This window comes from Eschscholzia californica, unplaced genomic scaffold (genome assembly GCF_041429995.1).
Source record: "Eschscholzia californica isolate CP2 unplaced genomic scaffold, dmEscCali1.0.p SCAF_1, whole genome shotgun sequence".
Taxonomy (NCBI): domain Eukaryota; kingdom Viridiplantae; phylum Streptophyta; class Magnoliopsida; order Ranunculales; family Papaveraceae; genus Eschscholzia; species Eschscholzia californica.
Window position 1 is genome coordinate 61,853,584 of NW_028238198.1, and position 72,089 is coordinate 61,925,672.

Here is a 72,089-nt window from a genome sequence, read left to right on the forward strand (position 1 = left end):
TAGCTATACAACAAGGTGGGAGATCAAATTAATTGCTCGTGTCCCAAGTAGAGGAGCTACACTTGAAGCTCTTGGTCTTCTTCAATCAATTCAACTAGTTCGAGGGAAAAGCGATTAAGGTAATCTACTATCTCCATTAGATTAATTACTAGTTTTGCATGTGATCCTGGGAATACTAGTGTAGACATTAGATGTCATATTTTCGCTATAAACACTAGTAGAAGGGTGTAAATCCCTACAGTGGCGTCAGAGCCTCTTGCCATTAACTAGTTTTTGCTAAGAATCGAACTAATTAATATGCTTAATAGTTTGAAAATTGAGTTTATAAAAGTATTTTAAAAGATGTTTTTAAAAGTATTTTAAACTCATAATTTGATGGGATTCAATAAATTTTCAAATTGAGAATCAAATTGATGATTAAAAGTGTTTTAAAAGACTCAATTTCATTGAATTTCAAACTAATCCATGCTTGATTATGTTGATAGTTATATTTAAAAAGGTTTTAAACATAAAATTTGATTAATTATGAATTGGATTCAAAGATTTTTCAAATTGATTTCAAAATTGTTCTTTGAAAAATTTCAAAAACCTAGATTTTGATCCTAAATTGGTTTGATTAAGAGTTGTTTTTAAATTTTGGAAACTTTTGAAAAACAAAGATTTGGAATTTTAGAAGTGTTCTAAAAAGAGTAGTTTTGAGTTTGGGAAACTCTCAAAACAAATTTGGAAAAATTTAAAAAGTTTCTAAAAGTTTTGAAAATTTTATAAGTGTTCTAAAAGGAATTTCAAAAATTTAAGAAAAGTTTTAAAATTGGAAAATAGCAACTTAAAGTTGCATAAGGAAAATTTTTTTTTTTGGAAACTAGGGTTTTGAAAAACCCTAGTGTCCGGCCAGGAAGCTTCCTGGCCGGACCAGAAGCTCCTGGATGCGTCCTCTGGACGCGTCCAGAGCAGCTGCTGAGACGCGTCTTGAAGACGCGACCAGCAGCTGCGACAGAAGTTTCTGGACGCGTCTTGAAGACGCGTCCAGAGCAGCTACTAAAGGACGCGTCTTGAAGATGCGTCCAGGTCGCGTCTAAGACGCGACCAGCAGCTGCGAAGGAGCTTCCTGGACGCGTCTATGACGCGTCCAGAGCACTCGACCAGACGCGTCTTGGAGACGCGTCTGGGAGGTTCTGGGTGTCTCGGACTAGTCCGAGACACCTAGTGCTGGTCCGGTCCAGTACCAGACACGTCTAGAACGCGTCTGGTACATGGACTAGCGTCCTGGCTCCGGCCAGGACGAGACCAGGCCTTGATAGGCCTCGGCCAGGACATGCCGACCCTATGGGCCGTGCTATGTCCGGACCTTGTCCGAGCCCTTTTTGGGCTTGGGCCGGGACTTGTCTAGGACTTGTCCCGGGCTTTTTCGAGGCTTTTCGGACCACGAAAAGGGACCATCATTCGAGTGGGAGTTTTTGCCAAAAATTATTTTCCGATTCCAACCAAATAATTCCAAAATCAATCCGGGCCATTCAAGAGCCCAAAACGGATTTCTCTTTAAATTGATTTATGAAATCATTAAGAATCGAACCAATATTTTTTCCGAAATTGACCCGGGCTTTCTCGAGCCCAAAACGAAGTTTTTCTAAAAGATGATTTTAATCATAAAACATAAAACCGGAAAGCACCATTAGTTGAATTCTTCAAATTTAGACTTAAGGTCCGCAATGTGACATGTGATGTCAACAAAAGTATCTCCCAAGATAATCATGCATATATAATTCTTAGCCTTGATATATTATATGATTGCATGTGATGTGAATGCGGGAAACTAGTATGGCCATAGATTTATTTCTTTATTCTTGTTTTAAGCACGGATGGGTGCATGCTTTGTAATTAATTTTAATTTCAAGTTTATACGATCTGCGAATCGTTAGAGTCTTGTAATTAGAGTTTAGGGTCTATGAGTCCATTGAAGAAACTCGAGGATGAAATCCAAAGGCGAGTGGGAGAAATTAATGGAGGTTCAAAGATGGCGATCTAAGACGAACAAAAAGGCGAAACAAGAAGAAAACCAAGGGTGATTAGATCTTCTAGGTTAGGGGCCATACTAGGATCCATGTCTGCTTGATTTACTTTCTCGCGCGCATTTACTTACTTATTTACGCTTTATGTCGTGGATGTTAGTTAGGCTAAATAATTCACTATAACAAACGCCAGACTAGCGTAAAAGTCCCCAAAAGTAATCTTGAGTAATCGCCTATCCAGATTAAGACACTCGTTGCGCCCTTGTTCGAGGAAGGTGGGTCGGCCTTCGCAGAGTACCTCCTCTACCTTGGGACAATGCGGGTAGGTCTATAGAAGAGGCCTACACGTCTAAATGGTTCTACTCAACGAGATCAGCAAGAGAGTCTTGGATACTCGAGGCAAAACAATAGATTAGTCATTCATTAATGAAATCTATTAACCAAGAGTCATAAGGTATGATCAGTGAAGGAATTCACTCACCCGGAACGACGGAGTCAAAGGGTATGGCCTTCGTCCGCTTTACTTCGAAGAACTGGGGTCTTGGAATCACTTATTCAATCGGGGACGATTTTTATTGAATAATGTGGGAAAACTAATGTTTTTCAAAAACGATAACGAGTTTTAAAACTTTGCCATTTCTTTATGTAGTTTTAAGATGACACAAACGATTTCAACATTGAATCACACCTAAGGGAGGTGCTGATCCACTTCCTAGAATGGAAGAATGAATCCGAGAATAATTCTCAGATTCAAAAGGAAGGTCACTAGAATACCCAATCCCAATGTTGACTCATACAAGAGAAGGTCAAAAGCCATTTGCAAGCAATCGTATAACATTCTCTTTGGAAGAATAATGAATGCTAGCATAACCATTAAGACAAACTGAGGAAGAATTTCCCACAGAAGTCATAAATGGAGAGGTACGAGACCACCAAGGCAATCTGAAAGTCATCCTAACGGAAGACAACAGAATACATCTATCACCCAATTCAATATTGATTGAACAAAGATAGATAAGACCTTAGATGAGTCACTCAGGTTGTTACAAACAAACTGAGCAGAACATACGGGAATATCCAGTCTAAGAAAGGTTCTTGAGATTTGGTACAAAGAATCTAAGAAATAGATTCAAAAGGGCAAAAGGATCAGTCAAGTGAGACAAACATTTGATCAAAGAAAAGCAGCTATCGAGTACATGATCAAGAGTATTTCTCATTACTGTGAATGTTTCTGAACAATGGCTAGACCATTTAAAAGGAAACTACCTTTAGCACCTGGAGGACAAAAGGAATGGAATTATGAATTCCGATTCCGTACCTTGTTAACAAAGTTAAAAACAAGTATCGTAAAATTCCTTCATCATGTATTTAAGACCAGATGAGCGGCTCAATGGGAGCTCAAGGAAATCACATACTTGACTAAAAGAAGTAAAGATCCAAGAGGGAGCAGAAGCAGTAATGCTAGGGATGCTGAAAGGGATCAAAGTCTTCTTTTAGACACTGATCTAGCTTAGAACTTAATAGTGATTATTTTGTTCTTCTAGAAACGTCTGATGTTTTAAACCAGTGATAAAATTAACTGAAGGTTAACATTGATAATGGCTAAAATCAAGAGATTCAAACTCATTAAACTTCAGCATTGTCAATTGGGTCTTAAGGACTAATTGACAAAGTCACCCTTTTCAAAAGGCATAAAGACTAGTAATCTATTAGGACTCATACGGTGTTATGCAGACCTATAAGTTTACTTGCAGAAGCTAACGAGAGAAACTTCAAATACGTACTCTGACAACTTCATGAAGTATGGAAACGTACAAATCATAAAGTATAAGTCAGAATGTTTGAAAGGTTCAAACAAAGTACAAACCGAAGTAAAGAATCACTTTGACAAGATAGTGAAAACTTGAGTCAAACACTTGATAACCATCAAAGGAGTTGAGAAACAGTTTCCCAACTCTGCTCCATGGAACACATCCGACGGATGGTGGATTCAGTGGGAGCAATTGAACATTGCTATGCATAATTCGATCAAAGATGGGTTTAAGCCAGTCTTCCGAATATTTTGGGACATATTCTATAAACGATTGTTTTCACACTTACCAAAATTCCGTCTAAAGCTAAATTTGTAAAAGCATTACAAAACTAGCTAATATCTGATGCAATTTCTTTTTTAAAAAGAAATTTGGGCTTCTTCCATAACCAATCAAGAGAACAAAGTGTTTGTTGCTCATGATAGTATTCTTCTAATAATTAGCACACCTAGTAGTCTGGGAGAAAACACTAATTATTACAAGAATAAGTGGGAGAAAAGTACAAGTCGATTTAATTCGATCATGAGAAAAATCATGGAGGGTCATGAAGAACAATCATGAAACTTGTACAAGTCGATTAAATTCGACCAAGAGCAACAAACTGCGACTCCTTGGAAAAGGAAAGGTTAAAGATATGATCTTATAAACCCACCGCACAAAAGCGAATGTCATTCGCCGGAGAACTCTCAAAACAAGTGAAAGTGTCTCTAAAGGAATATCTCAAAGTAGTTGAGAAAATTCCAAATTGTTGTTCAAAAGCCCTAAAAGGTCAAATCTCAAAGACACAGAAAATAAAGGTTATTTCTGAAGAGATAAAAGACCTGCGCAGAAACGGAAACTGACTCTAGATTTTGGCTAGAAGCCAAAATCATCGTGGAATCCATATCTCGTCAAGACATGAAGCTTGATAATTTAAGTCAACAAAAGACCTAAATTGGTTTTCCAAAATAGAAAACTGAGAAGGATGGAAACATTCGTGTTTCCCGAAACGAGACAAGAAGAATAAAGATTCTTCCAATCAAGTTATGTCCACAAGCATGCTTCAGAAATCTATCGACGGATTAAAAGCACGCAAGAGTTAGAATCTTCTATTCAAAAGGCAATCAGAGAAATTTGATTCCTGGAGAATGAAGAAAATCTTGAATCACGAGTTTCAAGAAGGTAAGTGGGAGTAAACAAACCTTCCGGGTCCGTATGCAGAGTACATACAAAAGATTGAGTACGACATAAGGTGTTGTATAACAGTAACGAACTGACTCAATAAAGGACCACACACAAAAGGATAAAATGCCATTTTGGGCATCTGAAGATCTATAAGCATAGATCAAAAGGATGATAGGATTAGAGAGACTCAGTACGCTGAGATGCTTGAGATCCGAAACAGAAAATCTAAGACTCGGAAAGTCTAAAAGAATTTCGACCCAAAAACTCATGACAGAGGGCGTTGCAAAACTCGGAGTCTAAAAGACACCGATGAGCTAGCACGCATGAGAGAGACATTTATGTTCGAAAACATAAAGTCAATCATGTTGGACATGATTAGCATTTAAACATCCGAATTCGGATTGGAAAACCGAAACACTACTTAGTACATCCTAGAAGGCTAAAGGATGAAGTAGTACAAAGTTGAACATGTCATCGTAGCAAACTTCCAGACATGGAAGGAAAGTAGGCTAAAAGTGTTTTAAGCCGGGAACTGTTGCAAATACTACACAAAGAATTAAAGGCCTTAACTCTAGTAAAGATTACTAGATATTATCAAGGTTGAAGATAGTAATCTTCAAATTAATTGATAATAAGCAAAGTTTAAAACCGACTACCACGGTAGTCAAACTAAACTGTCACCTTAGACATAGTATGAGATTCATACACAGTCTAAGGCATGAGGTATAATTTTAAACCTCGACAAGTAAAACTGAGTGGGTAAAAGGAGTTTTACGGAAGAGGCTCAGATTTACAACTCTCGTTATCAGAAATAATAAGAATTATTTCACCAGTCGTCTAAACTTGGTTTAGTGTTTAAACGACAGTCCATCGATAATAAAACGTTCCGAATAGGTTTGTCAGATACGTGATCTGATGAATGAAACCCTATTAAGTGAACTTGAAATATTTATTATCAAAAATCCCTGGTCCAGGTCATTGCATGGACAACAATGACTCACGAAGACTAGCACGGGAGTCGATGGGATAGCGCAGTTTCATGGGCTATATGAATAGTATATTCTATTCCACTACGTGGGTGTGTAAAAGGTTTATACACTGGATAACCCTCAAATGAGAAGTACATCACTCGTGATGAACGTCAATACTTCTCATAAAGACAATTGGAGAGATTCCTCAAAACATGAGTGTTTCACTCATCTTATGTAAGGAATGCCCGACTTTGGTTCCGTTAAACGCCGCGCCGTAAAAGGAGGTTATAAAGACGGATACTGGGAAGGACAGGATAGACATGAAGTTAAGTGGGAGCGCAAGAATGGATTGTGTCACCCTAATCACATTAGGTACAAAGTGTCTCAAGGCCACTTGATGAGTAGCAACTGAAAATGCGTGGCCGCGCTCAAACGGATTAAAAGTTAATCGTTTGTCTTTTGCAGTTGTACTCGGATATCAAGAAAGTCTGAATGACGTGACGTATCAGATGGGATACTAAATTGACACGGGAATCGAGGCATTGCACTTGTTCTAAGTCCAAGTGGGAGTCTGAAGGAGTTGAAGGAGATGTCCTTCGACCAAGGTGACAATGCGAATAATTTGTCGGATAGGACAATTGATGTGGAAGATCATCAAGTCCGATTGATTTAGGGATCGTAGAGTTGTAGCTAGAGACCAACTACGATCGTCGAATTACGAAGTAATTCGCGGCTAACTTCGATCGGATCCTACAACGGGTTACACATAAGAGTGACAAATTGATCTAGGATATGACTAGTGGGAGTGAGATATAATCATGGGAGTGTCCCATAAACATATCTCATAGGCCTAAAAAGGAATTAGGCAAAGATAGTACAAAAAGGCCAAAAACAGGGTTTTTGGGCCTAGACCGGTTCGGGTACTTCTAGGACTCGGATTCGGCTGAATTTTGGAGGGTTAGTTGCTGATATAATAAACATTATATCTGCCAATTTTCGTGGTGTTTGGGCACCTCCTCCTTAGGGAATTGAGAAAATACCAATAGTTGCTATTTTCGACTATTTCCCTAAATCTTATTCTAAAGGGTGTTTTAGGAAACCTAAAAGGAGGTGGATTCTTATTAGGGTTCTATATAAACACTCTTAGGGCAGAGAATAAGGTGTGGAATTTCTCTCTAAGCTTTCTTACTCTACCACATCAAGTAGAGAGGAGAAAGTGAGCTAATTCCCATTACTATCAATCTAGTCAAGAAGAAGGTCTTCTTATTATCCAACCACCATTGGTGTGCTAGCTATACAACAAGGTGGGAGATCAAATTGATTGCTCGTGTCCCAAGTAGAGGAGCTACACTTGAAGCTCTTGGTCTTCTTCAATCAATTCAACTAGTTCGAGAGAAAAGCGATTAAGGTAATCTACTATCTCCATTAGATTAATTACTAGTTTTGCATGTGATCCTGGGAATACTAGTGTAGACATTAGATGTCATATTTCCGCTATAAACACTAGTAGAAGGGTGTAAATCCCTACAGGGTTTCCCCTGTGTTTGGTCGGCTAGACTAGCCCCTTAATGGTCTTAGTTTGTCCGTCCCAAAACCTCTTTTTGGCCGACTAAGGTCAATCCCTTAAAGGGCTTGACATAGTTGCCCAAAAGTGGGTTTTACACTTTTCCGGGCTTCCTTTTCGAGCCTGATTCTTTTCTATCTCTTAAGCATTATTAGACTGGATCATACCCATCTATATGCCAGTTCCCACTAGTCTATTCTCGATGTTCAAGTTACCACTTTTATGTGTAACCCACTCTAGGATCCGGTTTATGTTAGCCGCGGATAACAGAAGTGATCCGACAACCGTAAGCGGCTTCTAGTTAAGCATTACGACTCCTAATTGAACTGGACTGATTGATCTTCCCGATAAGGTCATCATTATCCTATGAGCCAAATCCTACGCATTGCCATCTTGGTCGAAGGGCACTCTTTCGGAAGGACATTCCTTCAGACCGCAAGGATATATCCTTCGGTCTCCCACTTGTACTTAGAATAAGTGCTATGCTCGATTCCCATTTCTTTTCATATCTCATCTGATACGTCACACTTTTCAGACTTTCTTGATCGAGAGGACAAACTGTCAAGTCAAATGATTAACTCTTAATCCATTTGAGCACGATCATGCATTTTCAGTTGTCACTCCTCGAGTGGCCTAGAGATACTTTATCCCAAATTTCGTTAAGAAGATATATTCCATTCTTGTACTCCCACTCAGCTTCATGTCTATCATGTTTCACCCGGCCTCCGTTTTTATAACCTCATTTCACGGCGCGGCGTTTGACGGGACCAAGGCTCGACATTCGTCACATAAGATGAGTGAGTACTCATGTTTTGAGTAATCCCTCTACTTTGCTAAATGAGAGTTATGACGTTCATATCTTCAACTCTTGAAGCACTCTCACTTGGTGGGTTTCCAGTGTATCTCATACACCATGAAGTTGACTTGGATACTCCTATCCCCACAACCCAAGAAACAACGTTATCTTGTCAATCAGTCATGCTAATCTTCTTAAGTCATTGTTGTCCAACCAATGACCTGGACTAGGGATAATATAATGAAATGCTCTCATGTTCACTTAGCAGGTTTCTTTCATTAAATCACGTATCTAATAAACCTACCTGGAACTTTCTATTATTTTGGATTGTCGTCTAAATTCTAAACCACAATTTAGATGACGAGATAAACTGATTTATTTTGGATAACAAGAGGTTGTAAAAGTGAGTTCCCCACGTAAACTCTTTTACGTGCCTAATTTTACAAGTTTCTTTAGGGCAGTCTTTCATGACCCTAATTCCTTAAATTCGTACATCTTCCATGTTCGATCTAAGGTGACAGTTTAGTTGTGGATTCCATTCACATTTTGTTTAACTTTACTCATCATTATCATGCTGAAGAACACCTTCATCAGCTCTTTACGATAATATCAGTTCCTAAAACTGGAACTAACACTTCCTAAGTCCTAATTGTACTTTCTTTACTAGTAAAGTTTGCAACGACTCCCATTGTGAAACCCCCTTTTCACCTGGTTGTCCTTCCAAAAAGTTTCCTATCTTTATACTCGGGAGATTTCTTTTATGACTTTTTTCAACTTTTACTTTCAGAGACTCTCTCCTAGATGCTTCAAGTATCCTAGGACCCTCTCTGTTGCTTATGGGCGATGACATCAAATATTTCTGTGTTTCTAGATGTGCGGGTAAACATCGATCATCTCCGTAATCGATCTTTTGTTTTGTGACATAAGTGTCTCCCACAAGTGTGCTTTTGCTCATCAGAACTTCCAAATTCTAAGTCTTGCTTAGCAGTGTTCCACGAGCGATGGGTAGAATCTCTCTGTAGGAGTATTTCTAGTTTGATCTCTTCAAAACTCCTTTTGAACGAGTCTTATCATCTCTTAATCTATCACTATATTAGATCTCGATGCCCAATTAATTTACCCTCGTCTGATGTCCTATTGAGTCAGTTCCCTAACTGTTTTTCAATTTTAGTATGTCTCACATACAGGACGTAAAATTAACTTGTTTCACTCCCACTTATCTTCTTGTCGAACAAGACTCTAACAATTATTTTCAGAAATTAACCCTTGAATTTCTTTTCGAATGTTAGATACCAACTCTTACTTCTGATCCTTTTGACTCTTAGCCAAATTTTAGAGATTGGTTCTGCTATAGTTTTTGTGGCTCTTCTGAATCTTCTGAAGAGTCACTGGGGTTTTTGAACAATATCGTGAAACCTTCTTAACTCTTTAAGAAGTTTCCTGGCAAGTTTTTCTCGTACTCCCATTTGTTGTTCCTTTGTTGCTTGGTTCGAATCAGATTCGAATATTTCTCCCAGTTGTCTTCTTGAATAACTCCTTTCAAGGAAGACACCATCGAAAGCAACAATCCAATTTTGTTTCGATGTTGTGAGCGAAAAACCCCATATTTCTTCTTTTAAAGAAAAAACAATGTCTAAAGTTTTTAGACTTAAATAAAAAGACTATTTTAGAACTCCTTCTAAAATCCATATCCGTATGGAACTCCTTTATTTACATAGCAGTTTTAGGTTTCTAGTGGGTAGGCAGCTTGTATTAGACACTATTGTTTCAGAAGACTTGTTATGACTAAGACTTTTGATCTCATAAAAATCTTCAGTCATGTAGATTGATTACCTGATTTAAGTCAAGTTTCTAAAACTTCTCCTAAATTCGAGTACTTAGTTGATTCTAGTCACATTAACAATAATCTTATATCTAACATAAGTATTAGTGATTAATTGACCTCTGTTTTGTCATAAGAGATCTTGTCAGACTAGTTAGTTTGAATCATGTTCATCCTAGTTGTCTGACTAGATTAAAATAACTAATTGAATCGTCTGGTATCGATGTTTGTAAGTTGAAATAGGCACATTTCTAAGAACATCATAAAATATTGAAACTGAATACTTTATTTTTTCATAAATCCAATTCTAGAGACGATGTTCAAAAGGAAAAATACTAAAATCTAATTAAAGTAATGCTTATAGGAGACTATAATCCTTCTAAGCCTTCTTAGCAACCATTACTTCTTTTTGTCTTAACAGGTTCGCCTCCTTTCTAGTTATATGCTCAGCTTCCATTTGCTCCTGTCATTTACAATGAGATGAGCATCAGGTATCCGATACCTTTTAGGGAATGTATTTAATTGATTCAACTTTTAACATTTTTACCTTTAGTGAAAACCACGGTTTTGTTCTTCTTGTCTTCCAGGAATTTGGGACATTTTCTCTTCCAATTGCCCATGCCATCACAATAGAAACACTAAGAGTCGGAAGAGGAATTCTTGGTTTTGGCAACTTGCTTGCCTTTTCCTTTCCCCATTTTCTTCTTATTCTCCTGTTTTTTGTCCCTTTTAAATCCCTTGTCCTTTTGAACCATCAGAATTTCCTTAGGTTCCACTGTTACGATATTCTCTTCGGTTGTCTGGAGCATTGCGTGTAGTTCCTCCACACATTTATCTTATCCATTCATGTTGTAGTGCATTCTAAATTGATTGAACCCGTTATGAAGTGAATGCAAGATGATATCAGTGGCGAAATCCCGGCCATGATCGACTCCAAGTCATGCTAGTTTCTCAAAAAGATTGATCATTTTAAAAACATGTGGCCCTACAGGCTTTCCCTTTTCAAGGCGACAATCTAATATTGCCCTTGATGTCTCGTACTTTTCCATTTTTGACTTCTTTTAGAACAATTCCCTAAGTTGTCCCATCATGGTGTAAGCATCCATGTGTATGAACTTATCATGAAGATTAGGTTTCATGGTTGCTAACATTAAGCACGTTACAGGTTCAGATTTCCTTTGAAGTCTCTTTTCTTACTCCTTCTCCTCGTTACTCGAATCTTCAGTTATTATCGGAATAGGAGTGTCTAAGATAGCTGCATTGTTTTCAGATCTGAGGACGAGTCCCAGATCTAGTTCCCATACTATAAAGTTATCTCCATTCAGCTTCTCCTTCTCAAGAAGTCAACGGATGTTGAAGGATTCTTTGGTTGTCATAATTAAACTAGATGTAAAGAACGCAAAGTGACTTAAACTTGTTATCCTAGTGAAATCTTAGTTTTGCCATATTATTCAAGAATCTTTCCTTATTTGAATAATATGATTCCAAGATCCCAATTCTTCGAAGTTATGCGTACTAGGACACTGCCCTTAACTCCGTTGTACTTTTACTGATCATACTCCTATTACTCTTGGTTGATTAGTTTCACACTTGAGTGTCAAACTAATCCTTTTGCCTCGAAGTCCAAAACCCTTTTGTTAACTCATTGAGAATAATCAATTTAGACGCATAGACTTCGTCATAGATCTACTCGTATTGTCTCGAGGTAAAAGATGACACCTTGCGGAGGCAGACCCATCATCGATGAACAAGGGCTCAATAGGTGTCTTATTCTGGGTAGGCTTATACTCAAAATTCTTTTTAGGAATTATTACGTATTTTATCAAGTATGTGTTACTGTGAACTCTAACATAACCATTCGTGACGTATACGTAAAGTATATGTGAGTTTGCGTAAGGAATTAATAGTTCCTAGTATATCCCCTAAAAGATCTATTCTTTTAGGTATTACCTCTTGTTCGCCTATGGTTCGTTTGGATTCCATCCTTGAACCTCCATTGACTACTTCCACTTAAACCATGATCTCATCGTTCGGTTCATCAATGGATTTTATGACCATATACTCTAAGTATTATTCGAGCACATACTCACTTGTGCTTAGAAACAAGAATCGATAACTTATCTAAAGGCAATACTATTCTACGCATGCACATATATATACATACATACAGAAATATGACATTCATAAGATAAAGTATGTATCCTAGATTCGTTTCTAGGTTCGCTATGTTCCATATAGCTATTTGTGGGAAATTGTGACGTCTCTATGTTTAACGCGCTTCTAAGTATATTTTTCGTAAAATATGGACTAATGGCACGTTACGTTTCTTCCTTAATGATTTCTAAAATTGATTTAGGAAAAACTCCGTTTTGGGCCCTTGGATGGGCCGGGTCAATGTCGGAAAAAAATGTTTAGAACCGGGAGAAAAAGTAAGAAAAATCTCACCCGAGTCAAGGCCCAACAGGTCAAAGTCTAACACGAAAAAGGACTCAAGTCAAACTTGGTCAAAATCCTTTGACTTGCGTCGGAGCAATGTGCTCCCTCTCGGACTCCAAGTCTGAGAGGCATTGGACGTGTTGGACGCGTCCTAGACACGTCCGAGTTGCCCCTGGACACTCCAGACGCGACCTTCAATTTTTTTTTATTCTGTCTCTTAAAAAAAAATTTTAACCTTCTTTTCTCTCTAGATCTGGTGAACCAGATCTTGTGAATCAGATCAATGGCCTGCGTCTGTTCGCATTCCATTGATCTGGTGAACCAGATCTGATTCACCAGATCTAGAGAGAGAAGAGTTTAATTTATTTATTTTTATGTTTGAAGGTCGCCAACCGAAAAATTGGTTGGCCGGCGACCTTCACCAGTGAAGATGATGATGTGGCATGCTGAAATGATTTCGCAGAGAGAGAAAATGAGATGGAGGAGAGAAAGTAACGGAATGTTAAAGATAACGGAAAAAAGAAATCTTACGAGAATTATTGCTAAAGTAGGGGGCCAGGCAAGAAGCTGGTCACAAAGTTGGGGGCCATTCGGAAAATAACCCTATATAAAATAATGGTAGTTTCTTGTAGTCCTTCATAGCCATTAACTGTTTATTAGTTTATTCCATCTCTCCAAGTATGAAGGGCTTGTGGCATTTGTAATGGCACTACATCTTCCAGATATGTCTATGCCATATGACGTAGTTATGTGGCCACCTTCAGAAAGTATTGCTAAATCAATCAAATGATACATTTGGTCTAATTTGTCTCAGAATTTCCATGACCATCATTTGATTTACTTTTTTTTTTTTTTTGTTGAAAGTCATTTGATTTACTTGAAAGTAATATGGTACAAGCTTCATGGTTCAAGTCAACTATGTTACAATTTCATTATGCTATTACAAGAACAATAGTTCCTACAGAGACATGAAGCTTTAGACAACATTGGTGGGCCAACATGCCAATTCCTTGAGGCCATGATCCAAACTAAAAATTATCCGCGGGTTTCATTACCCTGACCATATTTCGCGAGTCAACTAGAAGTATTTCATTACCCTCACCACATTGCGCCAAAGGATTCTTAACTAAACAACATAACTGCAACTAACATGGTTGATAGAGGAACGGATATGTTATCATCTAGTACCTCCGTAGTTGGGAGGGATTCCACCACTGTCGCCACTAACGACACTAAGGCGACTTGCCCGACCATATTTGACAAATCTAACTTGAAGTATCCCAGAGCCGAGAAATAGTACAGCATCCTGTAGAAATGAATGAGAATCATCTAAATGTGAGCAAACTTATTAATGCCCTGAAAATCAAGAATGAGTGTCCGTAAACACATAAACTACTTTTTCATATTTTGGTTAGCTGGAAATGGTGCGTAGGAAGCCGGGTTCGCGAGGAAGTCATGAGCCCGCCCGCTTAGTGGTCGCTCTAGCGCGAGCCTTCCGAATTAGTGAAACACGGCTGAGTCTCCCAACCTCGGCCTTTTTTATTTTCCACATATATATATATACATAAACTAGAGTTTGTTGAGCTGAGTTTTCAGTCAGGTGACACCTGAGTCACTGGACTGGTAAAGAGATCGGGCTTGGCCAAGCCAAACCCAAGTCCTCAGTCCCAAGCCCAACTACTTAGATTTGTGGTGATGTAACCTACACGATGGAAACCAAGAAGCCAAATGTAAACATGGAGATGCTTCCAGCCCAGCTCTTTTGTTGGTTATATGGAAGTTTTAGTTTCCCGAATTTTCTCCCAATTATATCAGCAAATCCTGTTAAAGAGCCAAATTAACGGTGAAGTATTGAACATAAGAATGAGCAAACTTTTTTTAAAAGACAGGTGTAAATTACCATCTCCACCACACATCATAGCCAATGACATTATTCCAACCGGAGAATCCCGCCAAAAGATGACAGCAGAGAGAATTAGTATAAGAACGTAAAAAAGAGGACCCTTTAGCAATTCCCTGCCAGTACGAACAAATTCAAGATAAATTTAAATTGCTCAATTGTTTTGACGAGGAAGACATTTTTGTGATGATGATAAGTCAATTACTTTGGATTCCCTTCACGAGTAACGGATTTAACAAGACCTTCATCTGTAGTGAGTGATAAACCATTCATGACAAGCCTTAAACAATTCACGAACGGAACAAAAGCAGCAAAGTAGCGAGCCTCTACAGAGTTGCTATTTAGGATTAAATTGATAAAATTTAGTAACGAGAATAAGAAAAATATACAATCAATAAAAGTAGCGAGCCTCTCAGAGTTGTAAAATCAAGTGGGGAAAGGATACCTGAAGATTGGCCAGCAAGACAAGAATAGCAATCCAGACAGAATATGGACCAGTTTTCTGCTCAAACTCTGCTCTAAATGGGAGAGAAGTGATGAATCAATAAAAGTTATTATCCAATTTGAATCAGTCAGAGTCGGAAAAATAATGTAATGATTGAGATATAAAAAGAACGAACTTACTGGTTATCACATGAAAATAGACTGGATATGGGTCACTGGGTAAAAAATGGGTTAAGCCCAATTGTCATGTAATATCAACATATATGTTGCCATTTCTTATATCATTAACAATCATCAAACTGTACACCAACCTAATCATTTTTGTATATCTCTGAAGCTCGAAAACATAATTGAGTACAAAATAATGTTCTATATAGGTTTAGGGAATTACGACCACATTTTAGAAGTCAGAATCAAAATCACTGGGTAGGCACAAATGAATGGGCCATGTTGGATTCTTAGTGTGGTCGTTTCAACTTCAAGTAGAACTTTTTTTTTGGAAAAATTTGATTGAATAAAGAGAGGGGAAAGATAGAAAGGCCTAAGAAACTACAAAAAGTGGTCCCTGAGACAGTCCAAAGACTGAAAAAACCCAAATTACAAAGTTATGATTAAGGCCTCCCAATTTACAGCAAAATCTAGGTACTAAAGGTTCCAAGTCCAGTAACTTCAAGTAGAGTAATAACAACAGGCCATATACAACCATTAAATTCTTATAAGGCAGCATTGTACTGCTGACAAAAGAACCTTGTAGTTCAACATGCTGACTTTCTCAGATTTAGGAATCAAGAAGAATTTGTTTATCCTTTAAAGAAAAAAAATGCACGAGCTGTGTATCCTGAAATGATGATACATATACGGTGGGATCCTACCTACATTTAAGACCTTTGCTTGGTCCTGGTAAAAGTTTGAGTTGCTCAACTGATTAGTAAACTAACATAATAATACTCATTTTGATAGAGATCTCTAGTCATTGAAACCTTCGATTGAAGTAAATTGACAGGCTTAAACCAAAGAACCCTATCTACAGTTAAGACAATATGAATACATACTACAAACACACTGGAGAGGAGGGGGGAGAGCTAACCTGCTTGATGACTTTTCTTTTGGTCAGCTCATCAAAAACTCGAACAAGAGCATATGCTCCAGCAATAACCAGACTCGTGGCCCCTAGATCCTGCAAAAGTGTTATGCCTTGATCAGAGTCGGAGAAATGTAGTCCACACTGGACCTTGGTGGAGGTCCTGAAGGAGATGGTGGAGGGATGAAGGCATATGAGATTCGCTGGGGTCGAAGCTTGTCCCGGCTTATGGAAAACATGGAACGACGGAAACTTGGCGAGACGATATACGATAGAGATATTTTTGTTGGGAAGTGGAATGAAGGATGAGATTGATACTCTGATGCTCATGGTTTTGCTTCACGGTATTAAATCCTGTTTCATACTATGAGTCCACTACACATGCCTAGTAGGTCTCACACTACAAACATTTCTTCCGCATATCCCCTGGTTAGAGAGAGAGAGACAGAGAGATTATTAGAACTGAAAATCGAATACAAACACAATTGCCTAATTAAATAACAATTAATTTGTTTTGAAAGTACATCTGAAATCATGACATAACTATGAATTTGATGGTCAGCCTCAACTTAAAAGTTAAAGATTAAATATGTGCATCTTGTGAATTGTATGTAAAACTTCGTTGCATGCATGTTATGTAAATAAATGGTTGAAATCATCCTTAAAACAAAAAGACGAATGGGTGACGTCTTTTCTTAATAGTGACAATTCCATTTATAAAACATAGCAATGAAAGATACAAATATAAGAAGATATAAACATTTCATATGCATACATATCTATATATAGACACATATCACAACAAAAATATACCAATTTGATACTACCCGTCAATTTGAATTAGCAAACTGCAAAAGCAATGTCTTCTTGCACAATATTAATATAGATACCAAAATTCATGATCTGCGTGTAAAGAAGTTGAAGTAATGGCCTCTTCGCCTATTTAAAGAAAATTTGACTAGGAACTAGGAAGTATCAATTTTGTAATCAATGATGATTGAATGAAAAACTACTAGTACATGGAGTAAACATTTAAATGTTAATATTTGCTTTATAGCAGGATGAGAATCCAAGTATGACCCAAGGAAACTAGAAAAGGGGTAATGTTTGTTTGCAACTGAATTCTAGTAAAACCCTAATCTAAATACTCTATTGAAGTATCTCAGTAGCATTTATTCAAACACCTTTGCCCATTCACATTACATAGGTAGAAACTTGAGAAGAAAACTCATACATCAAGCAAATGAGACCAGATTTTGAACTTATAAATCAAAATCATTTGTAAAAGTAAGTCCTTTGAATATCAAAGTATCAGAAGGATTAGGCATTTCAAAGATTCAAACTAATGTTATTGATTGAAACCATAGTAATGGAAACTCGTGATGAAGAGTGAGAAAATATCTACCAGGCTGGATTGGGAAGACGATTTTAGTTGGTACTTCAGAAGAACACTCGTATGGACGGACGGAAAGAGATAAGAATACGTAAGCTATTAATATTGATAATCACTCTATTTTTTTCCCCTAAAAGGGTAATAAAAAATGAGTGAAAAACCCAAAAATCTAGACCGTAATAGGAAAAAAACCCACTCAAAAATAATAATGTCAAAAAGACCAATTTTTTGAACACTTTTCAAAATGTTCACAACATATGTAATTATGTTGTTAACAAGACAACATATTTTTTTCATAATTCCATTTTTACCCTTATATGTTGACAACATATATCATTGTGTTGTTATAAAATGTTGACAATATCTATAATAATGTCCCGACTTATTATAAAATGTTGGCGTCATATATAATTATGTTCTTAACAACATATATAATGTATTAGTCAAACTATTATTTGTTCGTTAACGGATTTGTTAAATACAAAGGATAATATGTATAACATTTTAATTTTTGTAAAGGACAAATAAAAAAATGCTTTAGTCTTTATATTTATGTCGAAAGCAAAACAAAAAATGCGGAAACCATTTATTTTTTCACAAGACAAATCGAAAAATGTTGTAGCCAAAATGTTTGTGTTAGTTTGTCTATGTAAAATGCAAAAGAAAAAAATGCGAAACATTTTGGCAAAGCAATGTCTAAGCAAAAACGAATTTGTTCAAAAATTTACAAATTGTTGAGACAAACTAAGATTTGTTCATAAATTTACAAAATTTTTGAGAGCAAACCAAGAATTGTTCAGAAATGTTCAAAATTGTTTTTGACGTTGATTTGGACGGAAAATTTCATTTTGGAGGGTAAAATTGTATTTTTACCTACTGGGTTTTTTCCTCATTATTATTTAGTATTGGGCCTGATTCTCTTTAACTTCCCCATTTTGGGCCTTATAATTACCGGCCCTAAAATAATTGTTCGTATAAGAAAGTTAATTGTCCACGTATTGGCCACTATGATAACTACTTTCATGCAGACTCAGATTCCGGAGAATGTGTCCAACCACTGCACCAAAGGGCGGTTGACGGGTACTCACAAAAGCTTCCATATGTAGAGTTGGTTTGTGAGTACCCGTCAACCGCCCTTTGGTGCAGTGGTTGGACACATTCTCCGGAATCTGAGTCTGCATGAAAGTAGTTATCATAGTGGCCAATACGTGGACAATTAACTTTCTTATACGAACAATTATTTTAGGATACGATGCAAGTCAACTATGTTTGACTTAACTGATTTTAATTTAATAAGGTGACAACACAATAAGGACTTGAATATTAACACTAATTTATCTGAGGACCATTAACAAATACAATAGTGAAAAAGGAGATTTGTTGTTTGGACCCTCTTTCCTATAATTGAATCGTTATTTGGAGTCTCTTTTTCCAGTGTTGCACTTTGGACCCCCTTTTGACGGAATCACCCAGGAATATTCCTTCTCTAAAGTTGTACTTTGAAAAATTTCCACCTTGCCCTTACATACAGTTGGGAACCCATGGCCTTCTCTCCTATTTACTTTCTCTCTCTAAAACCTTTCTTGGCTCTTGACTCGCCATTAGAACGAAGAAAAGCAGAAGTATTGAAACGAGTGAAGCATTCCAAAACCTTTTTCTTGTCTCAATCTTCTTCCTCTTTTTGGATCATCCAAATAGATAAGAGCCCAACGGAATAGAGAGAGAAACAGGAAGAAAGAAACAAAGCTTGAAGAGTGAAGAAAAGAAAATAGTATCCCTCTGGAATAATTAAAGAACCCATTCCAAAGAATTCTTTTTCTCTGTATCCGGTCTTATTTAATGAACCAACAAAAATGGATGGATTTGGGGAAAGAAATCCAAGTTCAAATTGAACGGAGTTTTCAAGTATATTTCCAGGGTTTAGGGTTTTCACAAACAAATGTAGAACTAATATCTCACTATCTAAAGAAGAAAATCAATGGTGATTTAGAGAAATGTGATGATGTTATTCGAGAAGTTGATATTTGTAAATTTGAATCTTAGGATTTACCTGGTAATCAAACCCCTTTCTCTTTTTCTCTCTCTTCATATATATATATAACAAAACAGGACTTGTTAGTGCTGACTAGGACAAAATTAATGCATCTGACTAGGATAAAAAAAAAATATTCATTGGTGCTGATTGGACATTGCTAGATCAAAATCCATCTGCCACTTCCCTACCACCGTCCAACCCATTAAAAGAAAATGTCCTCAATCTGTTACAAATCCTTTGCCTTCTCCCATTAATACTCCTTTTTTTAACCTCTTCCATCTTCTAGGGACATAGCCTAAAACTCTTCGTTTCTTTTTCCAAAAATGATGCTATGCCCGGCTGAATCCCGGCCTGAATCCCGGCCAGCCGAGTTGGCAGTCCAACCGGGCACCGGGCATAGCATCATGACGTGGGATGAGGGATAGGGTAGTTTTTGGAATTTTACAAATTGGTCCCTCAAGTTTTAGGTCTTTTGAGTTGAGGCCATTCTCCATTTTAATCAAAACACGGGATTCAGCCACTTCGTCCAACAGCAAAATCGATTTTGCTCCCCTCTTCCTTTCCCCTTTTGAGTTGTGGTTTTTAGTTCAAAAGCACTCAATTTTGCTTCTTCACTCCATTCTAACCCCAGGAAACTCAAAAGCTAGGGCAAAATCGATTTTGCCCAGAAAGAGGAAATTTGGGAGCAAAAGGTAGGGTTCTTCATTCTTCCCTCTTTCATCAGACTATGTAAGATTCTAACCTCTTCTTCTATCTTTATTTATCTCTCTTACTTCTTTCTCTTTGCTAACCCATAAAAGAAAGATTATTTATAGTTATTGAAGTAGAACTAGTGTTAGGATTTTGATCTCCATATGGAAGAAACTGATTATAAACCCCATTAGTAGTAATTAGTCTTGATGAAAAAGGTAGTCCACCAACACCACCACCACCACCAAGTTGAAACTCCATATAGAAGGAGATGAAATACTAGGAAAAACTTCAACCCACTAATATTTTCTGATGAAGAAGGAGATATAGAGTAATCTATTGATGATGAATCATTTCTAGAACTTGATTTTGTGATAATTCTCTTGTTCTTACGACAACCGCCACCGATAGGAACGTTCCCTAAAGCACCGCCTGGCTAGTCCAATACCTTCTCCCTACAACGACAACCGCTCGAAATTATGAGGGTTTCACTCGATTTTGGCCTGCAATCACCACCAAGGGCTTCATAAAATCAGATCCAGGTTGCAAAAAATCGGTTTTCTTCTTCATTCTCTGACTATTGCTATTATACTTCACTTTGATTCTATGGATTGATTTGCTTTGATGCATGTTCTTTGATAATTTGAGCTTTATCAAGTTCATCCTGAATTCCTGATTTTGTTGTCTATCTCTCTTGGCATTGGCAAATTCTTGTTTTGCTAATTATGTCTCTTTGCTTGTTGTCTAGCTTCTTCAGCGAATGCCTTCTCAACCATGGCACCCTTGCTTGTTCTTTCATCCTTGAAGCAGCATTTCATCGATAAATACGAGTCCCTCCGAGTACTACAATACATCCCACTAAAGCCATTTTTATTGGAATTTGTGGGTTGATCTGATTTTGAAGTACATTGTTCATGAGAGGATTATTGGAAGAGGGTATGAGCTGAAGTTCAAGATTTTGAAGGACTGACAAAGCCATGTAATAGTTCAACAAAATAAAAAAGACAAAGCCATGTTAAGTTGTTCAATAGGAGAATCCTTCCAACCATGTAAACTTGTGTGAAATTTATGCTAAAATGAAGGCTTTGTACAGATAACTGAACTATTAAAATTAGATGATTTAAAAAAGTTTTCCTCATTAATTCTTCGTTGTATTAAGAATATGTATATAAATTACTTCATAAAAAAAATTTCGAGCCTGTTTGAAAAACACCAAGAAAATGTGAACTAGTTCAAGGAAGAGAGTGTCGGCTTTTAGGCTTTCACTCAAGGATTTGGTTTCTCTTTTTTCAACCTTTCGAGCATTTACTTACCCATAAGAATAATATGAAAGCACACTTGGTTTAATTAGTACGTATTCTCACACAAGGGGATCCAAACCTCGCTAGTATGCTCGGGGATAGACGGGACTTGGATTTAGTTACTGAGCTCCTATACCATTCTCTGATACTATCTATAGTCCTAAGTTCCTAACCTTTGAAAAGGGTGCGAATAGACCATATAGAAGAGAGATGGTCAAAGAGGTGGTGAAGCCCTATGGCTCAGAAGGAAAGTGGTGAGGTTTTAACAAGAACGGTAAGACAGAAAACACTTTGGACCTCAAATTTAAGAAGTAATTCAACCAAATTTTATTCATATAACTTCCTTAACAAAACACCACCTTCAGACACATTGAAGTCATTCTGATCCAATTAGAGCAACAAAACACAAAATCAAAACTAGAAAAGGAGAACACACACAATAGTCTTAAAAAAACACAAACAAGAGGAAATTTGCCCAACTGAAACATCTCTTAACAACTACTTTAGCCTTCCATATCTTCGTCTGCATCTATCTCTTCTATCTTCATCTTCTTCACAGCTTGTGATGCAGCCGATTCATTATCCCTCAATCCATTTGGAATCTCTATCAATATATCTTCCCTGTACTTGCATTCACTAGTCCTCCGTTTTTCTCTACTCGGTAAACAAGTTCTTTACCACTAGCCCCACCATCGATATGCACAGTTGAGTTCTGTCGATTTCCTCTCTTACTAGCATCTTAGATAGTTGGGTTACCACTTTCTTCTCTAACCATCTTCTTATTGGTCTTGCACCATACACCTGCAACCACACAAACACAACGTACAAGATCATAACTTTCAGTCAGAACCACGTCTAGTGCCGCATCAGACATGGCTAAAGCAATGCCTCTCTCAGCCAACTGAGAAGCTACATCTTTCATCTTCAACCTAGCCACATTCCTCAGCTAACCATGAAGCTACATCTTTCATCTTCAACCTAGCCACATTCCTCAGCCAACCGAGAAGCTACATCTTTCATTAGCAGAAAACAAAAAGCGAAAAACCCATAAAATATAGCAACAAAAACTAATTAGCAACAAAACCTCACAAAATGCAACTGAATTAGAAAACAAAAACCCCATTACATCTTAATTGCAACAAAGTAATTCAAGACAACTTAAACATATTAAGATCAAACACATTTGAATTGAAAAGGGTTAGCAGAGTACCTTCAAACTTTTAAACCAAGTTGTTGTTAAGAGGTGTTCTCGGTCCAGAAAACCGAGCTTCGACTTATCCCAGATTCGAGCTTAGGTTTGTAGATAGAGAAAGAGAGAAAGAGTGTTAGAAACTTGACAGTTAACAAAGAAAAAGAGGTAAGAGAGATTGAAAGAGAAAGAAGATTTTTTGTTTACCTCGATCTTTGTTGGCGAGTTGATTCATTCCAAAGCAAAAAATCGAAAATCAAATACCAAAATGTTGTTCTTGATGTTTGAAGGTCTCGGACGAAGAACCCTGGCTAGGTTTCCTGACGAAATCGAGTTCAAAGTCGTTAAAGAAAGAGGAAGAACTCGAACATCAATTTTACCCTAGTTTTAGTCTATAAATCGATATGCTTCTGAGTTTGGCCGGGCATTAAATAAAAGTCCTCAACTCAAAACGACTAAACTCTGAGGGACTAAATCATAAAGATGGGTAAAACTCATTTACCGAGCATAACACGTCACCAGCTATGCCCGGCTGGAGTGCCAACTCACCCGGCCGGGATTCGGCCGGGATTCAGGCCGGGCATAGCATCATTTTTGTTCTTTTTCTTCCATCTCATGACTGTCCACATTTGCATTCTGAATGAAAAAAATGTAGAAAGAGAGAAAGACATAACAAAATGATACAAAGAGGTTCTTTATCTCGATGAAACCCCCTTTTCTTCATCTTCTTACTCTTATGATCTGTGAATATTTCTTCTCAAAGGATTTTTAGGGTTTCCATTTAATTAAGACAGGTACAGGATCTAATTTCAATTTTCTTCATTTTGGTCTTCGTTTCTTGGATCTATTTTTTTTTTGTTTCTTTGTTCTTACTTGAATGAAAGTTGTTGTATTTCGATTATAATATATGTATTTAGTTTCAAATTTGTTGTTATTAGAGATACTTTGGGTATGGATGAATATGTATCTAAACCTTAATAGTGCCTTCTCAGTCTGATTTTCCTTTCACGATAGTCTGTTGAACCAATTCTCACTTCTTAGAGATAAACCCCAGGTACTTAATTATTCTCTTCGTATTACTTGTAATTTGTGAAATTTAGGGTTCTTTTAGATGAGAATTGATGATTATTGGGGTTCTTTTATTTTGGTACAGAGGATTATTTAGGGTTTGTGATTGTGAAACTGTGGATAGAAGTGAAGAAGTTGGGTAGTGATAAAGAACATTAGAATGAATCATCCGTAGTGTTAACTGTCATTTGGTGTTGTTTGCATTTAATTTTAAAAACACTTGTTAGTTTAGAACGGTAGATATGAGTGTGGTTGGGTTTGATATAGGAAATGAGAATTGTGTCATTGTTGTTAAAAAACAAAGGGAAACTGTAAATGGTTCATCTTTCCGACAACATTTCAATCTCATCTAATTACTTCTATTTAAAAATACAGTGATTCATTTAGTCAAAAGTAGTCGGTGTCGGATGACTTGTGGCTTCCCCATCCGGGAAGAACTTTGAAGATTAACATTGATGGCTCTTATCTAGAAGGTGAGGCTTTAGCTGCGGCTTTAGCTAGAGACGATCAAGGTAACATCGTTTGGAGTAAACAATGGAGGTTCCCCCCCATTTTCGCCGCTTCATAGTGAGGAGTTGATGGTAATCCGTTTAGGGTTCGAGTTGGCTACAGACTTGATTTAGAAGCTTTTATATTGGAGACTGATTCTAGGGCTTATGTTAATCTCTTATCCAACGGTGATTTAGATGCCCGTGGAGGTCACTTACTGATGTGATAATGCTACGTGGACGGTATAGATCTACCCTAGCAACGCTATATACTGACCAAGGGGTTGTAATGAAGTTGCCCATCTTTTGGCCGTGTCCTTAGCCCATATATTTTAGGGTTTGGGTTTTACCCCACTTTCGGTTAACTTTCTTTCATTGTAGTCCTTTTGTTTGAAAGGTTCTGACAATGTAACTTGTATGCAGGTTCTGGCGATTTTTGGACTTAAAGAAAAAGTGATATTCTGTATATATATATATATATATATATATATATATATATATATATATATATATATTCTATTATTGAGTTATCTTCTTAGGAAACTTAACATTTCTTATAGTTTGGCTTGGGAACAATGACAACTCTTGCACCAAAATCATTATTTAGACTTCAAATTGGCCTTACAAGATGCCTATAGGCCTATACCTTTTCTCAACTTCTATTCAGGTATTATTACTTTTGTCTTCTCCCTAAATATTAATCAATATGTTTGAATTTCATTTAGGCTTTCTTTACATATTTGTATTTTGATTTTCTTTTTTGGTTTTAGTTGTGGTTGGCATTTCGCTTTTGTTCATGGTTTTGTGCAAAACCACAAAACAGATGATGAATCCATCATCCAATGAAGACTTATTGGAAGCTCTCTATTGTTCTTATGAGTTTAAATGGATTTACAAAAAGATCTTCTTATTAGATTTTAAAGTCAGTATCTACATGATCTTAATTAGATAATTATGGTTTTAATCTTTCGATGATTTTTTAGGTTGCTTTTGAAGTTCTGAGTGATTTTGGACTCGACCAATGGTGTCAGAAAATCGATTACTCATATATGCTATGAAAGTCCAAGATAGTTTGGGTTTATAGAATCGTTAGACAAGATCTCTACGTTTCTTGGTAAGAAACACCAAAGATAGATTATTCAATTTATCTCAACTTAATCTTTTGATAAATTGTTGATTATTTTCTCTTTACATGGTGTTTTTATTTTATAGATGCGAGAAGGATTGATGGTTGAAAATAAACAGAAATATCAGAAAGTGAAGAAGGTGGAAACTTTTACATTATTTTGTCTTTTGAATTTCTTTTTTTTAAGTAGATTATTGTGTTTGTGATCTTTCTCATCCATCATATGAAGTATATCTATAGGTTGTTTTTCAAGCAGGTTTTTGTATCAGTTAGCATAGCAAAAAATCATAAGAACCTTTTTATCTTAAATTTTTATCCATTATAAGAACCTTTTTATCTTAAGATAATTTTGTATCCCTCCACTTGTAATTTCAAGTTTGCAGTTGGGCTCATTACTTGATGCACATATAAGTAGGTTTAAATTTATCTTCGTTAATCTTCTATCTCGGAACTTGTAAGTGGCAACTCTTCAATAATTTTATATCTCTTGTAAATGTCAGATTTCAATTTATTAGTTGTCATTCTCCATTGTCTCCCAATTTGCGATAATTAGAAAATTTTGCACTAATTTTCTCATTCCAGACCAGAAGTTAGACATCACAGAGTTACTGGTGGTTATATTTCTATGTGCAAGTTCCTATAAATTTTATGAGTTACAGACACAAACGTACCTCAAAGGTGTTGTTCTTTCTCCAGAGACAAACGAGATGTAGAGAATATCGAGAACTTTTTTTCTTTGTGGTTGTCGGAGTTGTAACTCTTTTTAATATCCAATTTGTGTACTTTTGTATTTTAATAATGTTGGCACAATGTGAGTAAATATCATTAGGTGGGGTTGTTAGTCCATTTCTATTGGTTTATAGTAGTTTAACCTCCCCAATATTGGCTACACATGTTCATTAACCGCATTTCAGATAACCGTAACACAAATTTTATGTTTGCAAGCCATCTTTCTTGGATCCCATCTTCAATTGTCTCATCTTTTGTCTTCATATTTTTTCGCCCAACTGGAAAACAAATAATTGAATTATTCAATCTATTATCTCCCCTCCCAACGAATTCATTCTACTATCTATTCAACTTTATCTCTCTTTATATTTCCTCATCGAACCATACAGAGAATTAAATTTATTGATAAATTCTCTCCCCTACAACCATACTTATTCTTCCCTTTCTCTCAGGATCTTTTCTCTTCATATTTCTTCATTGAACCAAAGAACATATAATGGAATTTTTAAACACATTTTGTCACCTAACATAATCATTCGATAAACTTCCTTTGTTCATATTTCTTACTCCCTAAATTGGAATTTCAATACGGAGAATTTAATGAAAAGAAAAATTAGTGATTTGAAAATGTATTGATCAGAATTTTGGGAGTCTTTCTTCTCCGAGTAATTCTCTCGCTCCTTCCACAATTTGCGTTACGGTTCGTTCTTCCAGAAATAACTCACGCTGCTCTTGTGAAGTCATAGGTATTTTTCTCTCCACCTCTTCGTTTAGGATTTTTTGTTATATGATTTTCATTTCTATTTTCATTCGATGTTGTTTTTGTAATGAGGTCTTCTTCGTTATCTTAGAATTTATGTTGATTGCTCAGAGATATAGTTGTTTCAAGATTTGAGCTAATCAACGTGGTTTACAAAAGTGCCAAGTTTGTTGCGCATAAGGTGATAGAAATATAGTTGGATGCATTTGCTGATTTTTTTTTCGTCATTTATATTTATTAAAAATGAGCTAATCAATGTCTTTACAAAATTTTATACATCATCCGTGCCGCCGGCACGGGTCATACCTAGTATGTATATATAACATTTGTTGTGCTTTTATGACGTAATGTGTAAATAAATAGTACATAATTTATGTGCACTTATACGTAAATTATATACATAATGGTAAGAACATGAAGATATTCGTAAATTATATATACTTTATTGCAAAGTACACGAAATTTGATAGTAAAGCGAAGTATTTCTACTACTGAAATGAGTACTGTTTTGGTGTTAAAGCACGGGTAATGTTCTATAAATTACCCATAATTTACTATAAATTGTGGTAATTTACGATAAAGTACATGTACTTTAAATTCTGTTATGAGTAAGCGTACGAAAGAACAAATGTTTCATAAATCCGTATGGATTGAAAACCATATCTGAAGAAAAAAAATGAGAATATCATTAAGCTTAAACTACAAATCTAAATATATCTGCTATGATGATTGATTGCAATAATGTTAAAACATAAATGAAATTTTAAGAGAGCGAAAGAAAATAAACATCAAACATTCGATTGATGATTGATAATCTGATCTCACGAAATATCAGAAACAACAGAAGATTAAACATAGATCTAAAGAAATATGATATTATCACTGGATGCAAACATAACATACTAACTTTGAAAGAATCATTGAATAAGGAATAAACATAAAGATCTTAAACAGTTATGAAAATTTTAGGGTTTTAGTTATGAATCATTGAATAAGGAATAAACATAAAGATCTTAAACAGTTATGAAAATTTTAGAGAGAGAAAATAAACATCATACATTCGAAGTTAATGAATTAGTAAACAGATCTTATAAATATGTATCATAAATCTGATACGTTTAATAATAGAGCGAAATAATTAGGGTTTTAGTTATAAGAAGAAATATTAGATATTAACAATGGTGTTTATAAAGATTTCGAAAGTATTAAACCTGATAAATGATGAATTTGGACAGCAATATAATGTAGAAAAAGAAGATTTTCTGACTTTAATGGAGGTTTGTCAACTGAATCGGTTTTAGAGAGATCAAATAAAGAGTTTCTGTTACTGAAAATAATGAAGATATCCTTACTTTGAATAGAAACATGATTGAAGAGAAATATGGGAGATAAATATGGAAAAAGATATGGATAGATTTCGAAGGTAAATCAGTTATAAAATATGAAAAGGTTAGATTAGAGATTATAAAATAATATTTATTTTAGAGATTTGTGTTTTCTCTCTAGATGAGACCAAATGGACTAAATATCCATTTATAGTATTTTTTTGGTTTTAAACCCCTTTATAGGATTAGAGAGGATTATATCTACTATTAGGACCCTCTTTTTGGACTATAAGCCCAAAAATTCTAAAAAAAATAAATTCACAATTTAGGGATTTTGTGTGAAACCAACAAACATGGTGCACGTTTAACACATTATAAATCGTCTAAGACACAATAAGAAGGGGTCCGGTCAACTATTCTCCACTATGTATTGGGCCGGGGCCCCACCCGACCACTACTAACAAAAACAATAAGAATCTCAGACCAGGTTTTATGCTTTCTTCTGGACACTAGCAACAACCTTTTCCTCAAAGTCACCCAAAAAAGGGTGAGTGACTGAGATCAACGGGTCCACTATTCCACATCTCTGTTGTGACTGTGACTCTTATTGTATCGGGCGGCTGAAAATCACTTCATCAGTATTCGATTCTCTGAATAGTTGACCTTTAACAAAAATGGGTAATGTTAATTGAATGTGTTGATTAAACATAGGCATCATTATGAACTGAAGTTATCCTTTTACCATGGGCCAGGCCCATGGACATCTTGGTGATCTACAAATTTCTGAAGAACAAGATTCAAATGTTGACTAGTATCGGTAGAGGCATTATCTTTCATGTCTCGTTAGTGTGGGTACGTGTACTTCACTCCACCCCAAAATGACACAATTTATCTCACAGTTGTCAGCCACCCCCTCTAGGTTCATTTTATTCCCTACAAACTACTCTGATATCATCTGCATCAAATCAATATTAATATATACAACAAATTAACTTTCTAGTTAAATAAACGTACGAAAAGATATTATGGTACAATTCACAATCATTAACATGAGGACACCTCATTGGCCTAGTGAAACTTATACTCCTATGTAAAAAAAACCAAGAGTTTTAGTCTCGGTGATTGTAGTCACTCACTCACTCCTAACAATTTATGGGGGAAGGTATAGGTAAGACAAAATATAGATATCAAAATCAAGAATAAGACAAGTAATAGTTTCTCTTAACAAAAAAAAAAAAAAGACAAGTAATAGTTCAACATAAAAAAAGAATAAGACAAGTAATCAATAGAGAGTAGACAAATAATCAATAGAGATTAGACAAATACTACTATTCCACAACCACAAATAAAAGTATAGACATCAAATATAGTCAAAAGTTAATAACATGTAACAAATATAACGTTCTATAATTATATAAACCAAATGAGCATCGTTTTCGCCATTCACATCTTTCTTGAATTAGAATATTCTAATGTTTACTAGTAATTGCGACTTTCAATTTTAATTTCACTCCACCCAAATAATGTCACAATTGATCTTAGTCATGTGGCCACCACATACTCCACTAGGGGCCATTCACGACCACTAGGTTGTATTCATTCCTTTTCTCTCTCACGATCTTAGTCATGTGGCTACAACAAATTGCAATCAATATCTACAACACATTAATTGGTAAAATAAGTGTGTATTACGAGATATTACATATTGTTGTGAGGTGATCTTAAAGCAAAGCTAATTTACTCTAAAAACTTGGCAAACAAAAGAACTTCCTTATATGAGTATAATAAAACCCTCGTGAGTGATAGATGTTTAGATATTGTTATTTGTATTCCAAACACATGGTTACATAAAAGTATAAATAAGAGTATAAGTCCCTCATGAGTGATAGATAGCCTTATATGTTTCCCACCTCTCTCTCTTTCTCTCTACACCCCTTACCCCCCCCCCCCCCCCCCCCCCCCCGTAGTGGTGGCCAACGGGCCGTGCCGACACGGAAACGGACCGGCACGGCCCGTTTATTTGAGGACACGGAACGGCACGGAACGGTCCGTTCCGTGCCGTGCCGACCCGTCACGGGTCTGGCGTGCCGTGTCGGGGCTGGGATTTTAGAGCCCCAGACCCGTTAAACACGGCCCATTAGACACGCAGGAACGACACGGAACGGATCGTACACGGCACGACCCATGGGCACGGAACGACACGGAACGGAAACGACAACAACGACACGCTAGCAACGGCCCAATTTAGTTATTTGAATTTAACAAAAGAGGTTTTACTTTTTTTTTTTTACTTAGATTTTTTTTTGTTGAAACAAACTAAAACTTTTTTTCAAAAAAATAAACAAATAAAGTGGTAAAGATAGTCCCACACCTAAACCACAAAATATAAAGTAAATGTGGAGAGTCTTTATACAACTCTTCTCCAATAAAATAAGCAAAGATATGACATAGACTCTAAAGTTTTTGTACATCACAATTTTTTTACTTGAAAAAAAATGTATATTTCTTTTATTACTTTTTTTTGACAAGTAAAAAAATATTTATGAATGGGTCGAAGCCACGGAAGCGACTACGGGAACGCCACGGAACGGCCACGGGAACGACTACGAAAACGCCACGGAACGGCCAGAAACGCAACGGAAACGCCACGGGAACGGGTGGGCCGTTCCCATGGGCCGTTTCTGTGCCCAGACCTTTGTGGTCTGGGCACGGCACGGAACGGCACGGCTCAAGCCGTGCCTGGCGTGGCCGTGGCGTGTCTGACACGCCACGGCTGACAAACGGGCCGTGCCGGCACGACACGGCCCGTTGGCCACCACTACCCCCCCCCCCCCCCCTCTCTTTCTCTATAGAATATTTAAAACTTAGGTACTCCCATGATTTTCTTGAGAGAGAACGGGAAGATGGAAACAAGCACCAATACCAAGAGATTTTATTATGTACTAATTTGCCTTCAATTACTACTAATTTTTCTACTCTCAACACCACTATGTGTGTACTCAAAACCAATAAAACTTGGTGCAATTGGGAGAGCCCAATTGAATGCCTTGTCTTCCACCTCTGATACTTATACTTCCAAAGATTTCCAAACTTATTTTTACTCTCAAACACTGGATCATTTCAATTATAAACCAGAGAGTTATACAACTTTCCAACAAAAATATGTCATCAACTCTAAATATTGGGGTGGTGCTAAGATTGGGGCACCCATCTTTGTGTTTTTAGGAGAAGAGAGTAATATTGATGGTGATGTTGATGGCATTGGTTTCCTTATTGACCATGCCCCTTCCTTTAAGGCTCTAGTTGTCTTTATAGAGGTAAACTATTTAAAACATTATTTATTTATTTTTTCTAATTGTTTTATTAAAGTTTTGATCAAATTATAGCACCGATTTTATGGAAACTCAATACCGTTTGGATCGAGGGAGGAAGCATATAGAAATGCAAGTACCTTGGGCTACTTCAACTCAGCTCAAGCTTTGGCGGATTATGCCGAGGTCATTATAAGTCTAAAGATGAATTTAACGGCTAAGTTTTCTCCTGTTATTGTTTTCGGAGGATCTTACGGTGGAAGTAAGTCATCATTCAATTGTTATTTTCGATATAATCTCTGGTTTTGTGGTCACTGTTTTGGCAATAACACCAAAATATATATGTAGTGCTTGCATCATGGTTTCGGTTAAAGTATCCTCATGTTGCTATCGGCGCTTTAGCATCATCTGCACCAATATTATACTTCGATGATATTGCACCCAAGAATGGATATTATTCGGTCGTCTCCAAGGATTTTAGAGTAAGCTTCAATTTGATATCATGACAAACACACTTATTTTTCTTCTTAGTAAAGTTTTTTTTGAACTACAGGATGTTAGCAAGAATTGTTTCGACGTCATAAAACAGTCGTGGTCTGAAATCGATAAAATTGCTTCCAAAAAAGACGGTCTTGCCCTCCTCAGTCGGGAATTCAAGACTTGCACGTAATATTTAGTTTCACCCAATTAACATTAAATATTCGAAATTTAATGAGAATCTAACTTGGGCCTTTTTTTTTAATTTTTTCTCAAGTCCATTAGAAAAAATTGAAGAGTTGAAGGACTACTTAGATTCTATATACGCGGAATCTGCACAATATAATCGTGCACCAAATTATGCAGTAACAGATATATGTAACGGAATCAATAAAGCCCCTGAAGGAACTGATATTCTCAGTCGGGTCCAGGCCGGTGTTGTTGCTCACATGGGAAACCAAAAATGTTATGACATGAAGGAATTCACATACCATACTGAAACAAATGTGGGGTGGCAATGGCAGGTAAATATACATTTTATCTTCTTTTTGAAATGTCATTCGTATTTATGTTTTACATTATGTTGTACTTATATAAGAGAATTTGTTGTAGACATGTACGGAGATGGTGATGCCAATTGGCTACGAAGAAAATATTATGTTTCCAGAATCTGCTTTCAATATTACGAGATTTTCTGAATCATGCAAACAATTGTACGGTGTTTCTCCAAGGCCTCATTGGATCTTAAATGAGTATGGTGGACGCGTAAGTTCTTATTTAGTGTTTTTTAATGAGTCTATTTGATTTCAGAAAAAAAAAAATGAAAGTTAGATGAAGCGGGTTTGGTTTTTTGCTTATTTCTAAAAATTAATCACGAGATTTTTTTTTTCCCAAAGGAGCACTAATCAAATACATCAATACATGGCATATGCAAAATTGATGCATGACATTGATGAATACTATATGCAGGATATAAAGCTGGTGCTTCAGAGCTTTGCTAGCAACATTATATTCTCTAATGGACTCCAAGATCCTTACAGCAGTGGAGGGTACCAAATTCTTCACGAGTTTTTATGTTTATTTATTTTTTCTTTCATATCGCTTAAACTTAAAATTACATTCAATCTTGTTTATAGGTATCACATTACGTTAAAAATGGTTGATTTCTAGTAAATTTTAGGTTATATAGATATTTTTGTCTAATTTATTCATTTCTATGTTCTTCACAGAGTGTTGGAAAACATATCAGATAGTGTGGTTTCCCTAGTTACAACTAATGGTACTTCATTTCTCTGTGTCTGACTTCATCAGTATTTTTTTTAACACAAATAGCATTGTTAGCTTCACCATGACATATTCTATCATTTTAGTTTCTTCTGTGAAAGGATCGTGTATGCAGAACTTCTAAATTAAAGATATGAAATCACTTCGATTATTCTTCCTAATATATATTTGACCATTCAACAATAATGAAATTTATTTGATATGTTCTAGGTTCTCATTGCTTGGATATAGTCCGTAAATCAAAATATGATCCAGAATGGTTGGTTGACCAGCGGACAAAAGAGGTAAAAATAATAAAAGGGTGGATTGAAGAGTTCAATGCCGCGCGAAATCACTAAGAAAAAGTAAATGGATTTTATCTATAGTTCTATACCAAAACATTTATTTACTTGATTAAAAGAATTGTTATATGATAAACTAATGCGTGTCTGTTCTCTTGTTAAGGGTGTTGTTACACAAATTAATAGTGAATAAATTAGGCAAATGTAATACGCGTAAAATATTATATGAGCAAATAAACTTTTACTTCTAAGCTTTCATTGTAGTTGCAACAGAAAAAAAATTTCATTTTATTGTATTATATACATGGGAATATACTTGGGCTGGAGGGAGATGAGACTAAAGTGGATATACTTTGTCTAAATCAATTGTAATCTCTTAGTTGGGTGTTATATCTTGTATTTGTGCATATTCATATGGGAATATAATTGTTCAGAAATCGATAGAATTGCTTCCAAAAAAGACGATCTTGCCCTCTTCAGTCGGGAATTCAAAACTTGCACATAAAATTTAGTTTCAACAAATTAACATTAAATATTGGAAATTGAATTAGAAGGGAGATTTGCTGTTTGGACCTCCTTTCGTATAATTGACTTGTTGTTTGGACTCCCTTTTTCCAAAGTTGCATTTTGGACTCCATTTTGACGGAATCTATCGAGAATATTCCATCTCTAACATTATACTTATAAAAATACCAACTCTACCCTTACCTAATTAATTGCAATTTAGACTCCCAAATTATTTATCTCAACTAGTTTGGAGTTCTTCGACCAAAAATTTAGACTCCCCAAATTAATTGCAATTTAGACTCCCCAAATCTTCCTTCCCATGGGAGTTCTTCATCCTAATAACGATTAATACAATTAAGCCTCCCAAGTTTTTTTAGTTTGCCATAAACAGTGCAGACAAAGAGTGTGTAGAGAGAGAGGGAGATGATGGGAGAGAGAGAGAGAGTCGTAGGTTGCTAGAGAGAGAAAAGAAATCTGAACTGCTACAAGTGAATCCCAGTAACATCTTCGAAAAAAAATTGACTTGAATTTTTCTCCATTAGAGAGAAAGAGTAGAGAGATATGGAGTTTAGAGAGAGAGAGAGATTTGATGAACAATTTTCCAAGAAATTCAAAGTCCAGAAGAGAAATGGAAACGATTTGGCCATGAATCAATTCCTAAAGACAGAGGAGGGGAAGTCTGTAAAAGCCCTAATTTGCAGTCCAAATTTACTAGTCACGGTCGAAATCCTAAATTGTTTGCCGTCTTTAGGTTGCGTTTTGACAATTAGTTCTGGTGTTGATCATATTAATTTGAATGAGTGTCATGGGAGACGTATTGTCTGTAATGCCGGGAATGTTCACTCTGAAAACGTAACTGATTTGGCTGTTGGTCTTTTGATTGACATTCTCAGACGAATTTCATCGGCGGATCGTTTTACTCGTGCTGGACTTTGGCCTCTAAAAACCGAGTTTCCTCTTGGTTCTAAGGTACCTACCATTGACTCCAATTTAACTTGATTGACACCCACTAATTTGGTATACCAATTAATTGAGATGGTTACTCACTGGTTTGATTTCAAAAAGCAATGTGAGAGGTGATTTGAATGTGACACCTTAAGTGGTTTGAGGTGCTTGCAACAGTTCTTCTGTAAGAAGACAATTTAGTTAACAGTGAATTGCTATAAAGGAAAAGTGATGAATTTTTATTAATAGTTTCAGACTTTCGATCAGAAACCACCTCTTTTATATATATATATATATATATATATATATATATATACATATATTGATACAATAAATCTCTCTCCCAAAACACCTTAAGAAGCATCCAAACTCACCATTCAATCATGATTGAAATGGTGGTTTTAGAGAGAGAAAGTAAACAAGAGAGAGAGGAACATTTTTACAGAGAGAAAGTGAACGGGAGAGAGAGGGACATAGGGTTCCAAATTGCAATTAATTAGGTAAGGGTAGAGTTGGTATTTTTATAAGTATAATGTTAGAGATGGAATATTCTCGACAGATTCCGTTAAAAGGGAGTCCAAAATGCAACTCTGGAAAAAAGGGGGTCCAAACATCAAGTCAATTATACGAAAGGGAGTCCAAACAGCAAATCTCCCGCTCAAAATTGAGAACCCGTGATCAATTACTTGTATATGAACACCAAAATCAATTCTAAAATCAGATCATTAATGGTTCTTCTTCTCCCCAAGTAGAAGAAAAATCCAATTGGTTCACAAGCTAAAAGGGCAACTGAAGTTGGGTTCTGAAAAGAAATCGGGAAAGAGCGTGGGATCAAGACCATGTCCCTCTCTCATGTTTAATTTATCTTTCTAAATTACCATTTCAATATTGACTATGTAAGGGTAGATAGAAAATATTTCTAAGTATAACTTTATTGAAAGAATGTTCCCGGATGATTCCGTCAAAAGGGAGTCCAAAGCGCAACACTGGAAAAAGAGAGTCCAAAGCAAGTCAATTATAGGAAAGGGAGTCCAAACAACAAATCTCCCTAGTTAAAACTAGAAATCCTTATTGTTATTCATCTTCTTCTTCTACTTGTTAGTCTTATTCTTATTCCTTTATGGCTATTACACGTTAATCTTGCTCATAAGTAAAATCTAACCATAGTTTAGTTTTCTTCTCTTCTCACTTTGTCTTGTATGAGAAAAGTTCTTATTTGATCTATCTATTGATTCATCACTTTTATAGCCCGCAACATCTAAGATTTCATTAGGATTGTGATGTTGAAGGATATTGTCCTTCAGTCTGAAGGAGATGTCCTTCTGAAGGAGTGTCCTTCGACCAAGATGACAATGCCTACAATTTGTCAGTTAGGATAACGATGACTTTATCCGGAAGATCATCTAGTTCGGTCCAATTAGGGATCGTAATGCTTAGCTAGAAGCCGCTTACGGTCGTCGGATCACTTCGGTAATCCGACGCTAACATAGACCGGATCCTACAACGGGTTACATCAAAGAGTGGTAGCTAGAACGGAGAGATTTGATTCATGGGAGCTTTCCTATAGATGGATATGATCCAGTCTGATAGTGCCAAAAAGATAAAAAGAATCGGGCTCGAAAGAGAAGCCCGAAAAAGTGGAAAACCCACTTATAGGGTGTCTAGATCAAGCCCAGTAATGGGTTGATCTGAACAGGCCATATAAGTGAAGGATATATTGCCTCGGTCTGAAGGAATGGTATCCTTCCGAAGGAGTGTCCTTCGACCAAGATTGCAATGCGTACAATTTGGCGAATAGGATCTTAATGACCTTACTCGGAAGATCGTTAATCCGGTCCAATTAGGGGTCGTAATGCTTAGCTAGAAGCCAACTACGATCGTCGGATAACTTCGGTAATCCGCAGCTAACATAGACCGGATCCTACAAGGGTTACACATAAGAGTAATGATTTGAACGGAGAGAGTTGACTAGAAAGAGGATAGCAAATAAGTGGATTGGATCCATTATTGGTAAGTCCACATAAGTTCGGAGAAGTCCGAAAAGAGATAAACATGTCCGGGCCTGAAAGTAGGCCCGGAAAGGCTATAGGTGGCCCGGCCATGTGATGGCCGACCTAGGCAAGGGGCCGGCCATTACATGGTTGGTTAGGCCCTAAGTGGGCCGGCCAAGGAAGCCCATAAAGGGTTATGCTGGCAGGCCACTCAAGGGAACCCTAAAGAGGGTAATTTTGGAAGTTGCCTTATAATTAGGTTTTAGGAATCCTAGTTTGGGTCTAATACCTTTTCTAGGGATTTCAATATATACCTAATTAAACAACCTAAAGAAAAACAGCTTATGAGCTAAGTCTCTGGTGTTAGACAATTCTCAAGAGGAGGAATTGTTAACTGAAAGAGTTTCAGAATATACATCTCAGAGAGAGAGAGAGAAAAGGAATTTTCTCAAGTATTTAGTCAAGAAGAAGGAGTTCTTCATCTCAACCTTCAAGAAGGTCCTAGCTGACTGAAAGGAGGAAGTTCAAGTCATATATTCGGTGTCTCAAGTACAGGAGCTACACTTGGAGCTCTTATCTTCCGAATACTGGTCTGGATTTAGTTCGTGGGAAAGGGATTAAGAGGTAATCTTCTTTCCATTCCAATTCATTGATATGTTCATGTATAGATCCTGGAAACTAGTGTTAAACATAGAGATGTTTGAGATTCCGCTAACAACACTAGACAATTAGATGTATGAGATACCCTATGAGAACGCAACAGTGGCATTACGAGCCGTTTGCACGAACTATCTTTGACTAGACGAATTAGATTCAAACTTGAACAACTAGATAATAGTGTTTATGGTGTTTGAATGGAGATTCAAGCATATTTTGATTAGATCAAATTAGGGTTTTGAATGTGATTCTATGACCTAAAACACTAAAAACATAGTTTTATGAAAAGGGTTTTCATAAACAAGCTTTAGGTTTTAAGATTTTTGATAAAAATCATCAAAACCATGAAGATTGGTTGATGAATTTGTCAAAAATAGTACCTAACAACAGCTGAAACAAAGAAAAATAGAAAAGAATTCAGTTGGAACACTAGAGTTTCCAAAGATTTTGGAAATCTAGCTGGCCGGCCGGCCAGGACGCGTCTGGGCCGGACCAGCACGTCTCGGACAGCTAGTCTGAGACCGGGTGGGACACGGACTGGGAATCCCAGTCCGTGAAGGACCGGGAATCCTAGTCCGAGACTCTCGGGTCTCGGACATCCCAGAGCGTCTAGGACGCGTCTGGAATATCCCAGTCCAACACGGACTAGGAGTTCGAGACTCTCGGGTCTCGGACGTCCCAGCGCGTGAAAGACGCGTCTGGGATATCCCAGTCCGAGACGGAATAGGAGTCTGAGACAGACGCGTCTGGGACGCACTCGAGGGTGTCCTATTAAGTCTCGTTCTAGGACCGGGACGCTGGAAAGAGGTCCGGACGCATCTAGAATGCGTCTGGAGCGACCGGAGCATCTAGAATGCGACTGGAAGCTTCCAGACGCGCCTGGGATGCGATCGGAGCATCCAGAAGCGCTAGGACGCATCTGGACGCGTCCAGAAGGCATCCCAAGAGGGATGGCCGTGCCGTCTCTGCACAGAAGCGTCTTGGACGCGACTGTGATGCACGAGTGCATCTCGGACCGAACATCCGAGATGGCCTATGTGCTGTCCCATCCCGAGACACGTATGGGACGCGTCTGGATGTTCCAACACCTCTCGGACTAAGCATCCGAGAGGAGCGATAGTTGACCCGATGGTCTGGACGCGTCTAGGCCGCGTCCAGGACGCATCCTAGACATCTCACCCGAGATTCCTATGGTCTGTTCTAGGACAGAAGCGTCTAGCTAGGAAAGGACGCGTCTGCCCGAGAGACTGAGTACGACAGGAACGTGCTGTCTCATGGTCTGGACCTTGACTAGGCTAAGTCAAGGGTTGACCCGAGACCAGTCAAAGGACTTTGACCATGGTTGACTTAGGTCTTTTTGAGTATGACTCAAGGGCTTTTTGGGCCTTGACCTTAGTGGGAGTTTTTCAGATTTTTTTTCTCCCGGTTCCAAGCATAGTTTTTCCGACATTGACCCGGGTTAGAGAAGAGCCCGAACGGAGTTTTTCCTTATATTGATTTAGGAAACAATTAAGGAAGAAACATAATGTGCTTCTAGTTTGATTATTATGAATACAAATTTTAGAGCCCATTAGACATAGAGATGTCACATATCCCCACAATTAGCTATACGAGACATAGCAAACCTAGAAACGAATCTAAGAAACATACTTTGTTTATTATGAATATCATATTATTGTATGTATGGATGTATGTGATTGCGTAGAATAGTATACCTTTAGATAAGATTATCGTTTCTTGTTCTAAGCACAAGTGGTTGTGCCCGAATAATACTTAGAGTATAGGGTCTTAGAATCTATTGACGAACCGAACGATGAGATCATGGTTCAAGTGGGAGAAGTCAATAGAGGTTCTTGGATACGGATCCAAACGAACCATAGGCGAACAAGAAATAACTTAAAAGATGAGATATTTTAAGGGGTAATACTAAGATTTAACAAATAATTACGCAAACCCACATAAACTTTTACGTAATAAATCATGAATGGTTATGCTAGAGTTCACAGTAACGCAACTTGATAAATTACGTAATAAGTCTCAAAAAGAATTTTGAGTAAAGCCTACCCAGATTAAGACATCTGTTGAGCCCTTGTTCATCGATGGTGGGTCATGCCAAAGCAGGGTGCCATCTTTTACCTCGGGACAATACGGGTAGATCTATGAAGAGGTTTACATGTCTAAATGGTTATTCTCAACGAGTCAGCAAAAGGGTTTTGGATTTCGGGGCTAAAGGACGATTTAACGTTTAAATGTTAAATTCGTTAACCAAGAATCATAGGAGTATGGTCAGTAAGGTGTTACTCACCCAGGACGACGAATTAAGGGCAGTGCCAAAGTACGCTTAATTTCGAAGGAATGGGATCTTGGAATTATATTATTCTAAAGGGACAACAAATATATAATAATATAGGCAAATTAAGAAGATTGCCAGGATAACAAGTTTAATCACGTTCGCATTTCTTACATGTAGTTTAATTATGACGACAAAAGATTCCAGCAGCATACGTTGGCTTTTGGAGAAAGAAAAGTTGAATGGTGACAACTTTATGGTATGGGAACGGAATCTGGGACTTGTCCTAAGATACGAACATAAGGCAAACGTGTTAGACACACCTATTCCTGTTCTCAATGAAGATTCGACTGAACAAGAAAGGGAGCAAGAAAGAAATATTCGGAAAAGGTCCGAACCCATAACATGCCTCATGTTGCCAACCATGGAACCTAATCTTCAAGATAAGTTCATAGAAATGGATGCCTATACCATGATTCGACAACTTAGGAATTTGTTCCAAAAGAAGTCAAGAATGGAGAGGTATGAGACTTCATGGACGATATTGGATCTGCGTCTGGAAAAGGGAAAGCCTGTAGGGCCACATGTTTTCAAAATGATTAGTCTTTTTGAAAAACTAAATCGACTGGGAGTCGACAATGGCCGAGATTTCGCCACTGATATTATTCTGCATTTACTTCATAATGGATTTAGCCAATTCAGAATGCACTATAATATGAATGGATGGGATAAATCTCTGGATGAACTACACGCTATGCTCCAGACAACCGAAGAGAACATCGCAATAGTTGAACCCAAGAAAGAAGTTCTGATGGTTCATAAAGAAAGGGGATTTAAGAAGGACGGGAAGCAGAAATTCAAAAAGAAGAAAATGGGTAAAGGGAAAGGCAAACAAGTTGCCATGAAGAAAGGTACCCATTCTGATTCTAAGTGTTTCCTTTGCGATGGCATAGGCGATTGGAAAAGAAACTGTCCAAAATTCCTGGAAGACAAAAGGAACGGAACTGGAGTTCCGGACAAGGTAAAAATTATTAAAAGTCGATTCAATTAAATACTATTTCCTCAAGGTATGTGATACCTAAAAGACTCTTATCATTATGAATGACAGGAGCAAGTGGGAGCTAAGTATTTATTGAAAAGGAGATGAACCTGTCAAAAGCTAAGAAGGCAAGAGTTGCTGGAAAAGCTCAAGAAGGATCATAGACTCAATAGGCATTACTTTAAATCAGTTTTAGTAGTTTTTTCTTTTAGAACATTGACTCTGTAATGAGATTATGGGAGTGAATAAAATATTTGGTATTTTATGATGTTCTTAAAAGAGCCTATTTAACTTTTAAGGAATTATACCGAGCGATCCGACTTAGTCATTCGAATCTAGTCAAATAAACTTGAAAGAACATGAATGAAATTAAAGTTGTTTGGTCACGTATCTCTCAACAATAGTTAATCATGGTTTGGACAAATAAATTTGACAAGATCTCTTATGAGAAAACAGAGGTCAGTTGATCGTAGAAACTCATGTTAAACATAAAAATCTACGATTAATGTGACTAGAATGGACTAAGAACTAGAATTTGGAAAAGTTTTAGAAACCAATCCTAAATCAAGAAATGGGTCGAAGTGACTAAAGAGTATGATGAGATCATAAGTTCAAAAGTCATCAATCTTCCAAAAACACAAAAGTCTAATATGAATTCGCCAACCCACTAAAACCTATAATAAGCTATAATGAATAATTGTGTCCATACGGGTATGGATTTTTTAGAAGAAGTTTTAAAAACTAGTCATTTATTCTAATGTCTACAGCGTGATAGACATAAGTTCTTCGAAGGGAAGAACGGGGTTTTCTCACAAATCATCGAAACACAATGAGATTGTTGCTCTCGATGGTGTCTTAATTGAGAGGAAGGGTCCTTCAAAGAAGACAAGTGGGAGGAAAATAATCGAATAGAATTCGATAAGAGAAACAAAAGGGAGTAAGGAGTTACTCGCCTTACAAGGGATGTCGCCTTGGGAATAAGGGATCAATCGCCTAGAAACTTCTTAAGGAGTTAAAAAAGTTTGTCAAATTTGCTCAAAAACCCCAATGAGTCTTGGGAAGATTCAAACAGACTATAGCAGAACCACTCTGAAATTGGACCAGAAATCCAAAGAGATAAGAGTAAGAATGGTTAAGTCTTGTTCGACAAGAAGGTAAGTGGGAGTGAAACAAGCTAGTTTCATGCCCTGTATGTAGGAGACATACTCGAAAGGACAAAAGAAGAGGGTAAATTAAATATGGGCATCAAAGTCTATTGCGATAGACCAAAAGATGATAAAGACTCGTTCAAAAGGAGTTTTGAAGAGATCTGAATAAGAAGATCTCTTGGAGAGAGATTCTACCCATCTCCCGTGATAAACATGGGAGAGACACTTATGTTTGAAAACATAAGAACGATCATGAGATGATTGTTGTTTACCCGAACATCTGAGAAATACTTGGAGTACAAAAGATGTCGTCACCCATACAAGTCAAAAGATTGAAGAAAGTCATAAAAGTGATCTTCCGAAAATAAAGATAGGAATCTTTTAAGGAAGGGCAAACAGATGAAAAAGAGTTTTTCATGCTGTGAGTCGTTACTAACTCTACTAGATAAGAAGATAAAATTAGAACTTGAGAAGTACTAATTTCAGTGGGAGAAACCGATATTATCATAAAAGCTTACGAAGGGGTTCGAAAGCAAGATAATAACAAAGCAAAGTGAAAATGAAACTAAACTGTCGCCTTAGAACAATCATGGAGATGCTCGAATCTAAGGAATTAGGATCAAGGTATAAGTATCCTAAGAACACTTGTAGAATTGAGAACGTGAAGGGGTTCACGCGGGTGCTCAAATTTTATAGACTCTTGTTATCCGAAATAAACTTGGTTTATTTCGTCATCTAAATTATGGTTTAGAATTTAGACGACAGTCCAAAATGGTGGAGTGTTCCAAGTAGGTTCATTAGATACGTGATCTAATGAAAGAAACCCTACTAAGTGAACATGGAAGCACACCATCATACTATCCCTAGTCCAGGTCATTAATTGGACAATAATGACTTAAGAAGACTAGCTTGAGTGATTGACAAGATAGCGCTGTTTCTTGGGCTATGGGAATAGGAGTATTCAAGGTCAACTTCATGGGTGTATAGTTGATACACTGGAAACCCGCCAAATGAGAGTACTTCAAGAGTTGAAGTTGTGAGATGTCATAACTTTCATTTAAGCAAATTGGAGAGATTCCTCAAAACATGAGTACTCACTCAGTTTATGGAAGGAATGTCGAACTTTAGTACCGTTAAACGCCAGCCGTAAAAAGTGGTTATAAAGGCAGATAGACATGAAATTGAGTGGGAGTACAAGAATGGAATATGTTTTCCTGAGTAAAATCAGGACAAAGTATCTCCGGGGCACTTGATGAGAAACAACTGAAAAATGCATAGCCGTGCTCAAACGGATTAAGAGTTAATTGTTTGGATTGGAAGTTGTTCTCGGGATCAAGAGAGTCTGATGTATATGACATATCAGATGAGATACGAAAAAAATATGGGAATCGAGCATTGCACTTGTTCTAAGTACAAGTGGGAGACTGAAGGATATATTGCCTCGGTCTGAAGGAATGGTATCCTTCTGAAGGAGTGTCCTTCGACCAAGATTGCAATGCGTACAGTTTGGCGAATAGGATCTTAATGACCTTACTCGGAAGATCATTAGTCTGGTCGAATTAAGGGTCGTAATGCTTAGCTAGAAGCCAACTACGGTCGTCGGATAACTTCGGTAATCCGCGGCTAACATAGACCGAATCCTACAAGGGTTACACATAAGAGTAATGATTTGAACGGAGAGAGATGACTAGAAAGAGGATGGCAAATAAGTGGATTGGATCCATTATTGATAAGTCCACATAAGTTCGGAGAAGTCCGAAAAGAGATAAACATGTCTGGGCCTGAAAGGGAGGCCCGGAAAGGCTTTAGGTGGCCCGGCCATGTGATGGCCGACCTAGGCAAGGGTCCGGCCATTACATGGTCGGTTAGGCCCTAAGTGGGCCGACCAAGGAAGCCCTTAAAGGGCTATGCTGGCAGGCCACTCAAGGGAACCCTAAAGAGGGTAATTTTGGAAGTTGCCTTATAATTAGGTTTTAGGAATCCTAGTTTGGGTCTAATACCTTTTCTAGGGATTTCTATATATACCTAATTAAACAACCTAAAGAAAAACAACTCCTGAGCTAAGTCTCTGGTGTTAGACAATTCTCAAGAGGAGGAATTGTTAACTGAAAGAGTTTCAGAATATACATCTCAGAGAGAAAGAGAGGAAAGGAGTTTTCTCAAGTATCTAGTCAAGAAGAAGGAGTTCTTCGTCTCAACCTTCAAGAAGGTCCTAGCTGACTGAAAGGAGGGAGTTCAAGTCATATACTCGGTGTCTCAAGTAGAGGAGCTACACTTGGAGCTCTTATCTTCCGAATACCGGTCGGGATTTAGTTCGTGGGAAAGCGATTAAGAGGTAATCTTCCTTCCATTCTAGTTCATTGATATGTTCATGTATAGATCCTGGAAACTAGTGTTAAACATAAAGATGTTTGAGACTCCGCTAACAACACTAGACAATTAGGTGTATGAGATACCCTATGAGAACGCAACAATAAGGTGGGTGGGCCGGCCAGGATAAGCCCATTAATGGGCTTAAGTGGTCGGCCACACCATACAGAAGGGGAAACCCTAATTTCCCTTTTAAGGGAAATTCAAGTGTTTATCTTTTCTGAGACTCTTATTGAAACCTAATTTGAGTGAGACTCCTATTAGGGTTTCTCTATATAAGTGTCATTAGAGTTTAGAAAAAGGTTTGGATTTTTCTCAGGAGAAAACTTCATCTCTCTCACAATATACAACTAAGTGGAGATACAAGGTTTTAGAGAAAAAACTCTCAATCTATCTATGGAGTCAAAAGAAGAATGGTTCTTCTTCTCAACCTTCAATGGAGTTCTAGCGGACAAAAAATAAGGGAAATCAAGTCACTTACTCGGGTCTCTAAAGTAGAGGAGCTATATATGAAGCTCTCATCTTCAGGATAAAGGAGTTGGAATCTAATTCGAGGAAAGCGAATCCAGGTATTCTCTCTATGTGTTAATCATATGATGATTGAGATTCTGCCTAAAATCCTTAGTTAGATGATATGTAGTCTTATAGACGTACAAAACCTACAGTGGCATCACGAGCCGTTTGCATGTAACTAGTTTTGACTAGAACGAATAGATTCATACTTGATTTATTAGATAGATTAGTTTGAATAGAGATTCAGACATGTTTTGATTAGTTTGAATTAGATTTAGACGTAATCAAACAAAAATTTAAAAGAGTTTCAATGCTTAGAAACCTAAAATTTTTAGTGTTTTGAAAAGGGTTTTCGGAAACAAGATGTTAGGGTTTTTGGTTTTTGGTTTTGGATTTAGAGATTCAAAAACCACTGTTTTTTATGATTAAACATCAAAAACAGCAGTTTGGAAGAAGAAGAAACATGAAAAACAGTAAAAAAAAAATAGCAAATGCTATTTGGTTGGCTGGCCAGGAAGTGTCCTTGGACGCGTCTGGCAAGTCGGGAACGCGCTCGGAACGCGTCCTGGACGCGATGATGAGACATAAAAATGTCCCATTTGAATCTCTTAACTCGGGTTAGTTAGTCCAGTTCGAGCAGTTACTCTCATGAATTGTGTGGTTTTCTGGTGCAGGTGTCTTCTACAGAATTGAGCTTGAAAAACAGATAAAAGAGGGTCATTTTGGTCATTTTGGTGGTAAGAGTACTCGGCGAGTTGTGGACTATTTTGATGCTCGGATGAAAGTAGAGTACAAGACGAGTCCAACGGCGAAAACGGGAGTCGAATCGGAGTCCGGATGAGTAAAATATTCAAGGTCAAAATGTGGGTCAAAGTTAGTTGACTAGTGAAGCAAATAATTCCGTATACGCGTGGCGCAAATCGAAACAGTAACATGAGATTTCGGTACACTATTGGGCTCTGCTAGTAGACTCTCGGGATGGATAAGAAGCTGCGATCCAATACATCTGGAACAGGTTGCTACGATGGTCCCAGGGCATTTTATCCCTTCATCTCCGCACCCTCCTTGATCCAACGACAGAGAATATTTCCATGTACATGGCTTCATTTGAGAGCGTATTGCAGCCTATTAACTTGTTCGATGATACACCATAACAACTCTCTGTTGACAGCCAAGCATCCCACGTTGACAACTAATTAATTCCCATATTGGTTTCAGCATACTATTAGAGCATCTCCAATGCAAAACTCACAAAAATCTCTATTCATCCTATGTGTCAAGTTTCAATTGAGATTCTCACTCCTTGGTGGCCTTAATAAAGATCCTCAATTTTTTTTGTCTCCAATGCAAAACTCTAAACTTATCTTATTTACTTATGTGGCATAGTTATTTTGTCAATAAAATAATTAGTTATTTTAGAAAATATATAAGACTCGATTTCTTTTGGTTGAAAATCAAATATTGATGAGTTGGACAACTAGAGATATCTCAAAACGGCACTCTATTTCTAGAGTGTCCTCTTGAGATATCTCTATTCCACCCTCGACACGTCATCTTAGAGATCCAAATAGAGTGTTGCATTGGAGAGGAGTTTTATGAAAAAACTCTAAAAATCCTAAGTGGCACTCAGAGTTTCTAAGATTGAGTGTTGCATTGGAGATGCTCTTAGTTCCCATATTTATGGGAAAATTGTTTTATTTTTTTCTCTCTCATCTCTATTGATTTGTAGACAGAGAGAGCTGGAAATTTGGACGTGAACAGAGAGGGAAAGAAAAGGCGTGAACAGTAGGGTGAATCATTTAGAAATAAATTTTTAAAGGATATTCTTAGAAATGGAAAGAAGAAAGATATGGTAGAAATCAAGGAAAGAGATTTGAAGATATTTTCAGATAGAGATGAAATCAGAGAGAGATTATTGAGAGAGAGAAACCGATTAGATGAGGATTCCACTATTGTTTATCTTCTCTTTTGAAAGAAGATATTTTCTAGAAATTTTGAGATTTATAGGAAGAAGGCAAGGATTAAAGAGAATTCTTCTCATTGATATAGAGAGGGAAACAGAGAGAGATAGAGTTGGGAATTCGATTCTCTTCCTTAACTTTTGGAAACTCTATATCTCTCTCATCTCCTCAATCCATCTGAGAACAGTAGAGAGAGAATTGGGCTGGAGACAATACATTTTTCTCTCTAATTTAGAAAGAGATTAGTTAGTGATTGAGAATCTTATCAAAGCTAGAACAAGGAAGGAAGGAAGATAAGCATATTATGGGAGGAAGGATTCTACTGATTCGGTTCTTCTTATTCTATAAAAACAGTGAGACACCAGATCAGAGATCATCTTGTGTTTGGAGGAGCCTCTTTGGAGCTTCAATGATTCAATATTTATAGAGAGAGAAAAATTGTAAAGTGGGAGAGCTTAACAACAGAGAGTTATCCATCATCTATCTTTTTTCTGTTATTTGTATTTCCTTCTTTGTGTGAGAGATAGAAATTCCAAAGAGAGAGAGAGAGGGAGATTGTAGAGAGAGAAAGAAACAATCAATTAAACCATTTGTTGAATCTCCATTCGTTTTACCTCTCTGCACTTGTTTTGTTCTTAGTTATAAGATTGAGAAGAGAAAGAGAAAACAGTAAAGAGAGAGAGAAATCTGTTGAGGAAGACGAGAAAATCTGTGGAAAAATTATTTTCCCACAGAGAAATCATTTCCGTGAAGACGAGAAAACTGCCCCCTTAGGGCGCGTTTGGTTGCTAGACAGGAAAATCAGCAGTAAAAACAATTTCCAGTGAGAAAAGTTCTGTTTTCCTTCCCTCTTCCTCTCTTATTTATCATGTTTGTTTTCTTAATTTTGATTATGATTAGCTAACATTCTTTTTCTAAGGTTTTAGGATGAAACTCATACTTGAACCTTTAGAAACATATTTTTATTTTGTTAATTGTTTTTATTGTGATTCAATGTTGAATTGATTTTCTTTTCATTGTTTATACCTTTAAATTTGATATATCATGCTTAGGTTAGTTTATTGGTTTGAAACGAAAATATCTTCCGCAATTAAGATAGTTCATTATCTGAAATTCTGAGTTATAAAAAGGGAGAATTGACTAGTTAACTATTTGTTCTAAAGATGATTTTATGTGGTAGATTCCGAAACCCCTAGACTCTTTCACCCTAATTCGGCCCGATTTAGTTTCTGTTTACTTATAATTATAGTTCTCATTAACTTGAAAACCAAAATTCCTATTTGCTAGTTCGAGGTTAGAATAGAGTTTAACTAGTCCCTGTGGATCGATCCCGGTCTTACTGGGTTTTACTACTTGACACTCGTTTTTGGCGCCGCTGCCGGAGACTATGTTTTAAATTTGTTCTAATCTTGAAAAGTATTATTTTTAGTAAGTTTTGAATTTTTGAATACTTTGACTTACTCCTCTGTTTTTGGTGTGTAGAACACTAAGGAGCTGAAGAGGATGCGCAACAGGGAGGAGGACCTCAAAAAGAAGAAATTTACAGTTTTTATTGTATTTATTTGCTGAGAGAGAGAGACTTAGACTTTTTAGTACTTTCTTTGTTTTAAGTTTTGACCCTAAACTTAAAGGGCTTAATTGTAACCGAAAACCAAAACGAAGCCTCGGGTTCGAACACTTAAGGGAAGAGTGGCCCGGGTCGTCTACAAAGGTCGTCGCCCGTCTTGGTAGGGAGGTAACTTTCTCTGATCACCCACGAATCCCTTTTCAGTGGGTCCTTGTGTGTGTTTTGTGTGCCTAATTGATTTGACGAACTATTTAGTTTAATCGTCTTTATAAAGGCACAAACCCCATTACAAGACAGGAGTCGGATTTCATCACCGATCTCTTGCCCATTTAGAAAACAACCTTGCGAATCCCAAACCTCACTTAAACTAAAATCTACTTTAGACATCAGCCTCTAAGGTATCGATCTCATAGGATCTTTGAAACAATTCAGGAACTCGATTTTTATTTGGGCATTCCTAAAAGGGAAGTGTCACTCAATTCTTTTAAAGGGCACCTCGATAAGAGGAAACGTTACGGAAGGTAGGACAGTATCACAACGTTCATCCTTGGTTGTCTCCAAGAATTGTTTGACCATATTACTTTGACGGAGTAACCCTCATAACAGTCATAGTTCCAGCTTTGTTACGAAGTAGGAGCTGTCTAGACTTTTAAGTAAAATTGACCAACCTGTCTGTCGTCTAGATTTTATTTAGGTTGCTTGGTTGAGTCAGCTTGATTGTGGTTGTTTTCCTTCGAGGATCTTCGTAGTGCTTCCTCGGTTTTCGATTTCAAAAAAAAAAAATTAGGACCAAAAGAAAGGAATCAAGTTTCGTTTTGTAAGTGTCAGTTCTCATCTTGTTATCGTGCCTTACCATCTTGAATACTTTAGAGATCATGGCACGTTATTCTAATGGTTGGACATACCCTGTTGATGATGATGACCTTGATCTAAAGGGACCCATCATTACTCAACCTGATATGACCTTGAGAGAATACCAACACTTTTGGTGGTTCGTTTGAATGAATTTGAGTGTGGAATAAGGAGCCATTGGCTGTGCTCAAATGTGCTTTCTCCTTGCTCAGGTTTGTCTGATATTTGTCTTTGTAATAGGTCTTACTCTTTGGAATATATCTTTTTTGGGCATCTGTGGATTTAATGCATATATGGTGGATAGAATGGTTTATTTCATAGTTGAGGTTTGTTCTTTCACAATAGTTGGACATAATTTGGTGAATTTGTGATAGTCACTGGTCTATGATTGGCGCATGGTTTCCATCTTGTTGCTACATTTTTGGATATATTGATACTCCAGATCCAAGTCTGTTACTTTTCGAGCATTTACGCGTTAGTCGCTTCAGTTGTTTTAATTAATGAATTATTGATTGTAGCTATAGCTGGAGTGTTATGATGTATATAGAGACCTGGGGTTTTCCATTTCTATTTAATGGAGTTCACATAATGGATTTGCTTGAGAGTTGTCCTATAAGTGGGTGATTTTGGAGATTTTTTCTTAATATATGGTTAGGTTATGCATCTAAACGAGCAACACCAAATATTTTGACATTATGTGCTAACATTTGATATTTTAACTTCGTATCAACTGTACCGAGTTTTTGTTACGTGTGTCATTATTTTAGGAATTCAATTGATTGTATTCTTTAATTATTGGGTTGCTCTTTGTTCTCTATTTCTGTGTTCCTCTTTTTTTCCATTATAAAACTTATTATTCTTGAAACCATTTTAGAAAAAATTGTCCATGAGTGCATCATCACTTTGTGTCAATTGATTTTCAACCTGATAGTTCATTGCAGTTACTTTTCTGCTCTAGGTCGTGTTTTACTTATCGTCAGATTTGTACCAACCTAAATTGTGTTTCTAATTTGGGTTCAAGAATGCATACAACATGGTACAGCACAAATTTGGAGAAAAGCTATATTTAGGTCTTGTGACAACTATGACAGAGCATCTAAAAGAAATGTCGGGGACCATAAAAGCTGCTCAGGGAGAATTCTTAGAAGAACTCAATAGGAAATGGGCGGGCCATTATAAGGCTTCTATTATTCAGGTGATTAGATTTTACAATTTGGATTGAGTTTCTTATTGGATTTCGTATATTCTGTTTACTGTGTCTTTCTTTTTCTTATTCAAAATTTTGTGATGTAATGTATGTGTATTGCAATGTTTTTTACTAGAAGTTACTGTGATGTAATGTATGTGTGGTTTCAAGTTTTATGAAGTTCATAATTGGTTTTTGTTGGTTTATAATGAGTATGATAGATCGAATCATCTGGGATATAAGTAGTTCTGCTCACCGGTCCACTCGAGTGTTTCTGTTAAATTTACGATTATATAAATAATCGGAGATATGAACATGAAGTAAAAGACACGATAATTTAACGTGGTTCGGTCGAATACTCAAGACCTACATCCACGGAGAATACATTCTTTATTGATAATCACCACATACAATTGTATGTGGGTTTGATCGGTTACATTGGTCAGACATAACTCGATGAGTTTTATTCCTAGAACCCTCTCCTATTTATAGATGACTTAGGGTTTAGGGTTTCCTAGTTTCTAATTACTAAACTAGGAAATAATACAAAATCTATCTAATATTACCATTAGATAGTTACAAGAGATATTCTGAATATACGAAACTAAATCTTCACATATGTTCAATATATCTTCAAATATCTTCAATATTCTGAATTCTTCTTGATCGTCGGATCTCGCCTTCTCGATCCGTCACGTACATACACGTATATTATTTCTGCAACTTATCTTGACTGCCGGATCTCCTATTTTCGATCCTCCTTATGTAACGTATCCTATTACCCCCCCGCAAGTTGGAGCACGTAAATTTTGAAGTGTCCGACTTGGAGAGAGAAAAAGGAAATACTTCTTGATTCGTCGTATTCGTCTTCTTGCAACTCTTGGATTGTGGATGCGTTGAAAGATGATTGAACGATGATTAAGTCACAACCAAAAGGTTGGTAGTTGCGGTCAAAAAATTGAGCAAAATATGACAACGAAACTACATGTATTTTTCTCATGTATGTAAAGTTGGTCATTGTATGAAGAAAATGTCAACAACTAAAAGGTTGTGATGATCAATATCTTGTCGTATAAAAACGTCAAGTATGAACTTTAGGAGTGACAACAAAATAATGTTGTTTTGTTTAAAATCGACAAGAAATCATTGTCGTAATTGCCAAAAAATATTGGAGAAGAAACAACCAAAAAGATGGTCGACATTAAATTCATTGCCAAAAATATGCAAGATCGATATAATTCCGAAAAAATAGAGATATTCTATTCATTGAAGAGATATTCTATTCGGTGGAGAAATATTCCAAAATGTTATTTGGTAGAAAAGACCAAAATAGAATTGGAAATAAAGAAAATAATCATAAGAAATATATGATTATGAAAAGTTCGCGGTTGAATTCCGGAATTAAAATCTAAAATATGAATTTTTTCTCCGTTGAAAGAAAAGTCCAAACTTTTGGTAGAGAAATAAAATCGTCATAAAAAAATGACTTTGGAAATGTCACGGATATATCCGGAAAGAAAAGTCAAAATAAAGTCAAAATAGATGAAATTAATCTATTTTAGTGTCACATATCGAACTAAAAAAGGTGACAAAAGAATTGCGTCACAGATGAATAAAAGTGACAGTGGAAAATTGTGTCACAACTATGAATAGTTGGATATAAGTGACAGTAAAGAAATGTCTGTCACAAAAAAAAATCCGACAGTTGAAACTGTGGCAAAAGAGTTTGTCACAAAAATAGTGGGCAAGATAAGATGTCCCAAATATAAATTTGGGGAAATTTTGAAACTTGTAAATTAGGGTTTTCCAAAATTGAGAAATTTCCCAAAATTTGGGTTTCCCAAATCGGAAGGTAATTGAAAAATACACAAGATAGATCATCTGTGATGTGGATGAGACTCCAAATCGATGATTGGTATAGACCATAGCTATCCAATTCGGTCAAAAATCGACCGTCGATTGTTTAGTCTTTAAAGAGAGAAAGGGTCGTTCGTCGGTTTAAAACCGAGAAGTGGAAGGTCAATTTCTCACCAAACCGAGAAGAAATCGGTGGTGGTGTTTTCAAATCGAGTGAATTTATCGACTGGAAATGGAAAGGTCGCCGGAAAATCAACAAATCAAACCCTAGGGTTTGTATCGCAGGGAAAGAGGAAGAAGACGCTCGGCTAAAAGGAATTCGCAAGTGACATCATCATGAACTCAGCATGACGTCAGCGTGCGTAAAAACACGGGTCAATGGTCGCTGACTCGGTCAACAAAGTCGAGAGATACAGAAACTTTCGTGATCTCCGATTGTTGGTAAGCTAGGGTTCCGGTCAGATGGTAATCCGGTCACCGTCGAGCAGCGTTGGAGAAGATATTCCGGTCACCAAAGTCCTAAAAGAGATCTAGGAGCTCTAGGTTTCGTCTAGAAGTGTCGGCGAAGAGGGGAAACAGCCGTTGAAGGCTTAATCGTTGCAGCCGACAGGAAAATTCTAGAGAGAGAGAGAGTGATTTGAACCGAAGGAGATCACTGGATTTTTCACAAAATTGAAAGGTAAAACGGTTTGTGAAGGTTTAGGATGGTCCAAGACGTTGGAAGTGTTCGTCTGGTGTAGAAAAGATGCCGGAAACCTAATCGGTTTAAAGCCCTAGATGCAGTCGTCGGAGAAGAAGACTCAAGTTCGCGGTAAAAGGAAGTTGCGAAAGATGACGTTAGCATGACGTCATGCTGACGTCAGCGTGCGTAAAAAAACACGGGTCAGAGACAGTGGACTGGTCAACATGTTTTAAGGGGTTGTTTGGTCGCGGGTTTAAAAAAAACCGGGTTTTTAATTTGTTCTAGAACAGGGTAAATACGGGATCGGTTCTCTGAAATCAAACCAGATCTGAGATTTTGGTTCTGAAAATTCTATTTTTAATTTCAGACCTATTTTAGGTCTAAAAAAATTCGAAAAAATCAGAAAAAATTGGAAATTTTGAAATAAATACAGAACATACCTTTTTTTTTCACATAACCAACCATAAAGACTGCACTTTCCTTTTCTTTGTAACACCGATGAGAAATAATCACAAGATTAACTTGGGAAGAAATCGACGAAATAACTTATCGATTATTGAATCACAATGAGATATAAAAAAGCCATTGGAATATGATATTCACAAGAAAAACTTGGGAAAAAAAATCGTCAAAGTAATTGATCGATTACTTATGTCACAACGAATAAAAGTGTTGGAAATTTTGCGGAAGCATAAAACACGAACAAATAACCTGCTCATGATACCATGTTAAATTTACGATTATATAAATAATCGGAGATATGAACATGAAGTAAAAGACACGATAATTTAACGTGGTTCGGTCGAATACTCAAGACCTACATCCACGGAGAATACATTCTTTATTGATAATCACCACATACAATTGTATGTGGGTTTGATCGGTTACATTGGTCAGACATAACTCGATGAGTTTTATTCCTAGAACCCTCTCCTATTTATAGATGACTTAGGGTTTAGGGTTTCCTAGTTTCTAATTACTAAACTAGGAAATAATACAAAATCTATCTAATATTACCATTAGATAGTTACAAGAGATATTCTGAATATACGAAACTAAATCTTCACATATGTTCAATATATCTTCAAATATCTTCAATATTCTGAATTCTTCTTGATCGTCGGATCTCGCCTTCTCGATCCGTCACGTACATACACGTATATTATTTCTGCAACTTATCTTGACCGCCGGATCTCCTATTTTCGATCCTCCTTATGTAACGTATCCTATTTTGAGAGATCTAAGTGGACCAAAACCATGGGTATCATGATTTCACTGCAGTCCGAATTTCATGTTTGACACTTTGAATTCTTAAAATTTAATTAAATTTTTATATTAGTGTTTTTGGCATATTTATAAGTAAATAGCATATAATATGCTATGTAGCATTGTAGTATATATATTCATATATAAGAACGAGTGATGCACAACTCAGGGTTATCCAAGTCTGAGTTTTCAAGAAAAAAAAACCTTTTATTACTGATACACAATTTTTGTTTTTTAGCATAATATTCTATGTTATTTATAGCTGCAGTATGTAAATTACATGATTGAATATCAAAGTCTAGAGTGTAAATACTTGACAATGCCGCATTATTTAGGTTCCACTTCCTTCACTTTTTCTTGTATAATTCTACCTTATATAGGGATGTTTTTCTCATATCCAGTTCCTAATTTTGATCTCTTGCTTTTCAGAAAGTAGGAAGCCAGAAGCTGCTCGTATCAGAGAGAAGTATCCTGATAGAATTCCTGTAGCTCTCTTCCTTTTTGTCTTTTGATCCGTTTGTTGTTCTATTGTCTTAGAAAATCTGGTTATCTAGATTATGTCTTACTTCAACTCATTTTCTTTCGTAGGTGATTGTGGAGAAAGCTGAGAGGAGTCACATCCCCGACATCAATATGAAGAAGTTAGTCAGAGTCACAACATTAAGTCTATTGCCATTGGCTTCAGAAGGTACACGAGTCATTACTATTGTCTTTTCTCTAACTTTACATTTTATAAAAACTTTGTGTTTTAGCTTCTGAACATAGATGTCATAGTAAAAATTCATATATGACTTGGTAACCAAGAGGAAATATCTTAATAATTATAATTTCATTGAAATTTAGTGTCACAAGATGCCATAGTAAAAATTCATGTATGACTTGGCAACCAAGAGGTATTATCTTAAAAATTATAATTTCATTGAAATTTAGTGCTACAAGATGCAGAGTAAAAATTCATTTATGACTTTTGCAGGTACACACTTCTACACCTAACTTCTATAACGTATCGATTTCTTGTTGAGATAGACCCGATAAATAGTACTTCATTAATTTCGATTTGAATTAGTTGCAGTATATACTTGTGTTGGTTGGGTTCTTACATGTTAGATTATGTTATAATCTTTGGTTGACTTTAATGTTGAAAATGTTAAATGTATTAATATGTTAAGCAAATATTCATGTATAATCTTTCATTCATTTTTATTTATTATGTGTTGTTTTGTTTCAGTGCGTGAGTCAAGCTGCTATATGAAGAGAATGTCATTTGGATACGAAGATTTTAAGCGAAAATGACAATCGATCGAGTTTTGATACAGAAGTATATAGTTTGTAATATTATTGTTAGACATATGAAAACTTGAAGTATTGAGTATATGAGAAAGTTAAGTTTTAGTTCAAACAATTTAAAAAAAAAAAGTTTTAGATCAAACATTGTTGCTTGTTTGATTAATTTATATCAATAAAATGCAAGTTTTTTTTTATTGTTTCTAGAGTCTATGTGAAATGGATGAAATTATTTCTTTCTAGAATCTATGTGAAATGGATGAAATTATTTGTTTCTAGCAGGGAATATTAATAGGCAAAACTGCCTGGACCAATAATAAATGTCAGGAGGATTTTCAAAATCTAAAAATATATTAGTGGCGGTTTGTTAACAGTTCTAAAAAACTTTGTAGGGACGAACCGCAACAAAAATTTTCATTTGAAATACAATAGGGACGTGTGCCACCCGCCCCCGATAACTTTTAGTGACGGTTGTATCCGACCCAAAAAGTTGTCGCTAAAGACTAATTGGGACAGACGACCACCGTCGCGAAAACTTAATTGGGACAGTCGGAAACCGTCCCATGATTCGTCCCTGAAACAATCCGTGACGCGAGTAGTAACCACACACACAAAACCTCCCCTGATAGTCATTCGGGACGGTTTGGAGACATTTAGGGACGACTTTAGGCCGACCCAAATGGGCCTTTTTTTGTAGTGATAGTTTGTCAGACTATTTACCTAAGGAAACTATGGACCTTGACTTGGTCCCCGAGCCTATTGCCTTACCCTTAGTGTACTGCCCTAATCAAATTAGTGGGTTGCCTATAGCAACACCACTTTTAATGCCCTAAAACCCTACGCCCAATACTTCCTGAATAGATTACTTTATCTCATTCTTTGGCTCCCACCGTGAGATACTAGTGAGAGAAAGTGGGTAGGGTTTATTCTAGAGAGTTAAAGGTCAAAAGCAGAAGAGAAAGATCATGGTGTTGGTGATTTTGCTTTGTTGGTTCTTCGTGTGGGAGTTCTTTGCATTAGTTGCCTTGGATTAAGGTACGTTTCTACTTCCTCATGGCTTTGATAGCCTTTTTCACAGGAAAATCAAGAGATTAGATGGTATTCATGAACCTAAATCTTATCATAATCCAAATTAGAATTAGGGTTTATGACATAGATATCCAAGGTCAATTTTGATTAGAGATCTTATAAAAATCAGTAAGTATGACCACTTTGAACTATGATTAGATGGTTATTTTTGGTAGGAAATAGCTTTGATGTTTGATACATTGAATCACCCTAAATTTGATGATAGTTGTTATACTTTATATACACATAGACATATATTACATGATACATAGCTAATTTTCAGCAACTATATATATTGATAAATAGTAATTTAAGTCTCTTTCTTACTATGTCTAAAGGGTATGAGTATGACTTTCATAACTAGACATCTCTTGCTTGTTAACATAAGTAGGGGACAAATACACATAAATTGATGATTAAAATTCAGCAATACCATGAATATTATGCGATGATATTTTGATTTCATAAAGCATGATTTATTTGTCAATTCATGATAAATTAATGAATTCATTATATATTATTGTTGAACATGAAGGTATACCGTATGCTATGATGATTGATTTGTGTGTGCGTGTGATGTGGTGATTTGGTAAGTTGGTGAGAAGTTGATGAGTTTGGTGGTTGGTTCGACCCTCTCTACCGAGTATTTGTGCGATGACCGACGGGTTCGCATGGGAAGCGTACAGAGGTACGACTTAGGTATGGAGCGTATGGGGTCGGCGCTAACACAAGAGAAACCTTGTGGACCACACTCTCATTCAACATGGGTTATGGGAGGGTTCGGATGATGGATTTGATTTCCCTGGATGGACACTAACTTACCATATCACTCATGTTGTTTGTGGAATGTTACTTGCCTGTTTCTCTCTTCCCTCAAAGCTTATGCATATATATATATATATATATATATATATATATATATATATATATATATATATATAGACTGACACCTTTATATGTAATGAAGAAATCTAGTGGACTTGATGGATCTTGAGACTGTCTATTAAGGTTCTAGGGTTTTAGAAATCTACTTGCTGGGTTCTGACCCAGCCTATTATTTTTCAGGTCAAGGAAATCAGGAGGTGCCACCTGCTTGAGTCATAGTTTGCCTTTGGAGGAGCTCTCTCAGTAGTTTTCTTTTGTTCTTAGGTAGTTATTTCTTTTACGTTTCTTTCGACTCACGGGTCGCTGATGTAGAGACATCGTTTTGGTTTTGAGAACTTAATAAAGTATCTTTTAGTTGATTTATCGTTACTTAAGAGCTTCATACTTGGTGTTGTTTATCCCTTTTGGTGAATACATCAATTTTGTTCATTGTTCTGCCGAGGAATGCTTTAAATTTCGGTTTTCATGGCGGCCAACGTGGAAATCTAGACTTGGGGTGTTACACTTAGAGTCTAGTTTGACCTTTCACATGGCCTCAGATTCGGTTGTTGATCCCTTTTGGGACACTTCAGACATCTCCTCGAGAACGTCTATGGAGATAGTGGATATTCTATCAACTAAGCTTGCAGATGACTTTTGCCTTCAACGGATATATTGGCCCTTCACTGTTATGTCCATCCTTTTGATAACCTTCTAGTCGTTGATCCTAGTATTTATAGTAACTTAGTGGATGTGTGTATTGACCAAAAACTACACCTGGGCCCTCGACGATAAAATGTCCATTGAGACGTCAAGCCCAACTCGGCTCGCTTGTCCTTGTTTGGGCCCAGCCCAGAAGTCTCTTAATGGGCCCTCGTCGACTAGACCCTAAAACTCGTGTCAAAACCCAATCACGTGCAAAGAGTTTCCACATGCACAAAACTCCACACACCCGAATCTCTACACGTCTGGCGCTCGACACGTCTATATCTCCACGCACCACATGTAAGAGATTACTTAATGAAGACATCCTCTACATGTCAAATATATCCATAATGACAAAGATCTCAGACTTGGTCAACGTAACTCCAGCAACGAATATCCCCCCATTGATGAAAGGCATAACATGGTAACGTCTCACATAAATATGAGACCATGTACATGCACACTGAGAGTCATTACCAGAGAACATGCACAACCGTTGTGCATGTACAACTCGTGCACACGTCACCACATCCCAAGTATCTTGCCATGCATTTACTCTGTAATGGTCAAGCCTTTACTCCCCCCAACGGATCACTCCTCAAGCCTATATAAAGAGGAGCACTTTCATTTCTCAGGGCATCGAAAGCAGAGCAAAGCAACTCATACTACTTCTTCTTCTCCACTCGCTCTCTGTTCTTCGACTGTCCTTGAGACATTTTGCCTACAAGTTCACCTGGTTCTTGTCGTCGACACTACTAGACGCCTCAAGGGTGTTAAAGCTTATCCTTGCTCGACGCTTCCGGATCGACGCTTCCTGCTCGACGCTTCCAGACGTCTTCGAGGATATCACAACCTTCTTCTTGCTCGACGCTACTGGTAACATCTACTCTCATACTTCTGATCATTTCACTCCCGTAGATTCGAACTCCGGTCATTCTACGAGCCTAGCCACTCTCCGATTATACATCAACGGTTATACCCTCGGCTTTTCATTTATTATTCATTGTAATACTTTGCTGACTTGACCGTCGGAGGGCCCTTGGCAGGCACCATCCGGTGTCCCCGAAGTCTTCACGGGTTTGTTCGTGTTTGTTCACTTTCTTTTGCAGGTTTCTTCTAGACGTTGTTGGTGCCCATCAATCAAGAATTCGACGTTTGGAATTCCAGAAGACGTTCACGCTTCCGACCTTCTGACTTCCGACCCGTAGACTTCTCACCGTCTACCGTTTGGCGCCCACCGTGGGGCCTCAGCAACTAACAACGAAGACAATCAGCCAAATGGAAGAGAACATGACATCTGCTCCTCTTGACGTTTCTGCTCAACTTGCTGCACTTACCGCTCAAGTACGAGAGAACTCTGAACGCTTCAAAGCGTTGGAAGAAGAGAACCTGTTGGTTAGAGCAGAGAACCGGTTACTCCAAGAAAAAATTACTGAACTTTCTATGACGACTCCAGGAAGTTCCAGAATTCATACCTCGAGAAATGCCAGACCAGTCCCTACAAGTACCGAAGGAGCAGGCCCCTCGAGTCAAGAAATTCCTGTAATGGTTGGAGGATCAACTCCAATCTCTACCGCTACTCCTATCACACCATTACGTGTCTCCCAGCACACGCATCAAACTCTTCCAACTACTACACCCTTTTACTCTACTCTCCCATATACTTTACCTACTATGTATCCTATGACAAATGGATCAACTCAAGTTAATGTATCTTCTGATTCGCTTCCGTTTACGTTTACAGGTACTCCTCTAGAACAGGCAATGGCAAAGAAATTGGCAGAGATGGAAGCATTGATTACACGTATTCCAGGAATGCCCACTCCTTTCAAAAAGAGTCTTCCTCACAGCTACGCTGACTCGCCCTTTGTCGACGCTATCGCGTTGGTGGAGATGCCAAAGAAGTTTTCTTTCCCGAACATGAAGATGTATGATGGTACATCTGACCCAGATGACCACATTGCCTCTTACGAACCGAGGATGTTCTCAGCAGCTATTCCAAGAGACCTGCGTGAAGCCTGCATGTGCAAAAGTTTTGGGTCTAGTCTCATCGGACCAGCATTGCAGTGGTACACAAACCTCCCAAATAACTCGATTGCATCATTTGCCCAGTTGACGGACACCTTTGTCGAACAATTTGCCAGCAACAAAAAGTTGGAAAAACTTTCTGGTGACTTGTACCGAGTCCACCAAAGAAGAGGAGAACCAATATGTGACTACGTGGGAAGATTTAACAGGGAGAAAGTATCTATCCCTTATTGTAACCAGGAAACTGCTGTAGACGCCTTCAGAAAAGGTCTTCTACCAGATGGAGAGCTTTACAAAGAACTCACAAAGTTCAACTGCACTACAATGGAAGACGTATTAGCAAGGGCGTGGGTAGAAATTCGTTGGGAAGAAGACGAAGCCCACCGAAACAGGTCATACTCGTATGAAGGAAGAAGCAGTGATCGACGCTCTAGACAGTTCGACAAAAGGACCGATGGTCGACATGCAAAACCATATCCAACATCCAGAGGACCGTTGTCCCGGGAGAACATGAAACCATTCAGCACCCCCTCTGGGTGTCCAAGTGATAAAAATCAAGCGCCTGTTCGCTCCAAAATTCCAGAATACAATCTCAACATTGAGTCAATGAAGTAATCGCTGTAATGAAAGGAATGGGCAATGTAGTAAGATGGCCCGCCAAGACAAAAACTCCTAGTGATAAGAGAGACAATACCAAGTGGTGTGAGTTCCACGCTGACCACGGGCACATGACCGCTGATTGCATAGCCTTTCGACTAGACTGAACTCTTGAAGAGAGGTCACCTCACTGACCTATTGACAGATAAAGGGAAAAACACTATAGCCCAAAGAGATGTTTATCCAAAGGAACCAGAGGAACCAACTCCAACAAAAACATGTTTGGTTATCACAGGAGGATCAGAAGTAAGCGGAGTCAGTCATTCAGCAGCCAAAAGAAGTGCTCGTATCGCTGCCAACCCAGCTGCTCACTCACCTAAAGCCTCTTCATGTGCCTTCACTGATCAAATTCTTTGCTTCCCTGACAATGAAGCATCAGGGCTCGTCAACCCTCACCATGACGCTCTCGTTATCTCACTCACTATCTCGAACGTCTTTGTTAAAAGAATACTTGTTGATAATGGTTCATCTACTAACGTGTTGTTTTTACATGCATTGCGAGGAATGGGACTGGAAGAAACGAGTATATGTCGCCGACCCACCATTCTCATCGGTTTCAGTGACGAGCAAAAGTACACGCTCGGTGAAATTTCTTTACCTGTTTTTGCAGGTGGAATCAACATGAGTTCAACCTTCGTAGTACTCGACAGTCTTCTCTGCCTACAACATCATACTTGGACGTCCTTGGATCCATAACATGAGGGCGGTCCCATCAACCTTCCACCAAGTTATAAGGTTCCCTACTCTGTGGGGGGTACTTGAAGTCAAAGGCGAACATAACACGTCTCGAAACTGCTACAAAAACACCTTGAAGACGCCCAAAGCTCCCTTATAACAATTACAGACAGAACAACTACTCCATAGTGACCCAGACAAGCCAACTATGGAGGAGTTGGATGAAGTACAGATTCACTCAGAGCTAACAGATCATAAAATACAGATCGGTTCAAGACTGAATCCTACGCTCAGAGAAAAGCTAGTAGAATTCCTCACGCTTCACCATGACTGCTTCGCATGGTCACACGCTAACATGACAGGTATTAATCCGCAAGTTATCGTTCATAAATTACAGGTTGATCCGAGCTTCCCTCCGGTCAAGCAAAAGAGGAGAAAGTTTGCTCCAGAAAGGAAAAAAGTAATCAACGAATAAGTTCAAAAGTTGATCGACATCGGCTCAGTTCGTGAGGTTCCACTATCCCGACTGGCTTGCTAAAGTAGTAGTGGTAAAAAAGAAGAATGGCAAGTGGAGAGTGTGTATCGATTTTACCGACCTCCACAAGGCGTGTCCAAAAGACTCCTTTCCATTACCACATATTGACATGCTAGTCGACGCTACATCTAGACACGAACTCCTCAGTTTCATGGATGCCTTCTCCGGGTACAATCAGATCTTGATGCATCCTGATGATCAAGAGAAAACTGCCTTTGTGACAAAAAGAGGCATCTTTTGCTACAAAGTAATGCCCTTCGACTTAAAGAGCGCAGGAGCCACTTACCAGAGGCTCGTCAACCGAATGTTCGCTGAAATGATAGGGGATACTATGGAAGTGTATATAGACCACATGTTGGTTAAGTCATTGGAAGCGGAACAACATCTCGATCACCTTCGCCAAGCCTTCGACGTCCTCAAAAGGTATAACATGAAACTAAACCCTGCTAAATGTTCATTTGGTGTTTCCTCAGGAAAATTCTTAGGTTACATGGTGACACAAAGAGGAATCGAAGCCAACCCAGAACAGATACAAGCAGTCATGAACATTCCATCTCCCACTTGCATAAAAGACGTGCAGAAGTTAGCAGGGAGAGTCGCCGCACTCAGTCGCTTCATATCGAAATCTTCTGAAAAGTGCTACCTTTTCTTCGCCACCCTACGCAAGTCAAAAAACTTTGAGTGGACGCCAGCATGCGAAGATGCATTTCAACAACTCAAAGCGTACCTGACCTCACCACCTCTACTCTCAAAACCCAAAGAAGGTGAGAAACTTTACATTTATTTGGCAGTTGCGGAGACAACAGTAAGCATTGTGCTGGTACGAGAAGAAGATAAAAAACAACTTCCAGTCTACTACGTGAGCAAATCACTTCTAGACGCAGAGACCCGATACAGCCGGTTAGAAAAGCTTGCCCTTGCACTGGTTACTGCTGCTCGTAAACTCAGACCTTATTTCCTGTGTCACTCAATAGTGGTCGTTACAATATTTCCTCTAAAGAATGTTCTCCACAAACCTGAACTTTCTGGACGTCTCACCAAGTGGGCAGTGGAGCTGAGTGAGTATGACATTTCATACCAACCAAGGACCGCCATCAAATCACATGTATTAGCTGATTTCCTTGTTGATTTTTCACCTAACATACTAATACAGGCAGAGAAAGAGTTGTTGTGCTTAACCGACAAAAGCGAACAGAAGTGAAACCTATCAGTAGATGGTTCAAGCAACATGAACGGTGTAGGGTTGGGGATAGCTCTGACTTCTCCCGAAGGAGATCTAATACAACGAGTTATCCGTTGTGCATTCAAAGCAACAAACAATGAAGCTGAATACGAGGCACTTATAGCTGGGCTTACACTTGCAAAAGAAATGGGAATCCAGAGATTAGACGTTAAGTCGGACTCCCAACTCATTGTCAACCAGTTACAGGGAACTTATCAAGCACGTGACGCGAAGATGACTGCATACCTTACTCACGTAAAAGAGTTACAAACGTCCTTCAAAGAAATGAACATAACACACATACCTCGTCTAGAGAATGGACACGCTGATGCACTCGCTAACCTCGGTTCTTCAATTCAAACAAAGGTAACTCAAAATATTCCTCTAGTTTTGCTCGAGTGGCCAGCAGTATGGAAAAATCCTACTTCAGAAGTAGCCGCTACGGATCAAATCGATAGCTGGATGAATCCCTTGATTCGATACTTGGAAAATGATGAATTACCAGAAGACAAAGGAGAAGCGAGAAAGATTCGTGCTAAAGCTGCCCGATACACCATTCTAGATGGACAACTACTCAAGAGGAGAATGTGGGAATCATTCCGGAGGACGCAGTCTAACAACTAGAGTACTCACTGCCGGGTACCATTGGCCAACTATGAGGTCAGATTGCATTGACTTCGTAAAGAAGTGTGATAGTTGTCAGCGCTTCGCACCCACATCTCATCTCCCCCTAGAACGTCTCAACGCAATACTATCTCCTTGGCCATTCATGAAATGAGGGATGGACATAGTAAGAAAACTTCCTACAGCACCTGGACAACGGGTGTACATGTTAGTTGTGACGGACTACTTCACCAAATGGATTGAAGCAGAAGCATTCCACCAAGTTCGAGATAGAGAGGTAAAAAGTTTTATCTGGAAGAATGTCATTTGCAGGTTTGGCGTTCCAAAAGAAATTGTGACCGACAACGGTTTGCAATTCATTAGTTTCGACTTTCAAGATTTTTGCAAAGAATGGGGGATCAAACTAAACTTCTCAACTCCGAGATACCCCCAAGCTAATGGACAAGCCGAATCTTCAAACAAAACAATCATGAATACAATATAACTCAATTTAATCTTAAAACTCAATTTAATCTTAAAACTCAATTTAATCTTAAAACTATTGTGATTTTCAAAATTGGTTTGATTGGTAATATGATTCAAAATAAAAAAAATAGCAAATATAACTCAAAAGAAAAAAATAAGTTGATATTCAGAAAAGGGGAACCTAGGGTTTTCGAATCCGTCCACGTGACAATCCTAAAGATGATGTATTTGCCTTAGTCAACTAAGTTCTTTGTTTTACTCGGGTTCTATTACATGAACGTTCTAGAATCCGGAAGATGTTGTCATTAAAATCAATAAGAACTTTAAAAGATATGAAGATTTAATCTAAAAAATTGACTTGCATATAAATCAAAACGATAACATTCTCATTATGGACTTCATCTATAACCCTAGATAGATAAGATTTAGCTACTCATGATAAAGGATGGAAGTTTAACTATATAGAATGTGGGAGAAAAGTAGAAAAATTGAGTTTCTTACTGATTTTGCAGCCAAACAGAGCCTTAAGGAAGTGATTTCCTTCTGTTTTTCCAATAATTCTGCCAAACGCACCCTCTGGGAAAACGATTTTCTCGTCTTCCCGGAAATGGATTCTCCTTGAGAAAACTATTTTCTCATCTTCTTCAACTTTCTTTCTCTCTCTAACTTTCTGTAATCTCTCTCTCTCTCTCTCTCTCTCTCTCTCTCTCTCTCTCTCTCTCTCTCTCTACTATAACTATTCCTTTCTATCTTTCTATCTAATATAACCAAAAAGAATGGAATTATATTAATGAAATCATTAAAAATATTTAACTTTATAAACTTGAAATCGTTATGAATTTCTTTCTGTTTTTCTCTCTCTCTACAATCTCTCACTCTCTCTGTGATCTCTCTCTCTCTCACAATGCAAAGAAATCCATAAGAAGAATTTGAAACTATAGATGATCTCGGTTCTGTTTCTCTCCTCAATCTCTCTCTCGGTTTCTCTCTCTCGGTTTCTCTCTATAGATTTATCTCCAAAACCTGTGATCTTTTCTCCCTCTCTGTTCTCTTTTATAAACTGTGATCTCCTCTTTTTCTGTTTTGATTCGATTCAAGATCCATCTCTCTCGGTACTCTCTCTCTAAACTGTTTTTGAACAGTTCCTAAGAAGCCGGGAGAGAAGGAGCATTCAAATTCGGTTGGTGGTACATGAACCGTCCGATCTAGTCTTCCGTTCTCCCTGTCCGCCGGATGTCGTGATAATACGATAGTATCAAGCTTCGCGTCACATGGAATCATCTCCAGAGGAGGATTTGTTTCTAACCTTCACAGCCCACCGATGTCCCGAACGCGTCCCGACTGTTTCCAGTTTCCGTCAGATTCAACCCCTTCGCTCCATTGGATCCATGCCATACGTCCTCTTAGTACATGGTCGGTCAATTGATTTCTTGACCCAAACTTTGACCTCCTCTATTTCTCTAACCCGAACTCCGATTTCACTTCCGTTTTCGCCTACGGACTCGTCATGGACCCCACTTCTCATCTGATCAACAATGTTGGTCAAAATACCAGAATCAACAAATGACCATAATGCCCCTCGTGTGTGTCTTTCTCCCAATCTTAACTGTTTTTCTCGCCGAACTCCGTAATAGACACCTGAGAAAGAAAATCAAACAAATTATAAGAGTAACCGCTCGAACTGGACTAACTAACCCGAATTAAGAGATTCAGATGGGACATTTTCATGTCTCATCAAACATCTCCAAACTTAGATTTTGCTAGTCCTCGAGCAAAACAGAGAATAAAACTAAACCCACTTCACCACTTTCGTAGGGAATCACGATTGCACTTAACACGTGCAACAAGCCGTTAAACCTCTAGGTTACCCAAGAGGACGAGTTTTGTCTCGTGAGGGTTTGCAGTGAATATACCCACAAAATTCAAAAATCAAAATTGCAAAAGGGTCTAAATATGATGTGGACTAAAAATGTTCACCCGGTAGATTTTTGAAAGTTAATAGAAATGAAATCCAAGTCAATCAAACCATACAAACGCTAAAAATCCCTTCACTCGTAATCAAGACCTAAAGTGCACGTGACCAGCCAATCTAAGTATCATTTCGGTTTTAAAAAGACAAGACCTCGATTACTTTCTCAATACATTTCGCCTCGACTGCTGCCTCACGGTCATACACTCAAAAATCAAAGTCACTCAAGAATAGTTCACTCTATGTGTTAGTATGAATATGAAGGAAAACTCAACACATGAAAAAGACGGACAATAATTTTATGGACGACTGATCTCAAAGAAGGAAACAACCACTAATATGGAATGGGGAAGCTAACCAACTCTTCTCACCTGATCTACTATCTAACAATGCTTCCTAGAGGTCGATAGACACTAATGATGATGTGACTAGAACTCCTGATAACTCAACGTCTTCAACTCTTCAAGAACTACTTCAAAGGATAAACACTCAAACAAACTCTTTTTTTCTTTTTCTTTTCTTTTTTTCCTTTTTTCATTTTTTTTTTTTTTTTTTTTTTTTGCTACTGACTCTGGTAATAAAACTCAAAATACATAACATACTTTCTTCACATTATTATTTCCTTGGGTAAAATTCTATTCACTTTGCTTCATGCCTTATTCTCAGGGTTCTAAATAATGATGGGGTCCATATCTTCCTCTAGTTGACAATGTTTTCAAGTTTCCAGACTACAAGAGAAGGTTTGCACTCCTGATGACATCCTTAGTGGTTGTAAAATTTGAACTCAAGAGATCAACTGAGTTCTAAGGAATATTGTGAGGTTGAGTAGCTCTTCATTCTACTCAGAATTAGCTCAGAAGAGATCACTCAAAACAACAAGAAAGGCTCAGAATCTCACATGGGTTAAGTCTCCACTAATGATCGATTAAGTTCTCTTAGAAAAGTCTACTCTTCACCTATCTAATACTCACATGGCTAGTGCACAGACAACTTCAAAACTCGAAATTCGTGGAAAAACCTTTAGCAAAAGCATAGTACAACCAACTAGACTCTATAACTATTAACAAGCAAAAACAACTAGACTCACGTTTCCGGTCCAAAAATTAAAAATTTTGAACCCTTTTGAATTTTTGAAATAAGGACTAAAAATTCAATCCCCTATCCCCAAACTTAAACCGAACATTATCCTCAATGTTCTGAAGACTATGCAAAATAACAGGATTAGGGAAAAGATGTTACCAGATTCAGAAGTCCTATGCATGGGTTGCCTCCCAGAAAGCGCTAAGTTTAACGTCTTCAACTAGACGATACAAATGAGTCAACAAACCTTAAGAACAGCTCCATAAACCAATAGGCAGAACATCTGTGGATCTACCCAAGACACGAAGCGTTTAGTGATGGATAGTCTCACATTTGTGTAAATATGTTGTAGTACCCGTGAGACTATCGTGATCGGGTAAGAATCCCCAAACTTAGACGACAATAAAGTCGTTAAGTTTGGCCATGGACCAGAAAGAGTATAGTCCTGGTAGAAAGGATCTAGGTAGGGATGAGAAACCAAGTGAGGTATTGCACAATCTTTTAAACATGCTCCCGAGGGATACGACACAAGGGGATCTAGAGGACTATCAAAGACACCCAGAGTTAAACAAGGGGTTTCTAAAACGGGTACACGGAGTTCTTCCAAAGGAATCACTCGGTTACCAGACTCAAACTCTACCAAAGTTGGTTCAGATAAACCCTCTATAATTTGTTTCATTATGATGTCATTAGTGTCCTTAAAGAACTCCAGGTCCTTGACTAAGTCAAGCGAGTCATCATTCTCATTTACTAAATTGAGCAGCCAAGATTCATCATCATCTTTTATGGTGTGTCCATAGCTCAGTGGTGGAGCATTTGACTCATACGATAGAAGTGGTGACTCTAAGGTTCGCAAAGTAATCGGCTCAGACACTAACAAGGAGGTAGATTCAGACATGTTGTCTCTCTCATTAATACTACCCTCCTCATCTAAGCATAAAAGTGCCAATAGAGTTTCTAAAGGATCTCTCGACTGAGTTGTTGGTAATGCATCCTGAACTAATAATTCTACCAAGTTCAACCCACTGAACTCATCTATGTCATCAGGGTGAAGTCCCACATCAATAATATTCATCTCCACCGTCATATTTTCAAATGATAATCTCAAAAGACCACTTCTACAGTATATGACAGCATCTGATGTAGCTAAAAATGGTCGACCCAAAATGACAGGGATTTGACTCTTGGTATCATGAATGGGTTCAGTATCTAAGATGATGAAATCTACAGGAAAGATAAACTCGCCAACTTTTATCAAAACATCCTCTACTATGCCACGTGGTCGTCTTACAGACTGATCTGCCAATTGAAGGACTACAGAAGTGGGTTTTATTTCTCCCAAACCTAATTGTAAGTACACCGAGTAAGGAAGAAGATTGACACTGGCACCTAGATCTAACAGAGCTCGTTCAATCTTATGGTTCCCTATAGTGCAAGGTAATGTAGGGCTTCCTGGATCTTTGTACTTAGGTGGGAGGTTTTATTGGATAATAGAACTCACTTGTTGAGTCAAGAAGACCTTTTTATGCACATTCATCTTACGCTTTCTAGTACATAGGTCCTTAAGGAACTTAGTGTAAGCTGGGATCTGTTTAATTGCATCTAGTAATGGAATGTTAATATTGACTTGTTTAAATATTTCCATTATCTCGTCGAACTGAGACTTCTTCTTTCGCTCTACTAAACGTTGAGGATATGGAGCTCTAGGAATGTAAGGCTCAGTAACTACAGGTGGTTCCTCAGACTCAAGAGCCTTCTCGGGCTCATCACTAGAGACTCTGGTTGGCATAGAAGAGGGTTCATGATCTCTTTCACTATCTTCGGGAACTCCTACCTTATTATCAACTACCCTACCACTTCTAAGGGTGGTTGCTGCATTGGCTTGACCCATTGGTTGTTTACCTAGAGTACCTTTTGGGTTTTGCTCTGTTTGACTAGGAAAATCACCTTTTTCTCTCTGGCTTAGGGCTTCTAGCTTGGTTTCCAAACGAGTTATAGACTGGCTGGTCATTTGCATAAACTCAATTTGGGTCTTAGCTAGTTGATTTAGGGTTTCCTTCAAGGAGTCATTTTCTTGAGAAGGGTATTGGGTACTAGGTTGACCATATGGATTCCTGGGAGCATTAAACCCAGGAGGGTTCATCGAACTGCTAGGCTGTCCCTGATTTTGACCCTTGGACCAGGAGAAATTGGGATGATTTCTCCAACCTGGATTATATGTGTTAGAATAAGGGTCATACTTTTGATGATTGTCTTGCCTAGAGTTTTGGTAAAGAACATAAGCTTGTTCTTTTTCAGCAGAACTAAGAAATAGGGTACATTTGTTCCCTATATGAGAAGGGTCTCCACAGACGGAGCACGGATAAGAGGTGGATTCATTTCCAACACTCATGACCTGAGTGGGATCCTCCCTGAATGCTTTAGGCTGACCAAGCTCTAGGGCTTCTATTCTTCTAGCAATGGCGGCGAGTGTAAGTTCTGACTTATCAACTCTATAGATGCCACCTTTATTTGGAGTAGGATTTGCCCTAGTAGAAGGTCCTCTAGAAGTCTCCCATTGATGGGATTTCTCAACTAGATCTTCTAGAAAAGCCATGCAATCATCAACGGATTTATAAGTAAAACCGCCACCACAGAATGACTCTACCATGGATTTTGTGGGATAGTCTAGCCCATCATAAAAGAATCTGGACTAGTATGCTTTTTTCATAACCATGGTGTGGACACTGCAACTCAAGTTCTTTAAATCTCTCAAGATACTTATAAAGAGACTCTCCTTCTTGTTGCACAAAATTATTAAGACTTTGCCTTAAAGAGGTGGTTTTGTGCTTAGGGAAGAATTTTAGAAGGAATGAACTGCTCAATTCTTCCCATGTAGTGATGGAATGAGGTTGTAAGGCATACAACCAAGATTTTGCTTTCTCTTTCAAAGAGAAAGGGAACAACCTAAGTCTCAAAATGTCATCAGGCATATTGGGGAGATTCATAGTCCCACATATTTCTTCAAAATCCCTAACATGATGGTAGGGATTCTCGTTCTCAACCCCACGGAAGGTCGGGAGCATTTGAATAATGCTCGGCTTCAACTCGAAGTGAGTCGTGGAGTGTGGTAACTGTATGCTTGATGGTTGACACGTTCTAGTAGGATTCATGTAATCCCTGAGTGTCATAGGTGGATTTCCGCCCCTGGCTTGGTTCAAATTTTCACCCATAGTGTCACTCAAAGAGAGATGGGCTAGAAGATTACTTAGATGAGTTTCTCTACTAATGAAACGACCTCTCTTATCACGATATCTATCGGGCATACACTAGAGCCCAATGACCAAGGATATTCTCAAAACTTTTTTTTTTCGAACTAGAGAATCACTACGAAGAACCTATGGGAAAGCAAAACACAATCAGGCTGACTCCACCAAGCAACCTAAACAAAATCTAGACAATAGACAGGTTTGTCAGATTCACCCTACAAATCTAGACAGCTCCTACTTCGTAACAAAGCTTGAACTATAATGTTTATGAGGGTTACTCCGTCCAAGTACTACGATCAAACAACTCCTGGAGACGACCAACGATAAACGTTGTGATAGCCGTCCAACCTGGTAACGTTTCCTCTTCTCGAGGCGACCTTATAAAGAGTTGAATGACCTTTCCCTTTAGGAATGCCCAAATAAATATTAAGTCCCTGAATCGTTTCAAAGATCCTATGAGCTCGAGATCTTAGGGGCTAATGTCTAAATCAGATTTCAGATTTTAGCTTTTTAGGTGAGGTTTAGGATCGTGAATGTTGTTACCTATGTGGGCAAGAGAACGGTGATGAAATCCGTCTCCTATCTTGTAACTGGGTTAGTGCCCTTACTAGAATGATTACACTAAACAGTTCGGTCACAGCAATTAAGCACACGAATTCACACAAATACCCACTGACAGGAGATTCGTGGGTGTTCAAGAAATTTACCTCCCGTTCAAGACGGGCGATGACCTTTGTAGATGACCCGCGAGTGTTCCAACCTGAGGCTTCGTTTTGGTTTTCGGTTACAATTTAATTAAGCCCTCCAATTTAGGGTCAAAACTTTAAAAAATAAATAATAAAAAAAATAAAACTAGAAAGTCTAAAAGTCTCTCTCTCACCCAATAAAATAAAATAAAATAAAAAATAAAAAATAACAAAAAATATAAATTCTTCTTTTTGAGCTCCTCTCCTTGTTGCGCCTTCTCCGTTGCTCCTTAGTGTTTTTTTCTACACCAAAAACGGAAAAGCAAGTAAAAGTTTCAAAAAATATAAACTTACCAAAAATTGAAATAAAATAAGATTAAATTTAAACTAAGTCCCCGGCAGCGGCGCCAAAAACTTGATGGGCCTAAAAGGTTACCCTAAATAGGTCTACACCCGCAAGTATACGGGCGTCAAGTTGTAATTTCTCGGTAAGACCGGTTCATTCCTCAGAGACTAAGTCAAACTCAATTTAATCTTAAAACTATTGTGATTTTCAAAATTCGTTTGATTGGTAATATGATTCAAAATAAAAAAAATAGCAAATATAACTCAAAAGAAAACAAATAAGTTGATATTCAGAAAAGGGGAACCTAGGGTTTTCGAATCCGTCAACGTGACAATCCTAAAGATGAT

At 37.6% G+C, this 72,089-nt stretch overlaps 2 protein-coding genes and 2 long non-coding RNA genes across 7 annotated transcripts; 2 read left to right on the top strand and 2 right to left on the bottom strand.

The window, feature by feature from the left end:
- Window positions 1-13,377: 13,377 nt before the first annotated feature.
- On the bottom strand, window positions 13,378-17,533 carry VTE5 (phytol kinase 1 VTE5). 4 transcript variants are annotated; one of them, XM_086654490.1, is made up of 8 exons: window positions 17,404-17,513; window positions 16,317-16,424; window positions 16,005-16,094; window positions 14,919-14,986; window positions 14,679-14,810; window positions 14,474-14,589; window positions 14,280-14,394; window positions 13,378-13,879 (listed from the first exon to the last, which is right to left on the bottom strand). In XM_086654490.1, the coding sequence occupies exons 2-8, from the start codon at window positions 16,326-16,328 to the stop codon at window positions 13,696-13,698; spliced, it is 717 nt and encodes a 238-aa protein (XP_086510616.1). In that variant the 5' UTR covers window positions 16,329-16,424; window positions 17,404-17,513; the 3' UTR covers window positions 13,378-13,695. The 4 variants fall into 4 exon arrangements, with proteins under 4 accessions (XP_086510616.1, XP_086510617.1, XP_086510614.1 ...); XM_086654491.1 differs by lacking the exon at window positions 17,404-17,513 and adding an exon at window positions 16,812-16,922; XM_086654488.1 differs by having other exon boundaries at window positions 16,005-16,424; window positions 17,404-17,533.
- A 4,187-nt stretch (window positions 17,534-21,720) lies between these two features.
- LOC147568042 (uncharacterized) lies at window positions 21,721-23,010 on the bottom strand. The gene is made up of 2 exons (XR_015230944.1): window positions 22,628-23,010; window positions 21,721-22,430 (listed from the first exon to the last, which is right to left on the bottom strand). It is a non-coding gene; the product is annotated as an uncharacterized LOC147568042 (long non-coding RNA).
- Window positions 23,011-23,216: 206 nt separating this feature from the next.
- LOC147568043 (uncharacterized) lies at window positions 23,217-25,680 on the top strand. The gene is made up of 4 exons (XR_015230945.1): window positions 23,217-23,400; window positions 24,586-24,829; window positions 25,146-25,276; window positions 25,375-25,680. It is a non-coding gene; the product is annotated as an uncharacterized LOC147568043 (long non-coding RNA).
- A 5,266-nt stretch (window positions 25,681-30,946) lies between these two features.
- LOC147568044 (Serine carboxypeptidase S28 family protein) lies at window positions 30,947-33,711 on the top strand. Its single transcript, XM_086654492.1, has 9 exons — window positions 30,947-31,419; window positions 31,489-31,675; window positions 31,762-31,895; window positions 31,967-32,079; window positions 32,168-32,414; window positions 32,503-32,655; window positions 32,860-32,939; window positions 33,120-33,169; window positions 33,385-33,711. Exons 1-9 carry the CDS (start codon window positions 30,979-30,981, stop codon window positions 33,510-33,512), a joined length of 1,533 nt encoding a protein of 510 aa, XP_086510618.1. The 5' UTR covers window positions 30,947-30,978; the 3' UTR covers window positions 33,513-33,711.
- Window positions 33,712-72,089: the final 38,378 nt, after the last annotated feature.

What these genes read in the sequence shown, in the direction of transcription:
- LOC147568044 (XM_086654492.1), top strand. Translation starts at nt 30,979, where the DNA reads ATGATTTTCTTGAGAGAGAACGGGAAGATGGAAACAAGCACCAATACC. An exon ending in CGGAGGATCTTACGGTGGAA is followed by an intron (nt 31,676 to 31,761) that starts GTAAGTCATCAT and finishes ATATATATGTAG; the next exon opens with TGCTTGCATCATGGTTTCGG. An exon ending in GATCCTTACAGCAGTGGAGG is followed by an intron (nt 32,940 to 33,119) that starts GTACCAAATTCT and finishes TGTTCTTCACAG; the next exon opens with AGTGTTGGAAAACATATCAG.
- VTE5 (XM_086654488.1), bottom strand. Translation starts at nt 16,328, where the DNA reads ATGAGCATCAGAGTATCAATCTCATCCTTCATTCCACTTCCCAACAAA. An exon ending in ACTCGTGAAGGGAATCCAAA is followed by an intron (nt 14,590 to 14,678) that starts GTAATTGACTTA and finishes TCGTACTGGCAG; the next exon opens with GGAATTGCTAAAGGGTCCTC. An exon ending in GGCTTCTTGGTTTCCATCGT is followed by an intron (nt 13,880 to 14,279) that starts GTAGGTTACATC and finishes TCATTTCTACAG; the next exon opens with GATGCTGTACTATTTCTCGG.